Below are 72,089 nucleotides of genomic sequence, written 5' to 3' on the forward strand. Positions count from 1 at the left end.
AACGGAGCTAGGATGGGGGTGAGTGGGAGGGAATCTGAGACCCATCTGCCTCTCCAGAGCTAGGAGAAAAACAGAGGAGGAGCCCTAGACTGGGATACAAACTGATCTCAAACATGCCTGTCTGAGAGGCTGGTGTCTTCTGATCAATTCAGAGATGTATGGTTGTTCTTGATGAAAGACAAATCAAGGAACAGATTATTTATCTCACAAATTTGCCAGATGCCAAGTTTTATTAGTGGATTATGCTAACAAGTCCTTCACTTAACCTACATTGCTTTACCATCCATTACATTCTAAGCACTAGGCTGAGGATGAAATAAGTAGATGACAGGGGCCGGGGATTTAGCTCAGTGCTTTCGCCACCTGCCTCGCAAGCTCAAGGACCCGAGTTCGATCCCCAGTATCAAAAAATAAAACCAAAAAAAAAACCCCCCAAAAAGTAGATGATTGAAGTAAGATGCCTGTCTTCAAGGAGCTGGTAATCTCCTTTTGGCTGGAAACAATTTAATAAAGAAGCCGCTGATATGAAATACATACAGTAAAATGGAGAACCAAGCCCAGGAGCAGTGAGAAACAGGTGTCAAGAGTAAGCACTACAGAGAAACCGATGTCTGAGCTGAGCCTTGGAGAATGAATGGGCAGTCAGTGGGCAGAAGAGTGTGTGCTGTGTGCGGGTGAGTGGATTCTAGACAGTCGGATCACCACATGCAAAAGGGGACAGCTAAACGCAATGGACACATCGCGTGGGCTAGGTGACAGTGCCCAGTTATTTGGCAAACACTAGCCTAGATATTGCTATGAAGATATTTTGCACATGATTAACATTTACACTCATTGAAATACAGGTGTTTACCTTTAACTGTGGGAGGGCTTCTTCCACCAGTTGAAAGATTTCAGAGTAAAAATCGAGGTTTCCTGCAGAAGGAATTCAGCCTCAAGACTGTCATAGAAACCCTGCTGTAGCTCCCAGTTCAGTGGCCTGTCTTAGAGATTCCAGACTTGCCAGCTCCCATATCACCTTATTTTTAAGGAAGCACCTTAAAATAAGTCAGTCAGTAGACATCCTCTTGGGTGGGCTTCTCTGAAGAGCACTGACTGATACACACTGGGTATGTAGCACGCTCAGCCAAGAAAAGCGGACCCTGGCTGAAGATGTGCAGTGGTGGCAGGTGGAGCCAGGGAGGCTGGTACCACCACAAACAACTCCGTGCATCACGGTCAGTAATGAGGATCTTCTCCTGTAAGTTAACAGAGACGCAAGGCTTTCAGCCAAGGACGGCCTTGCCTATTAGAAAATCTCTTTGGGAGCCCGCAGAAGAGAGGCAGCACGGGACAGGCAGCACAGTTGGACATGAAGAGTAGTCTCGGCGCCTCCTTGGCCGTCTCCACCCTGGGTCTGCTCTTTCACTCTCACTCTGTGTCTGCTGCATGCGTCGTTGGCCTCTTTTCCACTGCTCACAGTGGACGCGAGGCGGATATCCGAGCGGGCCAGACAGGCTTGGCGGCCATGTACCCCGCCCAAGACCTCAACAGGAGAACGAAGAGCACAGACACTTTGCCTGCAGTCACCCTCCCCACGCCCATCAGCGCTGCGGTTGTCCCCTTCCTGAGCTACACCCTTGGAAATTCAGCACTGAGTCACATTTGGCAGCTGCACCAGGAACACCTTTTATTTATGTAGGAGCCCGGCACCGGGGAGCAGCAGGCCTCCGTCTCCAGATCTAGAGGGCTGTTGATCTTGAGAAAGCAGCATATTTATTCAAACCTATCCTGAGCTGTGTGAGACCTTTACACATTTGTAAGTAAATAGACTCATATTATTCATGCTTCCTTGCAGGTCTCATTCATTGCCTTCCCCAAAGGCTGCAGGCAGCCCCAGCCAGTCAGGGGGGCAGCATTCAGCAGCCAGTGATTTGTTTACTGCCTTTCTCCTACAGGCTCCCAGCTGCACTGCAGAAGGATGCCTAAACTGCCAGAAAAATGTGGCCGCCTTCCTTCTCATGCTCCAAAGACAACCCGTAAACAGGAAGCACCAGGTAATGCAGACAGGAAATTCAGTATCTGTTCCTAAGCACGGCCTCACACGGCCCACCAAGGCTTGCCTTCACTCTGAATTCAGCATGCCCAGTGCTGTGTGCTCCTCACCAGAGAAAGCACAAAACCTAAAGGTTTCCTGGGTCTCCAGGACACTGGGCTGGTTCATCTTGACAGCCACCTAGATGGCTTGAGAGATACCTAGGGGCTCAGGAATGCACACTCTGGGTGGGTCTGGCGGTCATGGAGGTGTGACCCGAGGGACCACATCTGGTGTCCGGCCCCTTCCTCTCTGGATCTTTACCTTTTCTGCCTTCTTGGGGCCATGAAGCAGGCAACTTTCCTCTGCCATGCCCTCCCATCATGATGTTTCTGCCTCAGAGCCAGCTGGCCATGGACTGAAACCTCTAAACCATGATCCAAAAGGAACGTCTCCTCTTTAAGATGCTTATGTTGAGTATTTTGTCCCACCCAAAGAAAGGTGGCTAGTGTGGGGAATCATGCTTATTTCACAATCGTTTTTCTTAGGAGGGGTGGGGCCAAGAAAAACGTATTTGGGTGCGTGGAATATTAAGACTAGCTTAAAATCAGATTCTGTAATTAGAGAATACTTCAAAACTCCTTTGGCTTGTATTTTTCTCTTTTGTCTCTGAGGAAGGGTTTAATACTTTTCTAAATACTAATCTGGGAAAATTTGAATCATTTGTTTTAAGACAAATACAAGCTGGCAGGAATGATTCAGAAGGGTTATTTGAAGAAGCTGGTTTGACCTCCAGAGTCTGGGACAAAGGTCACAGAGTGACCATATCCCTGAGGATTCTATTTTTGCAAACAGAAGCTTAGAACTTAGCTCCATCAGCTTTTGCAATCACCGGAAAAACGGTAGAGGTTCAGGCACAGGATGATCCTAGTTTTGTCAGAGTTAGTCTGTGGTTAGAAATGTGGACCTCCACTTCTGTCCAGCAAACAGGCACATCTTGGCTCCGGTCTGTTGGTAAAGGACGTGGTGGAGGTGGAATGCCAAGACAGACATGGTGGCAAGACTCTGAACCCCTGGAAACCAGCGGCCAGGCCAGGCTTTTGTCAGTATTTCACGGAGAAGGGAAATGCGGAGTAGCCCCGAGATCAGTGCAATTTGCCTCTTGGCATGCAAAGCCCAAGATTTACAGCCCACATCTCAGTCTAAGACTTTCTTGTGGGGAACGGCTGGCCGTTTTGTGCTGCTGCTCAGTTGTAATGCCCTCTTCTGTACCTTTTCTGAGTGCAAAGTAGGAGCGGCAAAGGAAAGAGCTCGGGGTGGTTGAGGAGCATTCTGCTGGCCGACTGCTTCGTCTAGGCACCGCCACTGCCTCCTCCGTTCTGACCCTCCCTTCTCACTGTTGATCCTTTTGCAGACACAGCTCCCGCTTTTCCCTTGGGCCCTGGAGAACACGTAACCGGTACCTGCACCCTGCACCTGCGAAGAGGGACTGCTGCCCTTTCCCAGCTGCTCCCTCCTGCACTCAGCACTGTTTCTATAGCCCTTTGTGGTAAGTGCCCGTGATGAGACGCTGTCATGGGAATCTTCATGGATGACATAAATCTGCATATTCATGCAAGTGTCTGAAGACCACAAAATAGTCACCCAAAAACATAACTTTTGAAGATGGGTCCTAGGAATGCAAATGTTGAGTATAATTAACATAAGGAGGTCTCATAAAGTATATGTGAAATATGTATTTGAGGATATTTTGCAATCATAACAGAAGGAAATTGAAACTAATCATTACAAAGGTCCACACTGTGACACTGTCAAAGGAAGATTTAATTCTCCTTAAAGTTGCCTATTATCCCAGCAAAGATGAGGCCAATGAGTTAATTCAGTAAGAGGACAATTTCAGAGGGAGTAAGCTGTCATCCCATCTCACAGCGGTCAGTGTCTCCAAGAGGAAGCAGGAGGAGGTGAGACTCAGACAAAAGTCTCCAACACGTCGGGACACCTTCCTCCTCACTGCACCTGGACATGCCCGAGCTCAGCCTTCACTCCTGGAGGGAACTGTGCCCATTGATTCTTCCAAGAGCAAAGCATTAAAAAGAAATCAAATTCCAAGAAGCCAAACCCTAAAGGACAGGCAATGACAACCCAGAGGAAGCAGTTGCCAAGAGTCGTTTCTTGGCAGCTGTTTCTGAAAACCTGAAGATGCCAGCTGGACTTTGATTAGTAGCACTAGGAGCAGCTTCACCCGAAGCTTCCAAGCGGCCTGAGACAGCCAAGATGGACAGAGCCTCTGGTTAGTATAGCAGTCGGGCCTCTCTGCCTGATAGTTGCTGCTGACCTGAAGGATGACAAAAATACAGACTGTAGGAGAAGGCAGTGGGTCACTGAATATCTCCCGAGGGTCTGGGGAGTGTGCAAATGGGATATAAGAAAGATACTAAGAAAAGACACTACTGCTCCCCTGAAGTAGCCCACAGACCACCAAGGAGGACAAATGCACATATGGCCAATCACATGGACAGTAAAGTCTAGCAGCACTGGCTGGGTGAAGCTAACAGTGGTGATATAAAATAAGTATGAGATGATAGTTTAAAGATACGCAATACTACTGGTATGTGTTGATGAGTTAGGCTGATTTTTTGAAGCAGGGAACCTCTGCCTGCAGAAAATACAGAAATATCCCTCTGTATCAATATACAATTGCTCTGGATGCATCTATAAGGGTTTAATATAAGAGATGGAGATTTGAGAGAGAAGGACCTGGCAAAAGGCTACGGTTAGTAAATATAGTAGATCAGGAAGTGATAGTGATGGCGTAGAAGGGGCGAGAGAGAAGAGATGTGGGCTCCAGAATCCTTACAAAGAAAGGTGATTTTAGAAGAATTTGGTAAATTGCTGCAGGTGATTTATGAAGAAAAAGCTTGGACATTCTCAGTCCATAGTAGTCACGGCCAGGATATTGGAGGAAAGGTATCCACTGCACAGCTGAGTCTCGGGACAGAACTCTGGAAGACAGCCTTCTCTGAAGATGCAGATGGGGGAGCTCTTGCTATATAGCTATCATCTAAAACTATGGGAGAACAAACAACACTGTGTACACTGCCGTGCCATTGTCCAGTTCTAATGGCCATTGCTGGGATAGCCGCTCCAAGGGCTGAGTCCCTACTGTTCCCTGTCTCTATACTGTGAAGACTGAAAGGAGCTGGGTGCAGTGGCGCATATTCCTGTAATCTCAGAACTTGGGGAGCCTGGGCCAGGAAGACTGCAAGTTCCAGCCCAGCCTGGGCAATTTACTGACTTAGTAAGACCCTGCCTCAAGATGAAAAACAAAAAGGCCTGGGGATTTAGCTCAGTGCTAAGGCTCTAGATTCACTCCCAGTCCTGGAAAAATAAAAATAAAAGAAGACTGAAAGAATTTAGTTCCCTTCAGGTAGGCAGAACAGTGCTTCTTCTCACCATGAAGATGTCCAAGTCCTCATTAACAGGACCTGTAAGTACGTGGGGGGATATGGGAAGGAGGCAAGATGGAGCTAGCTTTGGTAACCACTGGCCTTAAATGAGAAGTTATCTCAGGTCATTTGAGTGAGCTTAATGTAATCACGGGGCCCTTATAGGAGTCCTTATGAGTGGAAGAGAGAATCAGACAAGATCTGCATCACACAGATACCAGGGTGAGGAGGACTCAGCTGGGCCTTGGGGACTTTGAAGATGGAATAAGGGGCCACAAGTCAAGGAATGCAAGTGGCCTATGGAAGTTGAAAAAACAAAGAAGTGGAATCTCCCCTAGGGCATCCAGCAGAGCCTCAGACCTGCCAACAATCTTAATTTTAGTCCCATGAGGTTCATTTACAGCATCTGACCTCCAGCACTGCCTGCTCCTTCATCTCCCTTTGCTTACTAAGCCTTCCCTTCCTTCTACGTCTCTCTCTCCATCCTTAGTTGTCTCCCTGGATAAATCCCAGGAGGCAGCTGCAAACATGCTGTCCATGGCCCCTCTGAAAAGAGCAGACCCTTGAGGAGCCCTTTCTCACCTCTCAGGGGGCAGCAGTAGCAGAGCATCCTGAACAGAGAATGTGCAACCTGGGCACAGACCCAGATGTGATGCTGTCCGTTCAGCTGGGTGGTGGTGGGGGGGGGAAGCAGAATGGGCCACAGGGCTGTGATGCCCTCACAAGGACATAAGCACCTACAGAGCTCAGGAGCAGCACAGCACTGCCAGAGCCCCAAACTAGAACAAGACCATGCTGACCTAGGTTTGTTCAATATTTCAGTGATGTGTCAGAAAGGAAAATGGATGGTTGATTTATCCCAGAACTGGGGGAATGAGCTAGGGCGGCAGGTTCACACATTTCTGGGTACCTGAGAAAATTCTCCCGATTCCAGTGAGCTGATTCCAGGAAAACTGCTAACTTAGCACAGAAATCTCTGGGTTTTGCTGCAGAATGATCACAGCACTGCTGGAAGAGCAGCAGAGCCTGACACTCATCCGGTGTCAGGGAGCCACTATGGTGCTGGGCTCCCTGGGTCTGCCTTTCGTCACTTCCGAGCCACAGTCCTTCCAGCTAAATTGCCTCTCAATTATAGGTGACATGAACTTTCAGGTTCTCGGTACCCTGTTTCATAGACAGACAAATAATGGTCTTAATTGCTCGTGAAAGACCTGTAAGATTTTAGAAGGACAACCTGATGAAATGAGAAAAGTGTAAAGCTACCCTGGCTTGCCCTGTCAGATATACAGAGCCCCCACTGAGTTACAGTAGGTGACCCCTGATTTTTGCTTTAGCTTTCTTACCTTTTCATTTCTTTGGTTATGGCTTCGGGGGTGACAAAGCAGAGAATACCACTTAGTGAGCTGTTATGGGTCTGAAACTGTCTTATTGCCTTGTGAAAAGAAATTGCAGGAAGCATTTTTAGATATTGATATCTGTTTGTCAGGAAAAGTACAGTCATTCATAGAGGGTTTCGCCAGGTCAGTTTTGCAAAGAGAATCAACCACCTGGAATCTATGTTCTCTTGTTTTCAAATGTCTGGCTTCGTCTAGGGTTTACAAAGTGGCCAGGAATCTTTGACCATCTTTTCTCCACCTCCCAACCCCTAGTTCTGTCACAAATTTAGAAAAAATATTTCCTTTCACTTTAGATCAGTATAATCGCTCATTAGCCAATTTGTTCCATTTGTAAATTGGAACTGAGCTGATTTTATTATTCTGCATTATTAAGCGTCGTCTGTTTCCAGATGGTCTGCAGAGTCCTTCTGAGCTGAGAATGTGTGTCACTGGGCCTCTGCTAATCTATCACAGGGGGCACATGTTCTGCAGGCTTCACTTTCAATAACTGGTCTGTGATTTTCCAAATGGATTTACATTTTTATGTTCTACTGATGACTTCTCTAGAGACACATACCACGAATGTCTGGCTCACTGTTGTTACATGTACAAGTTATAAAGCTATGTAATAAGACTCATAAAAACATGCAAATAGTCCTTTTCCAGGGAGGAAAGAAACATGATCAGCCCTAAAATCAGAAGCTTTGCAAAGCTGATTGCTCTGCTGAGAAGTGACAAGGAGGAGAAAACTTCCTCTGGGTGTCCATTCCTAAATAAATAGATGGATGAATGAATAAGCCAGCCCAACATCTCCAGAATTTTGTGAGGTGGGGGAGCCCCCTGTGATGGTCAAGAGAACAGGATTCCTTCACTGTCCTGTCCCAGCCAGGAAACTATTCTTCCTGCCTCTTCTCATGGAGCACACTGGAGCCTCCTCATTCATACCCTCCACCTCTGGGAACCCAAGCATTAGATCCATCTCTCCATGGACCACTTATAATTCTCCCTTTCACTCTACCTGGAGCCCTCCCCACTAAAACCCTGGACTTGTCCCCCTCAGTTCTTGATTTACTGGTAGTCTGTGCCTTTTCTTCTCTAGCTGACTGCCTTAGTTACTTTTCTCATGGCTGGGACAAAATACCCAATGCCCAAACTTAAAGGAGGATGGTTTATTTCTGTTCACAGTGTGTAGAGTTGTCAGTCCATAGTCGGCTGGCTCCAAGGTAGGGTGGCATGGCAGACGGCATTGCAGAGGAGAAGCAGTCCATGGTGGGCAGAAGGCAGCAAGCAGCAAGTGACAATCAGCAACCACAGCAGCCCTCTTTCTGTCCCTTATAGCCTATCCAGGCTGCCAGACTTTAGACCAGGTACCATTTACACCCAGGGTGGGCCTTCCCATTACTCACACCCAGAACTGTGCCAAACCAATCAGTGGGCTAATTCAGTAATCACACACCCTTGACACCAGAATCACACATTTGATCCCAACATCACCCTCTCTAGATCCAGCCATGTCTGAAAAGCGCCCCCCCATGACCGCTTGAGGCTTTGGGGGGGACAGCTAGACACAGCCATAACAGGGGCTCAGCACTTCATCTCTTTAAAAGACTTTAAGCCTCTCAGAAACATATACTTCTTCCTCTCCTCCATCCAACACAATCACCTGCGTGCTCCAAGCTTGTTCTCAATTGCTGACATCAGTGCACACTCAATAAAAGCTAAACACTGTAAGTGTTCAAAGCCATCCACCAATTAATTTCTGCATCCATTCATGTTCACACTCACACTGTCTTCATCCTGAGCCACAGTGAGGTTTTGTGTCCAAGTCTGATTACAGCACTCTGCAGCTCACCTCCCTCTCAACACCTCCCCTGCTCCCAAATTCGTCCAATCCTGCCAGTCCAGCTCCTGCCTCCACTGCAGCTCACCACACATGTCTGCACGGCAGCTCTCTGCTCCAAATACCAGGAGGCATTTCATTTTCCACATGCCAGGCTTCCTCTTGCTGCAGATTATTTCACTCAAGCTTCTTCTGCTGCCTTCCCCCATTGCCCTTCTTCAAATAGTTACCACCCACTCAATGGTCTACTCAACAGTTCTCAGGTATTCAATGTTTCTTCTTCTTAGAGTTCTCCCCTGATCTTCCAAATTGCTTAAAAACCCTTCGGCTCCACATTCACATAGTACCTGATGCTTCTCCTTTGTAATATTTTGCACGGTCATAATGCATATAATTATTAATTTCTACCAACCTTTGGAAGCTGGAAACTGAGGCCTTTCACTCCTCCCATAACAACAACAATTGTACTTCAGTCATCACTGCAGTGTGGAGTTTAGCATAGATCCTTGAAGACAATAGGCACTATATGAACGTTTTATTTTATTTTATTATATTTTGTGTGTGTGATTTTTAAAATTTATATATTAATTGGTACATTTTAGGTATACAAACATTTACATTTATCATTGGGTTTTGTACCTGTACATGATGTATCTTAGTTCTTATTTTTTTCCCCATTACCTGTGCATCCTTCACCCCCTCCACCCTTCCCTATTTACACAGACTTTGTTTCCATTTTTTTCTTTTCTCATAATTTTTCCTTTCCCTTCTTCCCTTTCCCCTTCCCCTCCCACCACCCCTACACCTCTGGACCTTTTCCTATTTCAAATTATCAATTATTCATTTTATTCATTTTCATCCTTATTTACACTATCAGTTTCTCACACTAGAGAAACTATTCGGTATTTACACATGTGTGTCTTATTTATTTCACTAAAGAGTATGGCCTCAATATGCATCCATTTAGCTATAAATGTCTCTAGTTTCTCATTCTTTATGGCTGAGTAGTACTCCATTTTATTAAAAAACACATCTTCTTTATCCAGTTTCCAGTTGATGAGCACTTGGGCTGTTTCCAAACCTTAGCTATTACAAACTGTGATGTTATAAACATGGGTGCACATATATTGCTGTGGTATGACTCTTTTAATTCTTTGGGGAAGATACCCAGTAGGGGAATAGCTGAGTCAAATGGGACCTCTAGTCCTAGTTCTTTGAGGTATCTCCACACTGATTTCCACAGTGGTTGCACCAGTCTGCACTCCCACCAACAGTGGAGAAGGGTTCCTTTCTCTCCACACCCCCACCAGCATTTGTTACTGGTAGATTTCATGATAACAGCCATTCTTTGTGGGGTGAGGTGGAATCTCAGTGTTGTTTTCATCTGCATCTCTCGAATGACGAGTGATGTTGAACATTTTTTCATATATTTACTTGCTGTTTTTACTTCTTTGTCTGAGAAATGTCTGTTCATTTCAGATCCCCATTTTTGAATTGGGTCTTTGAATTTGAGGGGTCTGATTTTTTTCAATTCTTTATATATTCTAGATAGTAGCCCTTTGTCTGTGGTACAGCTGCTAAAAATTTCTTCCCATATTGTAAGTTGTGTCTTAGCTCTGTTGGTAGTTTCTCTTGCAGTGCAGCTTTTTAATAAGATGAGATCCCCCAAAAAAGTAAAAATAAAAAAAATAAGATGAGATCCCAGTTGTTGATTCTTTGTGTTAGCTCCCGTGCTACTGAAGTTTTGTTCATAAAGTCTTTTCCTACGCCAATGTCATTGAGAGTTCTACCTAACTTATCTTCCAGCAAGTTTACTGTTTCTGTCTTAATATTTAGCTCTTTAATCCACTTCGATCTTAGTTTAGTGCATGGTGATAGGTATGGGTCTAGTGTTAATCTTTGGCAGGTTGAAATCCAGTTTTTCCAACACCATTTATTGAGGCTATCTTTTCTCCAATGAGGGCAATTTGCTCCTTTGTCAAAGCTGAGGTGGCTGAGTATGTCTGGAGCCATTTCTGCATCTTCTAATCTACTCCACTGATCCTCGGGTCTGTTTCTTTGCCAGTACCATGCTGTTTTTATCACAGTAGCTTTGTAGTATAGTTTCAAGCTGGGGATTGTGATACCCCCTGCCATATCTCTGTTGCCCAGAATTGCTTTTGCTATTCTAAGTTTCTTCTGCTTCCAAATGAATTTTTGGATTGTTTTCTCTAGTTCTGTGAAGTATATTGTTGGAATTTCAATTGGTATTGCATTAAATCTATATAGTAGTTTTGGAAGTATAGCCATTTTCACTATATTGATTCTTCCTACCCAGGAACAAGGGATATCTTTCCATTTTCTTATATCCTCCTTGATCCTCTTTTCAGAGTGCTGTAGTTTTCAGTGTAGAGGTCTTTTGCTTCCTTTGTTAGGTTGATTCCTAGATATTTCATTTTTTTAGATGCTATTGTAAAAGGAATTATTTCCCAAATTTCTCTCTCAATGGGTCTGCTATTTGCATATAAGAAGGCTATTGTTTTTTGAGTGTTGACCTTATATCCAGCTACTCTACTGACTCTGTCAGTTAGATCTAGAAGGCTTTTGACAGATTTTTGGGTCCTCTGTGTAAAATATCATATCATCAGCAAATAATGACAGTTTCACTTCTTTCTTTCTTATCTTTATTCCTTTTATTTCTTTCTCTTGTCTAATTGCTATGGCTAATGTTTCCAGAATAATATTGAACAGGAGTGGTGATAGTGGGCATCCTTGTCTTGTTCCTGATTTTAGCATGAAAGTTTTCAGTTTTTCACCATTTAGTATGATGTTGGCTGTTGGTTTTTCATAGATAGCCTTAATCAGGTTGAGATAAAGACCTTCTATTCCAATTTTCTTTAGCGTTTTTATCATGAATGGTACTGGATTTTGTCAAATGTCTTTTCTGCATCTATTGAGATGATTATATGGTTTTTGACCCTATGAACATTTTAAATATATGAATAAATACAATAGGTGACATTCTTAGTTGCCTCTTCATCCTGGGTCTTTTTCCTGCCTGGGCATCTTGATGCTATGGTAAAATGCTGACCGTGCATATCTCAAAAAATGTCACACCTACACCTCCAGTCCTGCCACTGTCTCAGTGTCCAGATCACTCAGTGCATGCTCCTTGTAACCTCCCCCAGCCACACAACTGAATCATGACAATGAAGCCAGAGGCCCTAAGATGGGGAGCAGGGCAGGGGTGGTGATACACTTAGCACTGCCAAGGGATCTGTCCCTCCGGGAGGCTCCTCCCCCTGGGAGCCTATGCTGAAATTCCGCTGGTCCCTTCCTCTCCTGACCTCTCCTCCAGTTCCTTCGGGCTCACTGACCTAGGTCTGTCCCACACATGTTTGTGGTCTGTTCTTGGAGCTCTCTTTCCAGTCTGAGCTTCAGCTACCTCCTGCATAGTGGCTCAGTATACCTCAGCTCATGTAAACTAAACCTCACCCATCACTTTCCACTCCCAAACAAAACATGACAAAACAGAAAAGCTCCTTCTCCCCAGGTTCCCCATCTCGGGCAACGATGGCTTCTTTGGGATGTGAGACAGCCAACCACACATGGGCCTTGACCACATCCCTATGGCCCTACAGTCACTCAATCTCCAAGCTCTAAGATGGGAAACTCTATCTGTCTCTTGGTCTGCTGCTTGACTCAGCTCGGCACCACCACCTTTCAGTTTCCCTCCAAGTCTCCTGCCGCTCTAACCGTAAACCAATTTCCATTTGCAGCAGAGCCATATTTCTAAAATACAAATGGGACCAGGTCACTTCCCTGCCTCACTTGTCAGTGACTCTCCATACAAACCCAGCAGCACACCAGTGACTGCTCTGCTCATGTGCTCCCCTCACTCTGTGATCATTGGTCCTGAACCCCACTTTCCCTCCATGACATCTTCCCTCTCTGAGTTTTGGCATATTTTCCCACTTCTGCCTGTGCACTACCACTTGATCTTCAGGTCTCACACAGACACTACCTTTTCCACACAGATTTTCTGACTCTGCCTGGACTCAGATAGTCATTCATTCTCTATGCTCTCAGAGCAAGAGTCCGCTTGATCATACCCTCATGCCTAATTCGAGGGTATGCCCCTCTTGCATCTCTTAGGATGATCCACTTCCATTCTCTGCCCTCTTTCTTGCTAATGATAAAGAGTCCATGTTGCTCTGAGATTTCACCAGAGACGTGATCCCTTTGTCTAAAAATCTATAGTGCTAAGCTCATCGAGAACAGGTCAAACAAAACTGACCATAGATAAATGAGCAAACTCAAATGGCATCTGCACTTTAAAAGTTATCTGGATTTAGAAGACACAAGTACAGGCTTTATTTCACATGGACAGAGAGGCAGATGATAAATCGTGGGTGAGACTCTGAAATAGAAACAGATATCAAGCTTGGCGCTCAAGGCTTGTTATGTGATCCTCAGTGCTATTCACTTGTGGGCAGAGACCATGTCTATCAATGAAACCCTGGTGAAATAGTTGTTGAAAGAATGGCTTGTAATTGTAAAAGCTACATGACACTGGTAAAATCCAAACTGTAAAAATCATTGTAAAGAGTGAGTTCACACTATCTTTTTTTAAAATACTCCTCCATTCATTAAGCATAACTTCTGGAACAAGGTCCAGATGAAGGATAAACAGACAAAATATTACTCACTAAGTCATGTATTACAAGCATAACAAGTGTCTGGGATAAACACTGTGAGGGATGTAGGGCTCAAGGCTGAGCTGCTCTCTTCCTGCAGATGATCACTGCCCTGGGGCTAGAGCTCCTCCCAGCAGGACCTTCACACCCCTCTTAACCTCCCTCAAGCTCAATGTCCTTTCCCATTAACTTGAGGTAGTCACGCTGTACTTACCTTATGAAGCTGATGTGAAAGATGGAGATTTGAAATTATAGCTAGGCTTCATCCATTCATGCTGCTATAACAAAGTACTATGGACTTAAGAACAACAGACATTTATTGCTCACAGTTTTAGAGGATGCAAAGTCCAAGATCAAAGCACCAATGGGTTTGGTGTTTAATGAGGGTCTATTTTCTGATTCAAAGATGGGTGCATTCTCACGGTGTCTTCACCTGGCAGAGAGGGTGATAGTCTGGCCTTCTCTACCCAAGTTTATGCTCCACCTTTGCTTAATAAATTTCCACTGATCTTTCAGGAAAGAACTGCTCACCTCTTCTGAAAAACTGTCTTCAGTTCCTTCTAAGAGAATCTATTCATTTTGACCAGTCTTCAGCACACCACGTGTAAAATCTATTTTCTTTTCTATACCACTATCTGCATGATGTGTCTCTCAGTGCCCCACACATGCCCTGAAATAAGTCTGGTCCCCATGGGAACTGTACCTCCAGCTTTGTCCTGGCCACTGTTTCCACCAAGCTCTATTGTTTTTCTCCCTATAAACTGTCATCTCCTAGAGCCATACATTGCTCTGTGAAGCCCACAATATCCATGATGGTGACACTATGATTTCCACTAGGACTTCCCCACAACCACATACGTCCATGTCCGTATTGAGAAAATGCTTCCATTATGTTGTGTTAGCCGAATGCCAACACACATTACACAGGCTGAAAAAAAAGTACTGGACCCAATGATTAAACAAGGATAAGGATTCTAAACTGAGTCCTCGTTCTCAAAGTGTGGTCCTTGACCAGCAATATCCTTGTCACTCAGTTGCTTCTTAAAATGCAGAAACTCAGACCCTAGCCCAGACTGAATTTTAATAAAATCCTCATGTGAATTGTCTGCATATTAAAGCCTGATAAGTTACTGCTCTAAGTTAAACAAAAATCAAGCAAGTTTCTTTATGCAAATTCCTCAGTGCCTTTATATGCTCGTGTGCATTATAAACTCCAAGAGGCTCATGATGTATGCAAGACTAGGGTCTTACACTGCGCCTACTGAGAATCCTAGCCTGGGGCTTCAACGTGTGCAGCTGCTCTGGAGTCAGGAGTAGCTGGGGATGGAAGACACAGGTCTTCTCTTTCAGTCTCTTGGTTACATTCTAATAGTGCTCTGCTGGCAGGTGCCGTGAGTTCATTCCGGGCAGAAACCTTGTCTAAATCAGCATTCTATCTTCACTACCCAACCTCACTACCCAGCCTTCTACCTTCACTACCGCACCTGGTGAGAGCTTGGTGTGTTAATAAATGGAAGAAAGAATGCTGTGGTGTAACCTCCGCTCCCTCCCACCCCTTTAGTCTCACTCACCTGCCTGGAGTTTCTGCTCTAGGCCACCGTGAGTAGTTAAAGAAAACAGAGTAGTTCTTTCTCACTCCTGGCTATTTGAAGTGGGCCCCAGGACTTTCCCCAGATTGTACTCAAGGTCAAGCACTGCCACGGACAGATGTGGTGAGAAACAGGAACATTTAATGTCCCTTTCTGTCACTCCCAATTTGGATGAGACTTCTGATTCTGGCTTTCTCAGGTCCTTCTTTTCTAGAACATTTAGCAGCCTCTCTCTGTCTCTCTCTGTCTCTGTCTCTCTCTCTCTCTCCTTCTCATCCTTCCCTCCTCCCTCGCTCAGCTGTTTAAGTTGCCTTCTGGCAAAGTTTGCACATACAGCATTGTTGCGCAGGAGAACCAAGCAGACAGAAGAAGATTAAATGGGAAAAGTTTGGAAGAGAGGACTGGGCATCCCCTATGACCAAATGCTCTGCTTCCAAGCAGAACTCCTAAACTTGCTAAAGCCCAAGATTTACCCAGTGTCTGGTGAATGCTGGCCTGGCTAGGGCTCCACAGGGTACCAGTGTCCTGCAGGGTGGCACCTCAGGAGATCTCTGCTAGAGCCCTGAGCACCGAGTGGGCCTGTGCTGGGCAGTTTTTCCACCCACAGGGAGCAACTGCATATAAAGAATGTGCGTGGAGCCAGACAACAATGAGGTGCAGAAGGCCCAAGGATCACAGGTCATAATCTTAAGGCATTGAAGGTGAAGAAAAATGGATTACCTGGTGGGCTTTACTCTCCCCTCTGAGCCTTACCTTCTCCACTTCGTAAGTTACAAGGAATCCACTCCTAACACCTTTTACAGCTTTTAGCACTTTTGCTGAGCATCTACCACAGCTTGGACTTTCTGAGCTACATATTCATTGATTAAAAAAATTAAAATATAAAGTAAGTGTCTAACTGGCCAATTTCTGACAGCAGGGACAAAGCTTGGAGAGCCATTAACGCCAGGCCAAGGAGGACAAGTAGCTATCGAATTTCACAGCTTACGTGTATTACATAGGTCAGGAATTGGCTATCTACGGCTTATAGACCACAGCTGAGCTTACACCTATTTTTAAGAATTAAGATTTGTTAGAACTCAGTAACTCCCATTCTTACGTTGTAGTCATCACCCTACAGTGGCAGAGCTGAGTACTTGCAACAAAGATCATATGAGCCATGCAGCATAGGGTATTTACTCTCTGGACCTTAACATAACAAGTTTGCTGATCTCCACTCCAGGCTGTGCTCATCAGAGTTGGTTTGATCAAATTTTTAAATGTACACAATTTACATAAGTTCTCTCCAGGTTACTTCATAAAAAGGTGCAGAATAGGACCAAACAAAGGGGTTGTTGTGCAAATGACTATAGAACAGGCCAAACGAGATCCACCAAAATACTCACTGCCACCTGCTGACTGGATGCTGGGGTATCCAGGCATGCCAGGCTCTCCTCCCATTCAAAGAACAAATGAATGCAAAAGCTTAACATTTATTGAAAGTAGAAGAAGAAAAGAAGTAGAGAAGAAAAGAAGTAGATGTGAAAAAGAAGCAAAAAGAACAGAGAAAATCTTCCCTGCACACAGAGAAGGTCACTGGAAGAGAAAAAGACAGAGCCCCCAAGGCCCAGGGGCCATCATCTTTTATCTCTTCCTTCTGATGTCAGATCCAGGCCAGGGGAAGCTGCTCTGCACAGTGATTGACAACTCTCCGAGATCGCCAGGTCAAGCCCTACTGTCCAGCCTGCTCCATGATTGACAGGTCAAGCCCTGCTGTCCAGCCTCCTTGACATGACCTAATCTCCTATCTCTCTGCTGCTCTCTTCTAAGCAAGGACTCTTTCCTTTCTGACAAGATTCATACAATTCTGCTGAATGTTAAAGTCTCCTTTAAGGAGACTGTAGCAACAAGCACCTGAAAAACGTCCTAGACAATCTTCATTACATTCAACCTATATTGAATGAGCATCTACTGTATGAATAGTCATCCTTCACATGATAGTAATTCTTGCATCAGGCTTAATATTTTAAAAGTGCTCGTGCAGGTCAGGGTAGACAGGGAGCAGGTTCTGAGATGGCAGTGGCATACAAGAAATGTCTGGAGCCATGTGCTCCAGACTGACATTGGGAGGAAAGGAATGGATGCAGATTTGGGGCAAGGAGAGGTTGAGCAGCAATGCAATTGCATCAAAAGTCTCAGCTGTCCTAAGGGAAGCCTGGGGCCAGAATTCGCTTTCAGAATATGCTCATTGGGGTGAAGGTGGCTGGCCCTCAGGCCTCTGCAGTGACTGATCCCTGTAGAAAGGGGAATCTCCACAGTGGAGGAAATATCCCAGAAAGATCTGACAGCAGAAAGCAATAAACTATACTCTTTGAGCTGGCCTTGAGGGGAAGATCTGGGCAGCACACCCCTGTCCACCCTCAAGCCACCCAGAATCCCTTCCTCGAAGTTCTGAGATCAGCTTCCCCAGGATTCATGGAAGCTTTTTTCCCTCGGTAAAATTTCTAAATGGAATGATAATGCTGTTATCAAAGCTGTTCTGCAGGCCTCAGTGGGTATTAATCATCTCTACCCCTACTACCTATTCTCAGTCCCCTTACCTCCCACCAGCACCTGGAGGGAGGTAGCTGCCACAGCCCTGACCCTCTCTCTGAGGGCTTCTGGTCATCATGCGTTTCTCAGGCCTGGCTACCAGACTTGTCCATTTACTGTTAAAATTAGGCAAAGGAGTGCTAGGAAGGCACAAGGCAAAACATATGTGAGATGTGAGATCCCCCACGATGTGAGAGCAGTCCTACCACCTCCTGATTTATAAAGGCCCCTTGTCCCTCACTTAATCATAACTCTTCTCTTACCCACTGGTCCCTTAGTACAAGGAGCCTAAAATGCCTGGTGAGCAGCAAAGCTCAGTGTCCAGTGGAACTCCTATTAAATCCACTGGGGAGCGTATGTCTTCTTTGGAAATCAGGACCTAATTTTCTAAGCCTACAGAGCTCAGACTTGTGGGAACAGGAAACACTAACACCCCCAAAAAGTTTTCAGGGCTCGATGAGGATGTGGGCCATTCTGCCTTTTGCCTCTTGATTGCCAAACCCATGTATCTACCTATCTGACACACAGCACTTGTTTACACTCTGATTTGACCTCACTAACGTAGCTTCACTCATCTTCCTTCAGCTCACTAAGCACTACCACTTGGCCTTTATTATTTGGGGAGCTCATCATCTTATTGCTATTAGTTCACTAAATACTGCAACTGTCAGCCTTGGTCTTTAGAGATGGCCACTGATGAGTTCTGGGAGATGCCAATGACTCCTCCTATTGCTTTGAGAAATGGAGCATCTTCTGGATCCTCCAACTAAATACAACCAGCTGGTGACTTCTTCAGATTACACAGTATACAGTATTCTAATACGCTCATTTTCTGAGCCACCATCTGCCATAATAGTTCTGGTATTTTTATCTTACATGACTTCCAGTCATAATATTCTCCTTGCTTCTAGGAGCCATCATGACATATTAAAACCATCTCCAAGGAGTCTGGCCAGGTTGTTAAATCCTGTATCACACAAGAATGAATCCATATTGACCAGTTGACCTTTATCCAGCTTTGAGTTCCATTGCCTTCGGTCTAGCACCTTCGAATCCACTTCCATGTGTATGTCATTCTTCTGCATCCAATAGGTCCATGTCCAGCCTAGATTTAGGCATCATCTCTCTTTCATTCATTTTTACATCCTAAACTTCCTTTCTCAACTTATTCTAACTTTGGATGAAGACATTAGGTCAAGTCTGCCTCATGGAGGGAGAGAAGTGATAACATCGGGAGAAGGGACCTTTGTCAGCCCAGGTAATACCTGGAGAAAGATATTGGTTTGGGGCCATCAGCTAGCAGAACTTTGAACATTGGAGAGTAAGTTCTTCAGCAGTGCAGGGAGCTAATTCTGAATGGTACAATCCATTGATCCCTCCAAAGGCTTTCCCAATGTCTGGTATATGACAGGTATAGAACTTCTCTATAGGAAAATTTTGCAATCATATCGTCAAAACAGAAAGAGAATTCAGACTCCATTCTTATGTCGTGGTGATGAAATATCCTTGAAAGTCAGGCTTCCCAAAATTCACAGGTCGTTTGTGGCTGAGCCGCCAACCTGGGCTGATCCCTGACCCAGAGATCTCCTCCCAGTAGGTCTTGTCCTCAGTCTTCCCCTCTCTAATACCCACACAATTTCAGACGAGTACATAGACATTGAGATAAAGATCCCTGAGATGCCAAATCCCCATCAGCCAAATGGCTGATACCAGGCGAAGGAGGGATAAAGTCACTATGGGCATGCTTCTCACCAATGACCCACCTCTGCAGACCAGTCTGAAGGTCCAGCACAGTGTAGCAAATGCCTGCCCTGGGGATGCAAGGTTCTGCTCACTGTCCTGCAGGGGAACCCTTCCAATTTCTTAAAAATTTATTTTATTGGTAGATTTTGATATACACAATGTTAATTCATTATAGAGAATTTGTACCTGTACATGATATACCCAGATTATTCTTTTTTCCTATTTCTTTCCCCTCTCTTGAGGCCCTCTTACCTTCTTTATTTACAGACCTTTGCTTTCATTTTCCTTCTATTTCTTTTTTTAATTTTCCCTTCCTCCCTCCTTCCTTTAATCCCTTTCCAATTTGAATATTTGCTTCCCATTTCCCAATATATCTACTATGTATTTTGGTTCTTATTTACACTTTCAGTTTCTCACACCAGAGAAACCATGTGATATTTGAACATATGTGAACACTATATTTCACTTACCTAGAAATGTCTTGAGCTCATTCTTCTTTATGGCAGAGTAGTAAAATACCTCTTCTTTATCTATGCATCCATTGTTGGGCATTTGGGCTCTTTCCAAGATTTAGCTATTTCAAACTGTGCCACTATAAGCATGGGTGAGCATATATAGCTGTGGTATGATTCTTTTAATTCAGGAAGATACCAAGAAGGGGAATAGCTGGGTCAAATGGGACCTCTAGTTTTACTTTTTGAGGAATCTCCACACTGATTTCCACAGTGGTTGCACCAGTCTACACTCCTACCAGCAGTGGAGAAGGCTTACTTTTCCCCACAACCCCTCCAGGGGTTGTGACTGTTTTCTTGACAATAGCCATTTTTTCTGGAGTGAGATGGAATCTTAGTTTTGTTTTAATTTGCATTTCTTGAGTGACCAATGATGTTGAACACTTTTTCATATATTTATTTGCTGTTTCTACTTCATCTGAGGAGCATCTATTCATTTCAGATGTCCATTTTTGGATTGGGTCTTTAAATTTGGGGATCTGATTTTTTGAGTTATTTATATATTCTAGGTATTAGTCTTTTGTCTGAGGAACAGCTGGAAAAAGTTTTGTCCCCTATGTGGATTGTCTCTTCATTCTGTTGGTGGTTTCTTTTGCTGTACAAAAGCTTTTTAATAAGATGAGATCCCAGTTGTTGATTCTTTGTGATATTTCCTTTGTGATCAGGATTTTGTTCATAAAGTCTTTGCCTTCACCTATGTCTTCGAGAGTTCTACCTATTCTATCTTCCAATAGATTTAGTGTTTCTGCCTTAATATTTTGATCTTTGATCCATTTCAATTTTAGTTTAGTCCATGGTGAGAGATATGGGTCTAGTTTCAGTCTTCAGTATGTGGAAAGCCAGTTTTTCTAGCACCATTTATTAAAGAGGCTCTTTCTTCCAGTGAAGGTCTTGGGCTCCTTTGTCAAAGACAAGGTGGGTGAGTGTGTGTGAAGTTGTTTCTGCATCTTCTAGTCTCAGGAACTCTTCCAATTAAAGAAGGAAGAGCTTCATGATGACTCTGTCCCACCGCCTCACTTTACAAGGACAAATGGCTGACCCCAGGTCACACTGTGTGTGCTGGAGCTGGAGACAAAATAAAATCTGGAGAAGGTAAAACCCTTGTCCTCTAGACACAATTGTTCAGAGGAGCAAACTTCTACCACCTGTAATGACAGAGAATGGGAACCCAAGGCTAGGGTTGGCACGCAATAGCACACCCAGGGACAGAACTGAAATGTCACCTCCTGTTGGCTGAAGGCCCTGGCAGAGTAGGTGGACGTTTGCTGAGATTGTCCTCCCAGATGGAGAGTAGAGGAAGAGAACAGAGCAAAATCAGCGTTTACCGGGCCCCATCCCAAGTAGGGGGTGTTTGAGGGAGTGGCCCCCGGAGTCCCGGCTGCCTGTTTCCCTGGGAGCAGTGGGTCTCACACTCTAGGGCTGTAAAGCCACTTAGACCAAGTGCCCACAGCACGGTCCCGAGTTCTGCCGAACCTGATTCGGGGAGGCCTGTGTTAGGGCGGACCTGGATACACAGTCAGATACCGACTGCTGTACTTTCGGGCCAAACCCTGCTGCAATGGGAAATTTGAAATCAGGATCTTACTGATCAGCCTCGAGAAGGGAAGCCCGGAGCTGGGGTGGGTACAGGCGCTGGCTGCTCCCCTTCTCAGAAGAATGACCTTGGAGGTCTGTGTGTGTCTGCAAATAGCAGGAGTGGGACATCCAGGAGGGCAACTCTCGGCCCTCCCAACCTGCGGCCCCAGTGCAGAGCTATTTAGCAGTGCTGAGTGGCGTGGCCACTCCTGGGCCTCAAGACTGTAGAAAATATCTCAACCCTTCAGTGTTGAGCGAGCCGCATGTCAGCACCACAGTCCAGAGTTCTGAGTTGGAAGGGGGGCTTCAGAAGATGGTTGCTAGCTGCCTGCCCACAAGGGGATCCACAGCACGGCTCTCCTTGCTGGAGAAGCACAAGGTGGGAAAGCAGCCCCATGCGAGATCTAAGCAATCTCGTTTAGACTCAGCTATGATAAACAATATTCTCCTCTGTCTCCGGCAGGGGACTGGCAACTGCTCAGGCCGCATTGTGCTCATCCTCAGTCCCACGTGCCTCTGCTATAAGCCCCGGTGACTAGGAATCCACCCTCATCTCAGCCAAGTTCATGATTCCAGCTTCTCCACATAGAATCCTGAGTCCCACAAGCCACCAGTTGTCCTGGACTTTCGATGGATTCATCAGCTGCATGCGCAAGGAAAGATACTGTGACTTTAGCCAGTAAGACAGAGAGAGTTCAGAGATCACACTTCAGAGAATAATGTATCTGCCTCCGGCTAACAGTGCTCATTTTAAGTCCTAGATGATTAAGAAGAGGAAGAGATGGCCACGCAGAGCCAGTCCCAAGTCCGAAGCCCCTGTTAGGGGTTCTCAGAAGGAAAATGGACTCAGCCACTTTTAAGACGTCCTTACGCCATTTCCCACTTACAGGGAAATTACATTAGAAAAGAAAAGTACCCAATGACTTCTGAACATTAAAGTAATTCAGACAAATAGCTCATTAGTTAAATTACTGGTGTAAAAAAAGTCACCAGCAGTTTGAAAACTGGGTCTATGAGGATGAGGTAAAGACACGGAGGAGTTTTAAATCAGCTTGTCCACTGAGTCCCAGTGCTGAGAGATGCTGCTCCTGGGACGGGGTGACCATCTGTGTCCCTCAGAATCCACATTAAACTCTCACCTCAGCAGGACAAGGAGGTGAGGCTCTCGGGAGTGACTGGGGTATGTGGGTGGAGCCCCGGTGCTGGGATTCAAACCCTGTAGAAAGGGCCCTGAGGGCTCTCTCACGTCTCTATGCAGGGTGCTGACACCAAAGGAAGGCAGAAAAGTGGAGACCTACAACGCGGAAGAGGGCCTCACCAGAACTGCACCACCAAACCAACTAGAACCTCAGCCTTCCACCCTCTGGAATGGGGGGAATTAAATCCTGCTGTTGATAAGCCACTGAATCCATGTACCATGACACTTCAGTGGCTAGTGCTTTGGATGAGGACTCAGAGTGATGTACCCAGGACCCACAGTCACCTGCAGCCCAGGGCTCCTGGACCCAGGCTACAGAAGCATTTGCCACAGGCAGCCCTGCACCCCATCTGGAGATCTACAGGCTAATGGCTCCTCAAGAGTCACAAACACAATGATGTAAAGGACCTTAAGCCTCTGAGAACATTTCCTCATTTGACAACAAGAAAGCAGCTTAGAGTGTACAACATCTTGCCAACGCTCCCAAGGAAGTAATTGCAGAACACCACTGGATCCCATTTCACCTGACCTGGAGGTCAGTGTGTTTAATCCATGGAGCTGCACCAGCTCTCCAAGTGCTGCTTTGGGGGAAGATGACAATTTGACAGCATCCTAAGGTGAAGCCAGAATTACACATACCGGTCACCAGCCCACTTCCCCTCCTGAGACCTGGCCCTCTGGCTCACACAGGAAGGGCATGGCCTCCTCTGCATCACCCCAGGCTCTTACCCTGAGGACTGGTTTCCTTACTTCTCCCAGCTCATCCAGTCTTTATGCCAAAGTGACCCAAGCTGGGTGATCCTAATAAGTCTCACAAAGGCAAGCACATCCCTGAGGTTAAGCTTCCCCTGGATTTGTTAACTCAAACACCTCTGTGGGTAAAGCACAGAGGTATTTTGAGCAAGGGCATTTTCCCTGTGGCCCTTGCCAATTCCCACATTATTCCTAAGCTAGTGCCTTCCCCACTTTGGAGACACTGCCCTGCCACAGTGCAGAGACAAGAGCAGGCAGCTTGACTGGCTCAGACACCCCCACCCCACCCCAGCTGGCTCCTGCACTCCCAACCTGCCCTGGAGGAGCCAGGAGCCAAGGAGAGGGAGTAATCGACTTTCCCTCCCATGAGACAACTGCACAGCAGTCGTGTCTGGGAAAGAAAAAATATCATTACTGCCCACGGGAGAGTATAATGACCCAAATTATGGCCTGTCAGATGAGGCAGAGCCTGCCCCAGGGAGGCCACTGCAGCAGTCATGGCTCACAGAGCAGGTGGGTAGAGAAATGCGCCCCCTCGGGCAGCTGCAGGAGGGCGGCCTGGGCAAGCGGGCTGTGGCTAGAGTCCATCAGCAGACTTCTCCACTCACACACCTGGCCTGTGACATCCTCAGCCCTCCTGGTGGCTGGGTAACAGAAGGGCAGCCAACAGATACCAGTTACCCTTCAGATAAGGCCGTGTGGCCAGGAACCATCTTCCTGGCCAGAATCATGAAAGACTAGATAGATAGATAGGCAGACAGAGGGACAGACAGATGAAGATAGAGATTTTAATCTTTCAGAATTTTTACAGAGGATAAAATGGTATGAAGTCAGTGCCACTTGGAGTGCAGAGGTGGAGAAGGATGCAAGTTGGACTCATACTGGAGTCCAACAGGTCTGAGTCTGTCCTAGTGAGTGTCCCATCGGAGCCTCCTTTTCCTCTGATGTAACTTCATGTGATGGTCATTCAAAGCAGATGTATGGAGCATTCAGTCCAGGCCAGAACAAAGATGAATATCAATAATAGTTGCAGCAGTAGTAATAAGAGCTCTTGATGAGTTATGGAAATTGTCAGAGAGCAGCAGGGATAAGCAGTTTCAAGTGTCAGACAAAGCTCCAAGAAATTTCCATTGTCAGTCCTACAAGCTGATATGTGTTGGGAAAGATGTGGACATGAGGGGTCTCCCTGATGCTGCCCGGGAGGCTATGAGATGGTAAAGTCACTTTGGCCATTTGGCACCATCTAGGAGATCTGACAATCCGCACACCCTATGACCCAACAATGTGGCATCTAGCTCTGCACCCCAGGGAACTCTGCACATGTGAAGCAGGAAACATATGAAAAGATGATTACTGTAGCAAAACAATACAAGCAAATTAATGGCCCAGAAACCAAATGTAATGTGTTTGTGTAATGACATACTCCATCAATCTCTCTGTCTATAATGGGTCCCAAAATCTAATTATGAATGTTGTAAAAGGATTGGCACATGAGCTAGCATTTAAGTAGATCCATGAAACATATACAAACTTTACTGTATGTTATTTTATGAGTACATGTATATTGACAAAAAGCCATAAAATTATGAACCTCAAGTGATACTCAGGAAGTCTGAAGTCCATAATAGAAATGGAGAGGGAGAGGGAGAGGGAAAAGGAGAGGAAGAGAGAGAGGAGAAAGAGAGAGAGAGAGAGAGAGAGAGAGAGAATGAATAAATGACCTATTAAGAGGTCCACTGCCAGGCACAAGTTTGGCACTCAACAATAATGATCATTACTTCAGACAAAGACAGGAAAGGAATCAATCTGGATTTGACATGGGTATAAGGAAGAGCTGAGGTTCGCCATTGACTTCTAGATATTTTCCTCCCTGTATCTTGAGGAAGGGAAAGTTACAGTTTTTTAAAATTCAATTTCAAATAAAGGAAATCATGATTTAAAAGAGTGTGGGATATTAGGCCAAAGGTTTTGTTACTGTTGTCATTTACTTTTCTCTATGCCTCTGTAGAACCCTGATAAAGTATCTTTGCTTAGATTTTAGTCATGTTGCCAAAAGAATAAAAGTCGCTTAATACTACTTTCTGAAACATGCCCAGAGCCTGACAGAAAGTTCTTTTAGGGCAGGTCCTGTTGTTGTTATTGTTTGTTGTTGTTGTTGAAGCCTATTGCCAATTACTTTATTAGCTGCCTGTGAAGGAACATTCAAATTTATGAATTCTATCACCAGTTTCCAGAAAGGCATGTTAGGGTTTAGCTAAAATGCCCCCCCAAAGACTCATGTGTTCAGAAAGGGATGGGCTCGTGGGGTGCTGACTCAGTGCTTTATCCCGCTCGGAGTTCCGGGCTGAACATGCTCTTTGGGGGCGGGGCCTGGTTGGAGAAGCTGGGTCACCGAGGTCCAGGCCTGGAACGCTGTGTTCTTGTCCCCAGCTCCTTCTCCCTGCTTCCTGGCTGTCGTGGGTTGAGAAGCTTTCTTCTGTCAAGCCCTCCTGCCGTGCTGTTTCTGTCTTGGACCCAACAGTCATGGACTGATCTTCTGAAACCATGATCTAAATATACCTCTCCTCCTTTGCACTGTGGGAATTAGGTATTTTGTCTCAGTACCAGGAAAGCAGATTGATGAGCACAGGAAGCAGACTGTCTCAGAGAAGGCCGGGTGGAATATGCTCTCAAACCCCATCTTGTTCTCCCTCAAAGTTCGGCTCACCCCGCATGGCAGTGACATCATTGGAAGCTTGTTAGTGGCACGAGATATCAGGTCCCACGTGGGAACTGCTGGAGCGGAATCTGAATTTAAACAGCTCTCCTGGGTAATTTATATGGACACTAAGGTTGAAACTTGCTGATCTTGTCAGGTGACTTCTCAACTCGGAAATTCATGAGGTAGATCCTTCTACTGTCCAGGTCTTGGTGCCTCACTTCCATATGTTCAAAAATCTTAGTAGGTCTATAGTTATGTCCTTAATACCTGTATTTAAATTTTGAAATAATTTTAAAAATAGTTCCCAGACAATTAAAACATGTTTCCTCCTCCCCATGATATGCATACTGGCCTATCTTGAGAGAGTAAATTGCCAATATAAACCCCCATTGCTCCTGGAATATTTTATGCATATTTTCTATAATTAAGGACTTTCTGTATAACAACAAAACTATAAAAACAAAAAGATAACATCTGTGAATTCACATCTCAAACTCCAGTTGTTGGTCAACACTACTGGGTGAATTCTAGAGTCCCCTGTCAAATTTGTAATTTCTTTTTCCTGGTAGTGAAAATCTAGCTCCCATGGTCCTACCTGTACTTATTTGCAAAGCTCCTAGTGTGTAACCAGCATCTGTTACTGGTCTCCGTTAGCAGCTTCATCTTCAGCCCCCTTCCCTGGACTTCAGCACCTCAGGGCAGGGTGACCACTCCCTGCATCAAAACCTTTCCACACTGAGCCACTGTCCTGCCTGGCCAGTGCTGACCGCTCCTCAATGCCCAGATGCTGTCTCCTCACTTTGGGGCTCTAACACCCCCCCAGGCCACCATCCCTGCACCCTGCACTGTTCTTCACCCCACTCAGGCTCCCACACTACCACCAAGTTGCTGCTGCTGCCACTGCCCCTGCTCAAGGGTCCTCCCCACCCCACAGACTCCAACATTCAGCTGCATCCCACCCGACGCCTTCACCTGCCTGCATGCCCAGGCCTTCCTCCACTGCATCCCGCTCCCCACTACATCCCTGCTCCTGACAGCCAGTACGAAGGCCCACACTGCTCAGCCCCAGTTTGATTTCCTACTTTTTAACAAGCTCTCTGGGTGATTCTTGTAAGCAAACCTGCAATTAACTCACACTGTGTGCTGGGGTCCAAAGAAGGTCAACATTTTTTACCCATTTCCAAGATGTTTTTCATCATACTGAAAGATTTTCTTTCAGTCTTTTGCCCCAAAAGGAAGCTCATACAATTTCCTTACCAAAACAGTCTCTTAGATCTAAAGTTTTATTCCTTCTAACTTCCACTTCTTATTTGTTTGTCTGCCCATTTTAGGAAAAAAAAATTTAATTATATCAAGACAATCATCACGGTCCTCTCTAGTTTTCTTTTACATTCTTAAAACCTCTAGGTCTATTAACATTTTTATATCAGAATGTTTATATTTTTTGATTCTTTATTATTCCATTGAGAATATTCCAGCTTACAGGTATTCTAAAATCTGGTTACTGATATAGAAACCTTACCTCCTTTGCCTTGAGCCATATTATTAATTCATCCTAGGACTCATCCAATTTTTCAGCCCATATATCAAACAGAAAATTTATAATGAGCTGATTGTCCTCCAGAACTCTTGGGTCTTTCCCCATAAATCGCTTCATTTTATGATAGTAAAAAGAGATTCTCATAGAATTTGAAGTGATGTGACCTTAATAAGTAAACAAAATTCCAGGGGAAATAGTTTAAATTACTGCCTTATTTTTAAGGTATTCTAAAACTTTTCATGTATTTACCAAAATATGCATATATAATCATATTTCTTATGTATTTAACCCTAACTCTAACCGCAATCCTTAAAACAGTCAAGTACAGTATCTCAAAGTTGCCTTAATTAAAGAGATTAAGTACTTCCATTGACCTACATAGAAAAAGGGAATCTTTACTTTGACTTACACTAGATCTATGATTTAGCAATGAATCATTTATTTTAAATTCTTAGGCATAATCCCAATGTATAAAAGTGGAACTGCCCTATTTTGCCACCATCTTGTCTCCTAGAGTATTTTCCAGCCCCTCTGCAGAACACAGAAATTGACTTGGATGGACTACCAAGGAGTTTCTAAATACACTGAGTGGTCATCTTGCCACAAACAGAAGATCTGAAAGTGTAGCTTCCTTTACTAGCCCAAAAGGCCCCTCATGTGAGTGCAGCGAACTATATTATTAAACTAAACCTGCCTTGTGTTGGGATAAATTGTTTGTTACTTAATAGAAAGATGAGGGTTGGAATAAGCCACTTGGCGATATCACAAAGACAAGCCATCCATCCATCCAACAACCCACCCCGCAAAGTTCCTATAAGGAGTCAGTATCTTTAAACCAGTCATAGAGCAAATGCCTAAATTTCATCAAGGAATGTCAGGAGCCAAGTCCATCAGTTTTCTATTCTCGAGTATCTCGTGGATGGGTGGTGCACACCACCATATTCCATGTGCTGCTCTGTTAGCCTCAGATAAGGTTGGGGGGGCTCCTCCCTTTAGGTGAGATCCAGTGTGTTTTCTAGCACTGTATTCTGGGGCTCCAACCACCTTTTTTCTTACATAGCCAGGGTCTCTGGCTCAAATGTCAGCTCTGCGGTGCTGTTCATCACTTTCTTCTTTAATCTCAGAGCTGTCTTCACCATGATCACACAAATTTCAGCTTTCCCTGGTGTCCTGTTTCTAAAACAGTGGCTGAAAGGGGAAGGGAGGTCAGGACCTTGAGGCAGTGGCCTGCGCTGGACAGAGGACTACACTAATGAGTGCTCTGCTTGGATCGCCCTTCTCTCAGGGTTGGTGTTGGCTCACCTCTCACCCTAACTTCACAACCAGCCAGGATTACTCAGTCTAATTGGATCAATTTTCTGAATTTTAATCTAGTGTATGTCACTGTGATTTTTAATTATCTGCTTTATCATCTCTTCCCATCAAGATGCACGTTTCGTGAAGTCAGCAGTTGGAGAGCTATTGAATAAGTTACTTATCTTGTGATTCAGCTATGAAAAAATGAAGTACCATTGGGATGTCCCTCACAAGGTTCTATGAGACAGAGCTCCAGACAGAAGCATCTATTTAATATGCCCGCCCTCTCTCTGCTATCAGTAGACTTAAAGCAAAGACATAAGAAAAGTACCAGAACTTACAGTGTTTAGATGCCTATTTAATTCATATTCTATTCAGATTTGTGACTAATAAAGTTGACATTTTAATCTTCATCTCTGATACATATATATACATATGTATTTTTTTCAGACAAAGAACAAAAAGTAACATAAAATATCAAGCCTGATCTTTGCCCTCTGACCTGGGCAGAGTAATGCAGATATCAAAGCTCAGTGTTATCATAATCTGTGACACGGGATGCGTTTCCTAACCAAGATGCTAGAACTCCAAGACCCCTTTGGGATGAGATCCGAAGAAGAAAGGAAGAGGAGATAGAACAGAGACAAGGGTGACACAAAAGCCTGGCTTGCCTTGCCACTGATCTCTGGAGTGGAGAAACCCAGCTCTAGAGGAGCCCAACACTGAGTTGAGTAATACCATGGAGTGGAGTTCTTTTCTGGGGGAGGGCAGGAGGAGCCGAAGGCTTCTTTCAGGACACCCACCTGACTCCCAAGGAGAACACGGCAGAGAGAGCTCTCACTCCACTGGCTCGGATGGGACACTGGTCCAGACAGCATGGATATTCCATGAGCATCCCTGGCTGCTGTGACTAATTTTGTGGTCTTCCCAGCCAGGATGTGGAAGGAAAAGTAAGATGACTGTCCACTCGTCAGCCAGGACCACTGCAGACAGTTTCCGGTTTCCAGACAGCTTGACTCCGGCCCTGATCTCCAGCAAACTTCAGAGATATACACACATACACACATACACACAGAAAGGGTAGTGAGGCAGGAGGTGGCAGGAAGCTTCCTCGAGGCCTGACTAACTCTGTGAAGGCACAGGGCAGCAAGAACAGTGCTGGCATAGAAAGAGGCCCAGAGAATACTCAGTCATCCACCACTACGCAGGCACTTCTGTTTGAGGCAGGCATTTGGAATAAGAACCAGATGCTCTTGACAATGTAGTTAGCCTTAGGATTGACAATATCCTTAGAAGCACTGTATTTTGGTGTGCTAGAACAGCACATTCTTATGTGTTATGTTACAAATAGTCAAGATGCCTAATTTTCCTAGCACTTGCACCTCAATTTTGTTTGGTTTGAACAAACTGTGTCCACTACAAAAATTCTTGGGTAAAAATAAAAAGTATATATATGTTTTCAGAGTGTGTATTCAAATATTTTAAAAATGAGAAGAGCGTTTACATTGTTCCCTTCTAGTTATCCACAAGAAGTTAGGGCAGGTCCACTCCAGACTAACATCTGATGCACAGGATACGTGCCTGGGAACTGGGAGTAGTAACAGAGTAGGCTGTTGGGTTTCACCACTCATTGCAAGGAGTCCTGCACGGCCTGGTTGAGGAGCTACCAGTAAAGTGCTCCAGGGGTGCCAGGACTCCCTCCTCCGGTGTCTTCCAAGGGAGCCCTGGCTTTCCCCAGAGGAGTCTAGGCGTGGGGAGTCGGGTGCGGGGCACGATGCAAGTGCCGTGTGTCCGATGAGCCCATTTCAAGCGAAATGGCCATGTGGAGAGCCCCATCAGCTCCTTCGCAAACGGACAAGTCATAAACCTGCCTAATGACTTGGAAACTCGAAATTGCCCCCTTCATTTTAAAGAAGTTTTAATGCTGTCCTCTCCAATGGGCACCATCAACAAAGATGCCCTTCACTTCTACACACGGTTTCCCTGCTAGGCAAGCGTGTTGCAGAAAGACCAGAGGGGAAAAGAACTCTCAGTGGGGCAGAGATCTGCATGGAGAGGAACACTTGCTAATTTCTCCAGCCCACCCTAATTTCCCCAACCCATCAAGCCGGCGAGACAGCAGGGTGGGCAAACCACAGAGAAACAGAATTTATCTCAGCTGTGATTGCATCTTCCAGTCATTTTAATCTCTCCCTTTCTTTTGACACTGTATAATAATACTTTCTTCAAGGAATGTTCTTTAATCTTGTAATTTGAAAACAAATTCTATTTCAGCCATCCTTTTGGTAGGCGACCTTTAATGGTTTTGCTATAGGTAAAACTCTGTCATTATGTTCTGCCTCCCCGCTCAGCTTTCTGGATATCAAATTGCTCGGATGCTGCAGTTTTCGTCAGTGATAATATTGCCCTTTCAAAATTTCTCTGTAAGTAGCCTGAAAGGATTCATTCGAAGCAGTGGTTTCATTAATTTATTTAAATGCATTTCTCAAACAAAGCAGGTTAGTTGTTTCGAAATGTCAAAGTGCAGGAGCAAACTTCAAAATACTCTGCAAAATACAATTGTCCAGTCTTCCCCAGGGAAAGGAAAAACTTGTCAGGGAAGCAAAGTCCAGAGCAGCCATGTGCTGTTCTCGAGGCCCAAGCAGCCCTGTCCAAGGAGAGGAGAGGCAATGGCTCCTGCGAGGCAACTGGACCGGAGCCTGCTTTACACAGGGGCTGTGCTCCAGCAACGTGGACTTTGCTATGGGTGAAAGTCAGTACTAATCTGCTAATGGGAGTCACCCCACCCTTGAGGAAGTGGATTTCAGCCTGAGAAGCAACTGGGCCTGCTGCCTGAATGGGAACCCTGGATGGAGTGAACCCTACTTCGACTGGTGAACTGGGGCTCGAAACATAGGAGGCAGAAGACTCTGGAGCAGGCAGAGGAAGATGCAATAGCAAGTGTGGAAAACCTGCAGGAAACGAGAATAGGCAGTTCTTAGGCACTGGCTTGCATATGTCATTTGGGAGAGGAATAAAACATATCTTGTTCAAACATAGCTCTTATCACTCTGGGTTTTCAATCACCCAGATGTTTTAACTTTTCTCCCTTACTAAAAAAGCGGTGGCTCCCTATTGTCTACTGAATAATATCTAATCTTCTTAGCATGACACTCAAGACCTTCCTCAATCTGGCATCAGCTTGTCTGTGATACTGTAATTCCCATCACCACCCTCTACACGTGCCCAACGCGTGTTCCAGTGAAACTAGACATCCTCCACTTCCTATCCATATCAGGGACTTTTCTCCACTGGTATGCATTTGTGACAGCTGGAGATCATTTCCACTCTCTGCTGACCTCTCCATCTCTCCAATGCCTGAAAACAGTCCACACTGCAAGGGAGGTCTTGGCCTCCTGGACCTGCACAACCCTGAGCGACTCTGTAAGGCTCCCAGTGCCATGGACTGATGACCTAGACACACGGGCTGTGCCTGCCCTCCCTCAAGTGCACGCCCTCCAGATGGGACCAGACCTCGGCACCACCCCACCACACAAGGTGCAGGCAGGTCCCCCCAGAGAGCTGAGGATGCAGAACTCTGGGCCCTAACCCAGAGACTCGGCATGAACCACCAGAAGCTGCAGTCTGGGCTTGTTTCTGCTTTGTCTTGTTTCTTTCTATGTTTTGTTTCAGGCCATCATAACCTTTTTAAGTGCACAGGCGGAAGTGTTAAGTATCTTCACACAGCTGTGCAGGCAATCTCCAGAGGCTTTGCATCTTGCAAAACTGAAACTCTATGCTGACCCAAGAACAACTTCCTGTCCTTCCTCCCCTCCACCCTGAGCCACCACCATTCTGCCTTCTATCTCACGAATTGCACTGCTATGGATTCCTCACTGGAGCGAAACCATATGGTGTTTACACTTTTATGACTGGCTTATGTCACCTAACATAATGTTCTCCAGCACACATTGTAAGAATACATCAGAATTTCCTTCCATTATAAACCTGAAAAACATTCCATTGTATGTAGAGGCTACATTTTTTGTCCATTCACCTGTCAATGGACATTTGCATTGCTTCCACCCCTTGGCTATGGTGAATAGTGCTGCCATGAACACGGATGTGAACATTATCTCTTCAAGACCCATTTCCGATTCCACTGGCTATCTTCCCACCCCTAGTGAATGTTTAATTTTCTGAGGAAACTTCAAGCTGTGTTTCAGAGGAGCAGCACAATTTTACATTCCAACCAATTGGGTATAAAGGTTCCAATTTCTCCTTTTTCTTGGCAACGTTTGTTATTTTTATTTTATTTTTAATAGAAATTCTAGCGTGGGCAAAGTAGTGTCTCACTGTGATTTTCACTTGCATCCCTAGTGATTAGTGATGTTGAGCATCTGTCTTTTCATGCTTACATATATGATAATCTTTGAAGAAATGTCTATTCAAACTGTGAGAGGGATGTGAAATTGTCAGAATCAAAACCCTAACCCTATCAAAAAAAGTAAATTAAGACAGGAGGTTATGAAGGCAGTGTTCTGATACATGATTGCCTGGTAGCAACTATCACAAAAGATTCTGCCAGACCCACAAGATTGTCCAGTGGCCACACCCATCTCATACGAAAGCAATTCTATGGAGACCTCTACCCAGCAATGGTGTTCAACCTCAGACGAACGTCACTCTTAGTATTAACCAATGTGGCCACTGGTTACTGTTTCAAAATATATGGTATAATCCAACTTATTTTTTTTCTTTAAAACCTTCCTTTTGCCCCAACCTCTCTATTAACAGACTCATAGTTTACCATAATGTGTATTCTCATTGCAATGCTTTGCTATTCCAGTTACAATGCTAGTTCCAAATATTATTTTTTAGGGAATACCTCTCTGATTGTTTATTTATGTTGACAAAATACACTTCTATTTTAATTAGGTTATCCATCAGATCCTCAAACATTTTCCCCCACTATGTAGTTTTACTTCTCATACTGTTGATTGTGTTATTTGCTGCACACAAGTTAAGTCTAAGGTAGTTCTTCTTATCTATTTGTTGTGTGTGTGTGTGTGTGTGTGTGTATGTGCGTGTGTGTGTGTGGACTAAATTTTTGGTGTCAAAGTCAAGAACTCACTGCTAATGCTACTGTCATAAAAATTTTCTCCTACATTTTCTTCTAGGAGATTTATAATTTTTGATCTTACATTTAAGCCTCTAATCTATTTTGAGTTAATTTTCATATGTGGAGTAACAACTTCATCTTTTACATGTGGATATAGAAGTTTTCCCACAGTCATTTCTTAAAAAAGCTGCTGTCTTCCTATTGAGTGGTCTTGGTACCCTTGTCCAGGGCATTTGATTATGTTTATTAGGCATCTAGTTTCTGTTCTATGGATCTGTATACCAGTCTTTCTGTCAGCATCACACTGTCTTGATTACTGTACCGCTCTAATAAGTTTTGAAATCAGGAAATGTTAAACCTCCAATTTTGTTCTTTTTTCAAGATAATTTTTGCTATTCCAGGTCTTTTACGAGTCCATATGATTTTTAAAATAGAGTTTTTCTATTTCCGCAAAAAATGTCTTTGGGTTTTTGAAAAGGGATTGCACTGAATCTGTAGATCATTTTGAGCAGGCATGGTCTTTATCAGAAGCTCTTCAGGAGATTCCAAAGCATAATCTCCACAGAAAACCACCATTTCCTCTGCCTAGGGGCCTTGAGAGTGGTCATTAAATGAGAATTTATTTCAACTTCTTTATCAGTTATGCAGCACATATTTTGTAAGTATTCATTCTCTGAATCAATGCCACAGTAAATTTGGTTTAAAATGTTAAAAACAAAAGGAAATGAGGCTATGATAAGTAAAACCAGCCAAATACTGTAAAATGATGAATTGTAAGAGCAAAACCCCACCCACAGTTAAGCCCCCTGTGAAGGACTACATCCTTCTCTCAGAGAAGAAAGCAGGCTCTTCCGGCAAAATGGGGGTGGTAAGGGACATTCTGCACTCGCTGAGGCTCTGTGAGCCCCTGTCCTCGGGAATTCAGTGAGATGGGTCTGAACGCTTTCCCACATTATGGAGGTCCACAGTTCCTCTGAATATCCCCCTGGTAAGGTTTTTCCAGAAGAGCTCTAGCTCACACACACACTCATGTGCGCACGCGCGCACACACACACACACACACACACACACAGACCGACTTTCCTCCTGGTTCTCTGAAGCATGCAGTGATGGGCAGCCTCTCTGCGAACCTCCCTTTTCAGGGAAGCCAGCATCACAGAGCCAAGGGCAGGGAAGCAGGTGAAGGGAGAGAGCTGCCACAACTTCGCAAAGGAAGAGAAGAGTTTGGAAATAGGATAACTATAACTAGCACACAAAACCTCTTATAAATTGTGAAAGATTCTTGTGCACGTTCAAAAGTATACTTTCACTGGTGTAAAACATTAAGGCCTACAGTGAGTGCACTCGCAGACTGCCCTCCTGCCTGCGTGGGCTGCTTGGGTCCTGGAGGCCTAGGGCAGTGCACCGAGTGTGCATGCCCTGGGACCACCACTGCGAGCCACCTTACAGAGAGAGCTTGTGGTCTTCGGTTGTGAGTGGATGAGCAATGGCGCTCAACAGGACCAGACAATGGTGCTCACCCATGATGGTCGGTGGTCTGGAAGAAATCCTCTGGAGAAATGAAGTCACGCTCTCTTCTGGAAGGGGTACTAAGCCTGGGCTCAGAGATGAGAACGGAAGAGCCCCAGCTGGGTCCCAGCCCAGGAAGATCATCCCAGTATTGAGGGACTTTCCGGAGCCAGGGGAGATAATGTTCCTGGGCAGGAGGCAGTGATCCCCAGCCTCCAGAGGCCCAGCCTCTTGTTCTAGAAGGACAGCTTTGATCACAAAATGTGTCCTGCATGCCAGTGTGGCCCTGGCCCTGACCCCATGAACAGGATGGAACCAGGATCGAGTGTGCCAGATGAGTGTGCTATAGATGGGAACAGAAAGAGGTGAGAGAGGTGGGGAGAGGAGGAGGAGACGTAAGGGAAAGCAGAAGAAAAAAGAGGAGGTTGCAGAACAGAGAAGTATCACTGAGTGCTGCCTTCAGAACGCTTGGGATTGCTGTGGGGTTGAAGAATTCCACCAAGAGCAGGGCTGGAAACGAAGTGTTAACTACGTATTTCCTCCTCGTCAGATACCAATAATTTTCATGAATTTTACTCTAGGTAAAATAATCAAAACCAACTGGTTAGATGGTGAATCTGCTCTCCTTAACTACCTGCCTTACCTACCTTCCCATCTGGTCCACTCTGTTAGTTACTTTTCTCTTGTTACTGAGACAAAATACCTGACATCCAAAGTTGAAGGAGAAGGGGTTTATCTGGCTTACAGCCCATAGAGGTTTCAGTCCAGAATCGCCCGATGCCAAGGCAGGGATGACAAACAGGCAGGGCAGCACAGGAACAACATGGCATCCACACAGTAGCCATGGCAACGAGGGAGAGTTTAACAGCACCTTCCCGGCCCTTTTATCTTATTCAGATGATCAAGATTAGGGTGGAGCCAAACTAATCACTCACATGCAGTGGTTTAGTAGTCACACGTCCACATTCCAGAGTCAACTACCTCTGGAAGAGAGAGTCCCAGCTCATCCCCATGAGGCTTTGGTGGGGCAGCTAAACACAAACCCTATCATCCATCATCCCAAATACCGCTCAGATTATACCTGCTTGTTACAGCCTTCCTTAACCACCCAGTATTAAGTGGTAATACTCACCAACCCTTGCCCCAATCTCTAGAGTAATTATCAGCCGTAAAATTGACATAGCCATGAGTCATGTACTGTACAGAAACATCTGTTCCATTTTCCTGAAAAGATCTGCTACGTAGATAATGGACACACGTCCAGGGTTCGCCAGACAGTAGTCAGTCCAGGTTAATAATAATCCCTCCCTTTACAGGTGTCAGCACTTGGGGAGACAAGCAGCACAGTCTCCCTACTGAAGTTCTGTGCTGCCAGACTCCCCAATGAGAGCCTACGCACTCCGCAGGGCACTGTCCTTTTCCACATCAGCCTGGCTCCTTACACAGTGTTGAGCAATATTTTTATTGTGCACATAAATAGTGCTTTTTTCTTTAAAAATGGAAAATGAACAAGCTCTGAAAATTGTGAACATACTGAATATAAAGAGGGCCTCTTTGTGTTCATTGTTTAAGGCCAAAAATACATTCCATTCCAAAAATGAAGATCAGTGTTATTCCCAGATTTGCATCTGGCTTTTAAAGATCATAGTGAGGGAGAGAGTGCCAGCTGTGGTTTGAGTCATGTGCCCCAAAGATCCACCTGTAAAAGCCTTCATCCCAGCCTGTAGCTCTTTTGGAGGTGGGGAAACTTTCACGGGCAGGACCTTGTGGAAGGTCTTAAGGTCACCTTGGGTGCCCCTCAAGGGAGAGTGTGCAACACTGGGCTCCCCTCTCTCTCTCTCGCTTCCCAACCCTGAGGTGAATGGTTTTGCTCTGCTCTGTGCTACCACCATGATGAGGGTCCAAAGCAACAGAGCCAACCAGGCATGAGCTGAATACCTAAGCAATGAGCTGAAATGAGCCTTTTTCTCTTTATCATTGATCTTCGGTGCTTCTTCCAGCAATGGAAAACTAGCTCACACAGGGCCAATTCAAAGGAAGAAAGACTGCTTTGCCCATCTCATACTGGGACGTGGATGTCATGGCTTCCAAGCCACCTTGCTCACTTGAAAATTTATTACATTTCTTACATGAATGTAAGGGATACTCCCAAAATGAGAATTTAAATGACAAACAATCTGTAACATTAGACTTGGAAATGAAACCTCTTCTTTCTTATTGAAGTGTTACATTTCCAAGTAACAAGAGTCACCTTTTTTCCCACATCTTCATTCCTTTCCAGGTGGGAGAAGCAGGAAGCTAGTTATATTATCTTTCATCTGTTCACCTGCCTATTGAGCAGTACTCATGCACAAAGCACTGTGCTCCACACCAGACATGACTGATAAATACAATGGAAACTGTCCCACCCTCAGGAGCGCCTGCTCTAATATGCCAGGAAACACCAAATGCATTTGCAAATCATGTAATTAACGTCAAGGTGCTAAGTACAAGGATTATTTCAGCAAGAGCTCTAGAGACATCCTCAACCTACCCTGTAGAGTCAGAAAGGATCTCCCTAAAATAGTTTAGGCTAAGACACAAAAGATATGGAAATTGGGCAGGCACAAAAAGAAGAAGAAAAAGAAAAAAAAGAGGAATATCCCGGGCAGAAGTAGCCATTTACACAAAAACCTGAAGACGGAAATGCACATTGTGACCACAAGTGGCCCGGCCCAGCTGAGTGTCAGGCTGGGGCAGGGGCAGAAAAGAGGGAAGTTCCTGGAGACTTGGTTGGTCCACAGCTCCAGCTTGGGTTTGTTTCTCTTCCAACTGGTCAACTACCTCAAATCAGTCACCAGCTCCAACAACTAAATGTGTGGCTGAGGGACCAGCATAATCACTGTCCCCGGCCCTGGGCAGGTTTAGTGTCCCTGCATCACTTTGGAAAAGAAAAGCTGAGAATCAGGTTCATCAGAACTCCTTGTTGGGGCATAACATTTTTGGCAAGACAGGCATACCTCATTCCACTTCTGGACTAGTGACTCCACCACTGCCAAGTACCCTCATTTCTCCCAGTCTTCTGCTTCAGGAATAGCCCGTCCGTCGGCCATCAATTTTCCTGACTGCCAGCCTGGATGTGATTGTGGGTTACTATGCAAAATGCTACAAAAAAAGGGGGAAAAGGGACAGTGTCTGTCCTGAGAAAATTTCACATTGATAATAGAGGGAAATACACAAGGAAACAGCACTCTGATATGAAAACAAAAGAGCACGGACTCCAGAGTCAGAGAGGCTTGGGTTGGAATGCTATCTCTGTCATTTACGCATTTTGTGACCTTATACGATCTATTAACTTCCTTGAGCCACACTTACTCATTTGAAAAATGAAGATAATATCCCTCTGCCTCCTAGAATAGTTTGGAAGATTTAATGTGATAATATTTGCAGATACTTCATACGCTGTGGGGAGCCCATGAACAGGGAGAGAGGTCCAAGTAAGGAGGGAGATGGAGCAAAAGTGAACAGAACTTTTCCTTATTCTTAAACGGATGGTCTGATGCGGATACAGACACTTAAACATTATAGTCACCATGTAAAATGTAAATTCAAAAATATAGGAAGAAATGATAAGTAAATGAAAGGAGAGGCAGGGATGATCAGAGGAAACAGCAGACTGAAGAGATAGCTGGTGTAAATTCAAGTTAGGAATGTTTACATTTTTAAATTTTAATATGGTAAATATTAAATACGCATTGCTTTAATCCCCCTCAGATACTCCCTCATTTTCAGCACACTTATCCCATCATTCGTGCCACTTTCTGAAGCAGTTCTGGAAGTTCCCTTCATAAGCGTCTACCCGAGGTGTGATTAAAAACAGCTAGCGGTGCTGCTGACTCCTCTACAATGGAAAGGCAGCTCATTACGATATGACGGTGAGTCCTCACTCACCTTATTCACCAGATCTGACACCACGAAACTTCTAGTTCTTTCCCAAAGCCAAAAGGACCACGAACGGTGAAAGCTTGTGATCAGTTCAGGACACTGATGCAGCCACGACAGTGCAACTAAAGACATGAAAGACAGCTTCCAGAACTGCTTCAGGAAGTGGTAAGAATGATGGTATACATGTGTTCAAAGCAAGGCAGAGTATTTTAATGGCAATGTGTTTTTTAAAAAATCATCATATTTTCAATCATACATAGATTTAAAAGACATGATATGAAATATTAAGAAATTTGTTTTAAATAGGGAATTTGAAATAATATGAGTTTCTTGAATGTAAGATGCATAAAACATGGCTCTTTTTAAAACTATTAGCTCAGATGAACTTGTTTCCACTCTCACCATAGCCAGGCACATTAGCTGATACACAGAAATGTTACCTTCCAGAGGGTTAGTCCTATCCAAGTTTAGAGCTTAGCACAGATCTTAGGAAACATCTCCTTCCAACAAAGACAAGTTATCTTGTTTTTGGCTCAGGAGTGGGAAGAAATCATAGGTCTTCGTAAATGAATAAACAACAGAGAAATGATACAAGAAAGCAGGAAGGACAACAGTTTGTCACGGAAATCTCGGGAAAAAATACACAGAGACACAGAATTGGGATAAAATAACAAAATTTCTTCTCTCAAGCAGGCAGGAATGCCAGAAACTAGTCTGGTCAGTATCTACAACCCCCTTTGTTCAGCATTTCCCTTTTTATATCCTTTTTAGCCATTATCTCATCCCTAGTGGTCTTTGATGTGTACATATAATTCCAGTTCCTATTTACAAGTCACAGACACAAGATAGGCACATATACATTGTAAATTCACCCTGGCACAGTAACTTTGTTAGGTTAATGAAGTTACCAGTTAGAGTCAGATAATCATCACCTTAAACAAAGAGTTATGGGAAAAGCAAATCTTAAAAGAACACATTACTTATTTTGTTTCTACAACTACCTTATTATTCAATCTATTAAGTTATCTAAAACTTTTCCGTATCAGGTTGACCTTAGTTCCCTAGCTTCTGTGACTTGGTACCTTAAAAACCATTTTAAAAAATCACTTAGACTTGCATCAGAAAGAAAGGTGTTCTCCATTGATAAGTATGCAGGATGTGTGAACAACTGTGTGCCAGAAACACCATAAATGAGATTCATGTATCTCATTGGGCATCACACAAGAGGAAAACCGAAGCTCCTTCCCAGCAAGAGATTTTAAGGGGAGGCTCCTCGCTGTGCTTCTGCTCAGTTCTTCTAAACCTCAGGCAACACTGTTCTCATCATTAATGCCAATTGAATATCTGGCTGGCAGAGACCTCCAGGGAGTGACGTGCACGGAGGGGCTGAGGTGAAGTAGCACGGAAGCCCTGGGCACCTGCCTTACCAAGCACATGTATGGATGTACTGCACAACAATGCATGCTTACTGCCCATCTGATCTCTGCCAAGGGCCTTTAGCAAACACTAAATCTCTTCAAAGTGCTGAAATAATTATCTCTGTTTTAGAGCAAAGAAACTGAAAGTGTGTTTTTGAGAATGGAAGCAACCTTCTCAAGTTTACACAGCTAATAAACTGCCATATGAGGAGTGCACTGTGGTTCTGTCTGACCTGACACCCAGAACTCTCTGCCACTCTGGCGCTCTGGCTAATTGAGAAAATAGAGAGCGCGTGCTAAGCCTGGTGCCAAGTGGAAAAATTTCAAGTGCACATTCCAGGGGATTAAAAGTAAAAAATAGAATGGCCAGCCTTGTGGATACAAAATTTTGACTTGAGTCCTCTCACCCACTCCAAATGAAGAGCTGACACTGCCTACCTTATTAGCCTCAAATGACCCCAGAAAGCATTCAGGGCAGAAATATAGCTACTCAGCGAGTTTTAAGAAGAATTCAACACCAAAAATCTTCTTCTGCCTTGGCTTTCTAAGTCTTCAGGAATCCAGGACACAACGCTGTGACATAAGCTTTCACTTGCAGAGAAGGGTTAAATAGCTGCCTAGCCACAATGTCGATGCCATCCGTGGCTCAGGAAGCATTTGCTGCATTTGGGAATCTAAGCACATTGTTGGGCTGAACTCAGGTTTTGGTGCTATTTCTATTTTACAGGTGAGAAAATGTATACAGGAACATTTCATGTGGCCTGCGTAAGCCCTGAATAACAGACACCTCTCAAATAGTCCCAAGAGAGACCAGAAAACACAGTGTGTCATATAGACAATCAGTGCTGAAAGATTTCAGAGGAAAAACCCACCCTACGCAGGTCTCTTCTCCCACGGAACCCTGTGCTCTCTCCTACCGAGGTGTTTATCACACCGCCCTGACAGGCCTTGTCCTCTCCTCTGCCTGCCCCACTAGACCATGTCTTCACCCTACAGCATTTCCAGGACCCAACACGGAGTCCAGCATGGGGCAGACAGGAAGGAGAGATGAGGAGAGGGAAGGAGTGGGGAGGAAGGAATGAAAAAGGGGAATGAGGGAGAAGAGAGAGGAAGGAAACAGGCCTTGCGGGGAAACAACATGGCCCTCCTGCAGGAGAAAGCACTTAGCCCAGCAGTCTTAACGGCGTGACAGCTGCTTAGCACCTGTACACCACTGGCTGCACAAGGAGAGGACGCCCCGAGCAGTCCCCGATCCTGTGGTCCAGAGCAGACAGGAGCAGAGCCCTCTCCCAAAGCCACTGCAGGCAAAGGACTGGCCTCCGTCTTGGCCTCCCTCTGCAGAGGACAGAGGCACAGGAGCAGGGCCAGGGCGGCCAAGACTGGTAGGGGAAATATTTACAGAAGGGAACAGCTGCTCAGCCTGGCAAGGAGATCTACTTAGACCAACTAACTTTCCATCCTCCTATACCTTCAACTACCATTTTCAGGAAAACCTGAGCCTGCAAAGCAGACAGGCTGACCCTCAAGAACGAAGGAGTGTTAATTGTGTATCTTCAAGCTGTGGGGCTTCCATGGTGTAAATTGAAAAAGTAAACCTAATTTGAGGGATATGTAAATGACAAACCGAAAGGATTAATATGTAGCTCTGTGAAAAACACAGCTCTGCTGCTCATTATGAAGGCTGATTTTTCTATAACCAGAGGAAAAATGAATTGTTGGAAGCTCCTCAAAATGTGCAGCTGAGAAAGCCTTTATATTAATGAGCAAATTGATGTTGATTAATGGGCAGCCCAAAAGCAAGACAGAGAGAGAGGCTTCCTCTCTCTCTGTCTTCCTGCCAGCCTGGAACAAGCAGCCTACCAAGGTCCCCAGGCAGAAGGTAGGCACAGCCCCTGGCTCTGCTACTGGCCAGGGCCTGTGGAGCCTGATCATGCCCCTTTCAGTTATACTGACAAACAAGTCTGGGCTTGAACAAATCAACCTCTGTGCATAGGCTGCAGTGCTACAGCAATCCAGATCCTTCCAGCCTCTCTGACCTAGCTGATCAGGAGCACTCTATTGTAGCCTAGGGTTAGTCCAGGAAAAGCTTTTCTGGAAGTTTAGCTAAATGCCAATATTGACTTTTACCCTTTATGCTTTCTGATTCTCATCAAATTTCATAACTTGCTGGTATAGTACATGTTCCCCTGGCTCTATGGCCAGTGCTGTGTAATATGTCCTTTGACACAATCGAGCAAGGCACCACAATTCCATCCTACGGGTATGTACCTTGGTCAGCGAGTGAGCATGCGGCTCCTCTGCCTCCTAGGTGGGCCTGTGTGTAACAGGAGAGCGTCTGTCTGGGGAAGACCTTCCATCTGCCGCATCCTGTGAGCCACACAAGCCAGGAGCCAGCCACAGATGGAAGAATGTTCACCTGCCTTCTTTTCTGACGTTTAACAAGGAAAGCAGCCTCCTCTTCTGCATGCTCAGCCTGAACACTGGCCACGCTCTCTTCCTCCTTGTACACAAAGAAGACTAACGGTCAAAGATCAGAAGCCTGACCTCCTCTGCTGCCCAGCGCTGGGCACTGCCACCCGCCCTCCATGTCAGGTGGCCTTTAAGAGCGTGGTGTCCTTTCAGCTCGTGAGGCATAGATGCCTGCAGTAGAGGAGTGGCTGAACCAAGAGGGGAAGCCCCCTGCAGAGGATGAAATGTACTAAGTTCTGAAGGCCAACCTACAGTTTCACCGGCCCTTTCAGAAAACACTGCGAAGGTACAAAAAATTCTGTATGGAAGGGAATATTTATGAAAAAAATAAATTATATTGTACACATTTTAGAAAACTGGCAGATACCACAATAACCATGAAATGAAGATAAATAACAATATTTGTACTGATTATCTGCCTAACATACTTCTTGGTAGTTTTCCTATATTCTCAGCTGTATATGCCAACAATTTCACCTTGTTTCAAGGCAGAAAAGAGAACCGCAACTCAGTCTTTTATTCTGATTGGTTTGCCTCCACTTCCCATAGGCAACCAGTACGGGGCCCTGTGGGTGCATCCATGAGGCACTGTAACCTTGAGACTTGCGTCTGCCTGCCGACACCAGGCGGACATCTGGGGGCAAGGGCACCCCGGAAGCCATCCCTGCGACGGAGCCGCCAGGTCCAACTTTCTTATTCTAGGATGAGACTGTGATCCTCACAACCAACTCACGGTCCTCCGCATGCAGTCCCCCTCTGCAAGACCCCAGAAGGGACTGCGGCCACTCCAGCAGCCACAAAATAACAGGGTGTGCTGGGGGAAGCTGGGGAGAGAGAGTGCGCTCAGCTGGCTACAGTTAAAACACCTTAATTTTCAAAGTAAAACAAATGACCCCTTGATCTTATTGGCAAGACCACCTCCCCAGACTTTGAAAGGGGACCTTCCTCATCTTCACAGTGTGTCCTTGGGAGTGGGGAGCAAGGAGGAACGTGTGAAGAGAATGTCTCTAACACAACTGGGATTTCTAAAGCTCCTAGCCTGGAATCACAGGCCAGGAAGAAACAATCAGACCCTCGTTAGCTTAGTTTTCTCCCTGTTTCCTTCCGGCAGACCTGGTGTACACCACCCGAAGCCCATACTTTCCCAGGACCCGCTAGGTCCATCTGTCTCTTACACCCACGCTTTTCCTAGGAAGAAGAAAATCCAGCAGTGAGGATCAGTATGTAAGTGATTCAGCCTTGGAGTTTAACCTCTGGTACCCATTGCTCCTGGGTGTATGTATAAAGAGTTCCCCACCCTGGAACTTAACACCCAATACCATGCCTTCCACCTACACAAAATGCCTGAGGCAGGTGATCAGAAATTCAAGTTCACCCTGGGAAAGTTAGCATCTTAGGGAGACCCAACCTCAAAATAAAAAATAAAAAAGGGGCTAGGGATATAGTTCAGTGTGAAGGCCCTGAGTTCAATCCGCAATGCCCCCCCAAAAAGCAACATGTCATCCCTGATATAAACAAATACCTAAATGTCTGACACAATATAGAAGTATACTACATGTATAAAAACAAATCCCTACAGGCAAGCAGAAGCACTTTGAGATTCTCAATCTACCCCATCGCCTTTCCCATTAATGTTAGTTCGTTAACAGCAGAAAATTTAAATAGCTGGATATCTACTGATAGGCTGCCCTTTCATTCCTGTCATTAGTTAATTCAGTGGTTCTCATAAACATAAATGAATATAACATTGTACATTTAAAACCTTGCATATTTTAACTTAGGTGAGTAGAAAAGGCTTTCATGTGTAATTGTAACTTTTTATGATTTTAGCCTAATTCATTGATATTTTTGTTCCAACATCTGCATAAAATGTGACTTCATAGTATTTTGTTCACTAAATCAAAAGTAAATAATTTTCTTTATAATAAATAATTGTTTGACAGACACTTTAGTTCTATAACCTGGGCATTGGGAGGAGCGGAGTGAAAACGATAATGTGCAGGATTCTAATAACCCTCAGGACATGAAAGGAAATTGCATCTCTAATCTCAGAATCTTATTAAATATGAAAGAGGGAGTAAGGAACTGTCACATCTACCTGGGGAATTCTTGGAAGGGAGGCTTCTCTGCTTTATAGCATAGGCCTTTTAATTGGGATTCCATCTTTCTTTTATAAATATGAAACTGTATATTACTCAAGGAAATTACATTTGGTTATAAACAATGGACAGATTGCATTTTTATTTGTGTAATATCTGTGTCATTCAGACGGAAATGAAAATCAGAAAACTCAGGCTGGCAAATGAAAGCTGAGGAGGAAGCAGTGGTGACCATAGAAACCAACGTGTTTACCAACGGTCTGGTCAGATCCCACTAAAGGCAGCTCAGAGACCACACCCTATTTCCCTACTCATTTCTCCCTTCTATTCTGGTAGCTACTAAACATAGTTTCCTTTGATTTTCATTTTGAAGTCTTTTTTATTGTGGACTTTTAAAATGCTTTTATAAACTCTCTTATGCAGTTGTTCTACTTGTCTTTTGATGACCATTTGTTCACCTTGATTTTATTCACTTGTTCCATCAACAAATGTTTATTCAGCACCTAATGGGTATCAGATACTATTGCAAAAATTGGAGCTACAACTGTGAGCAAAAATTAGTGTCATTCAATACATAATAAAGCACATAACACTGACATTTTATAGGGCAAAAATGGTCAAGTATGCACAGTGTTATATGGCTCAACTTAATGTTGAAGAGACAGACCTTAGAAAAATAAACATAATTGATAGGTATTTCTACAGTATTATACAATGGCCTACTATTAGACTCACTACTTTGGGTGTACTTTTATCTACCTCCTGCCCCAGCCTGAAACCCTGAAGCTCACAGTCAGTAGGACTCAGCAAATAGCCTCAGGGAAAAGCTGCATTCAGTGAGTTTCCTGCCCTCTTGTTTTTTCTTTCATTTATTTTTTGATCTATGATGAATTCTAACTTTCTTATTGGCAAAATGAAAGATTTTAAAGCCATTTACATTTCTTTGGTCAAGAGTTCTAGTTATTTTTAACAGGAGGCCTGAGAGAAGATTGGTTTAATAACATCTGAAATAAATTAAGTCATGGGTGAATATTAGAAACATTTTCATTATCCAGTTACTCTCATTGTAACCATGCCTGATGAATTACAATTTGTTCAGTTTTGATAGCTCTGGACCTTATTGTCCTGTGCCTTCTAAACGAATTATGAAATAAAGTTTCCCTGAGAGACTTTGTAGGTTGTTCTATTTGTGCTTCAGCCTCTTGAACCTTCTGAGAGTTACTCACACCCACCTTTATAATGTCTATCTAGATGTGCCCCCAAAGCCTCATCTGCTCATAGGTGGGGCTTGTGGGAGCTGGCTGGATCATGGGAGTATGATACTGGGATTAAGCCTGTGTGATTCTAGATTAGTCCACTGGTTGGTTTAGCACAGTTCTGGGTGTGGCTGAATAGATTTACTAAAGACAAAAGGCCTACCCTGCGTATGGGTGTCACCAACAAGGGCTTGTACCCTGGATGGAATTAAAGGGAAAGGAAGGCTCTCTGCTGGCTACTTCACTGCTTCCTGTCTGCCCTGCCATGGACTGTTTCCCCTCTGCCGTGCTGCCCTGCCTTGGAGCCAGCCGACTATGGACTGAAACCTCTGCAAACTATGAGCTAAAATAAGCCTTTTCTCCTTTAACTTGTGGGAGTTGAGTATTTTGGCCCCAGCAATGAGAAAGTGACTAAGGCACCCACATATTCCTGGAAGAAACGGGAAGAGGAAACTGGAATAGCAGTGACCATTTGTCTTTAGGGCTGCTTGCAGCACTGGTGGAGTGGAAGAAAGCCCTGAAGCTGGAGGGAAGAGCTCTGCCACTTAACCAGCTTTGTCACCTCTAATATGTCACCAACATATAAAGCCTCAGCTTCTCACACAAAAAATAACGACAAGGTCCTCTAGCCCACAGATTGTTAAATAAAGAACACATATAAAAGTGCTTTGTAAAGCATAACAATGCAGAAGGGTAATTGTTAAAAGAAGGAAATAAAATTAAAAAGAAAACAGTGACTCATTTCAGAAATTAAAGGGAGAGTTCCCAAATGACTAGACAGAGGATTTCTAGGCAATTGAGGATATAGAAGTCAGTGAGCCTGACCTTGAGTGGAAGAACAGTACAGAATCTATATTTCTACATTGCAGGTGTAGAGGTTTACCAGGGGCCATGACAAGGAGAGTACACTAAACAGAGAGAACACACTGGTTTGCAAACAAAACAGCCTAAGTTCACATCCTGCCTCCGCCAACATCTAGCAGTGAAGCTGGGCAAGTCAGACAGCTTAGAACCTTTGTTCCCCATCTATTAAAAGGGGTAAAAGTATACATGGATTAAACACACTTGAGTTCATAAAGCATCTGGATATAAAAAGGGCTTCATAAATGTAAATCTTTTCCCACTGTATACTCATACACAGTCCTCAGGCCAGCCTTGTGAGTTAGAATTCTGTTACTCTTATCTTAATGCTGAACAAATTGACGTGCTCAGAGGAACATACATGTGTAAATAGCAAAACTAAGGCACAAACCTAGCTCATTTCTAATACTGACTCCTGGAATTGCTTATACACTACTACCACCTCCCCTGTAATAGGTCAGGGCAGTATAATGGGGATGGAGTGGGGATTTTAACTACAGTAATCAAAGTCATTCTTCTAGAGGAAACAGAGATACATGGACTGTGAAAAAGTGCTGTCCAAGTATTAGGTGGTTCACCACCTGACCCCAAAGGTGCAGAGAATAGCCTGAAGCTGCAACCTCTAGTACATAGGTTTCTTATCAATGCATTGTGGGTTAATGTTGCATCCAACTCTACCGGTTCAAAGGGAATAAACCCACATCATCTACTGGAGGATTACATTACAACATACGATTGGGGAGTTGATGTTGGCTGATACGGTGCAGTGATTGTGTACTACCCTCTAAAGGTCTTTGCTATGATACATTTAAAATGCCACTTGGCCATGTGTACTAGTACCTGCCTGTAAGACCAGCTCCTAGGGAGGTGGAGGGAGGAGGAACGCAAGTTTCACCCCAGCCTAGGCAACTTAATGAAATCCTATCTCAACACAAAACAAGAATAAAAATGGCTGGGGATGTAGCTCTGCAGTACAGCAGACACTTGCCTAGCATACACAAAGTCTTGGGTTCAATTTCCAGTAGTGCAAAAACAGCATTTTTTCAGGGAATATTTAGATTTGCTTTGGCTGCAATTTGCTTTGCCTCATTGAGTTTGTGATAATCCACTGTCATTCTCCAACACCCATCTGTCTTCTGTACAAGCCAACTAGAAACACTGAAGTAGAATGTGGTAGAAATTATATCTTATATCTTTCAGGTGCTTGGTGGTGGTGCTAATCTCTGAAATCTTGCTAGGAACACAGAGTGTTCTAAATCAGCAAGCAATGTACAGCACTCTTTCTTCCTTAGCAAGAATTTATAGGTCCTAGATTCAAGGGTTTTGCAAATGAGGGTGGTTTCTTCTATAGCCACTTCCTAGTGATACACCAGAGAAAGATTTTACTTTACCCACAATGTTGACTCTTCTGGTCTACAAAATCCAGTTCCCAAGGGAGAACTGCTTCCATCGAGGGAAAGAGCAATGCTTTATTTTCCTGGAAACTGACAAACAGCTGGCACTTTGGGCTATTCCTGGCACGAATTCAGTGGGTAAAGAAAGATCTCACTGTACTAACTGGGATGACTGATGCTCTCAAGAGGATACCAAACTGCCACCACTACACACAGGGGGCAAGAAAGCATCTATATGTAACTCAAGAGAATCCCTAGGGCATCTCTTAGTACTCTGAGTCCTATAGGAAAAATCAATAGAAAAATTTAACGACCCAGTATAGGCAGGGCTTAGTCATGCCCCAGACCCTCAGGAATGAAAGGTGGAGGCACTCTCTGCTGTCAAGGAACCTCAATCAGCTGAGGTACTTCGTAGAGGCAAAGGAAATGTGGAATGGATGTGGAAGAAGGTAGTTAATAAGTACCATCTATAGCCACATAGCGGCAGAAACAAGGATCATAATAGTAATATTTCCTCCTTATTCTAATTTGAATATGTTCCTACATTTTGAATCTCACATGTGTTCTCTTCACCTCTTCCATTCCCCTGCCATCCAGCATAAGATATGGTGAATGGAACTTTATACCTCAGTGTCTAAGTTACAGGATATCAAAGGAAGAATATGACTCAGCAAGAAAAGGAATACACCTTATCCAAAGATGAATGAGAGGAATTTGTATCCACTTTTGGCAAGACGGTCATGTGTTTCCAGTTATGCAAGGTGTAGCTGTACTGTGTTAGGCTGAAGCAGAGCTCCTCAATCACCCTCATTTGGAAGGTAAGACACGACTAAAAAAGGTATACACAGAAGAAGACTCATAGCAAAATGGGTCAACTTAGCTGAAATAACACCACGTTTCCCAGAATTCTCCTCCCTGCATCGTTTCAAGTTAGAACAAGACAAAGGAGGGCATTTTGCATGAGATCTGGAAGGCAGAATGACAAAGCAGGCATACTTCTAAATCTCAGAAGATTGGTGAAGAGCGGCTCACCTGGATGCCCAGCGCATGGCCAGCCACATAGCCCCTCCGGCCTGTGCATGTCTGCCTTTAGGGTCAGGTGGTGTTGATCTAAGTGATGACAGAGCAGCTTCTCCTGCAGCTTACATACACCATCCAAACTGGAACCATAGAGGTAAAGAGAAATCGGTCCCTGTTCTAAACCATACAGCTTCATATCCTCACAGGCTCCTGTTTGCCCTCGCTTCCCGTATTCCTCACCTGTCTTCTCTTCCTGACCTCACTGCTTCAGGCTCTACCAGTGTACACAAAACGAGCCACCTTTCATGTACTGCTGAATCAGTTCCCACAACTGCACACACTCAAAGCTCTATAATAAATCCTTTATTATATCGTACCCCAGCATTTCTCCTTCTCTGATCCACTCTAACTGAGAGGTATACGGATGTAAGTGGCAGAGATGGAGCTTATATATACCTGGCTCATTTCTGATATTGATTCCAGGTGCCTTCCAATAAACAACTCCACCGTAACAATTCAAGGCCATGTAACTGGAAGGGGTTGAAACAGGGTGTTAGCTATTACTCTCCCTCTTGGGGAAATGGAGACCTACAGACTACATGAAGAGCAACGGCACAGTAGGATGATTGAAGATGTTGTCAAAAGCACAGATTAATAAACAAAGCTAGCCTGCAGGGGACGTTTCTGAGAGCATGTCCCACCCTGGCAGCTCCCACCAACTTTGGCCCACTCAGCACTTTCAGCTGCAAATTGTATAACAAAGACAGAAGGTGTGTTGATCAAATTTTCAGATGACACAAGGGTGGGCAAGCCAGCAAATATGCTGAGTGATAGAACCAAGATCCCAGAGATTTGACAGGATGAATAATGAGGTATGGCTAACAAGATGAAATCTAGCAGAGGTAGATATTGAGTTTCACTCTACTTAGTGCTGATCTGGACAGTGGTACTAACAGCACTCCCTACAGTTAAGGATGGTGCTGGGCTATCGCATGATCCCAGTGTGGGCAGAGGCACAAGCTTCTGAGGAGAGGTTTGCTTCAAGAGTTCGCTTTTGAGTACAAAAATCATCTCACACATACAGACTAAGAGAGATTTGGCTTAATGGCAGTCATTGTGAAAAAGACATTGAGTTCAATATCAATCAGCACTGTAACTATGTTAAAGCCTTCATTAGGTACCTTAGCTCCATTATTCAAAGTATGCTATCTCAGTACAGATTGAAGATAATCTTACAACTCTCGCCTGCTCAAAATCACATAGCTGATGTTTGGGACACAGTGCTGACAGCCACACTTTAGTTACAAACCAGAGTTTGACTAACATGCTAAGAATATGTACGTAAGCCATATGAAGAACATATTAAAGAGGGTATTCCTAAGACTTGGTTCAAGACAAGTTTTCCTATAGAAAAAATAGAATTTTATTTGTACTTACAGAAGACAAAAATGAGCAGAAACCCTGATCATTATCAAAAAGCATGTAATCTAGTAGTTATATCAGGCTGCAGAGTCAAACTACTTAGGGTTAGAGCTCACAATCCGCTCCTGCTGTGGGACCTGGAGAAAGGTACCATTTCCTGTGCCCTCATCCATAAAATGGGAAGAAAATAATGTTCCTTTCACATATTTTGGGATTGTGGTGAGTGAAAACAAATAGCATAGATCACATGTGGCTGCTGTCAGGATTACAAGAGGCAACATATGAAGCATTCAGAGGTGGTCATCTGGTCAGAGTGAATAAAGATTCCCAAGGGTTTTTGGCAGGAAGAACGTTCCACTGCTCACAGCGATTCCCGAACAGAGCACCCTGCAATCTGAGCAGACAGCACCTGTTTAACCACACAGGCTGTTCACTGATCAGGGATGTCGGACACTTCTCAAAGCTTCACGTGTGTGTGATCATGCCCTTCACCCCTCATCACACTGTGGGCTCTGCTCAGGAAGACTGCAGGGACCTGCTACCCTGCATTTCCCACGTGGGCTGGTGCTCCAGGTGCTGCTCCCGGAGCAAGCAGACTGGGAGCAGCTTTTGCAACAGATCTGAGGGGGAGTGTCAAGGTCAAAGCCATTCCAGAACATAAAATTCTGCAGTGCTACAAATCTGTGAATTATAATTATGCTGAAGCCAGATTACAACTGAGTCCTCAGAGAAAATGACCTAACTTCTTATCTTGCTTTGCATAGATTCCACAAAGTATTTTTTAAGAAATACACATTTTTTACAGAAAAATTCAAAATCCTTGGATGGAAGCTAAACTACTTTAACAGAGGGTTTCTTTTCCTAATTGGTTAAACATCTGTTCCAGTTCTGAGCTCAGATTTATCTTTATCAAATATTGCTTGGTCTCTAACTCCTGCAGGCTGCTGCGTCCTGGTGTGAAGAGGACAAATCAGGGCAGCTGTGGTATGTCACGCAGCCTCTGGAGGAAGGCTGAGGAGGGCCATGGAGAATCAGAGAAGAGGGACAAGAAGTGCATGAGATCCTGGCAGGAAAACAACAGAAAACCTGACTGGCTCCGGAGCTGGATGGAACCAGATCTGAAGGCAGTAAGATTCCCGAAGCTGGCTTTCTCCCTTGTCCTGATTTCCAATGAGAGACTGCAACTTGCTGGACACAACATGCGCATGCAGCAGCGACTGGAAACTGGGCCCCCCACACCTTGCAGGGTTCTTGTCCCCACCTCCCCAGGCTGTTGCCCTGTGGAGCTGCCCAGCCCACCCTCAGTTTCTCTTTGTGCTTGTTTTGCCCTCCAGAGCAAAGAGGGTTGAGGGAAATTTTAGCAAGAAAATCAGACAACAACTAACTATTTTTCACTCCGGTTAATTTCTTGGGACAAATCTGTTCCAAGGGACATAAAAAGTAATTCCATATCATTCACATTGTTCTCTATCTCTGCTTTGCAAATAAGTTAAAAAGCAAATGTCACACAAACATCATCTCAGGAGCCCACAGTCAGGCCCTGGCTCTGCCCATAGTTCTCCCTGAGGCTCTTGGGCTCTCTCACAGCCTTCGTCCATTCACGCACTACCCTTATCCCAGTAAGAGCCAGAATCAAAGGCACACGTACTTTCTTTTTGGTAAGGATTGGGTCAAGAAAGGCCAATGGAAAGACCAGATGTTTTGAAGGAGAGGGGAAGCTCGGAAGCCAGAAGGTATTACTTCAGACCTGGACAACCCCATTGAACTTGGACATTCTTGGGAAAGAACTAAGTCTTTACTTCATACTAACATGGAACAAACAACTTCAAGGCCTGTCTTGAGCCTCTGGCCTCCAGCATGATCACCATTTAGCTACTAAGCCTCTTCTCTTTCATGGCTTCCTACAATTCCCGATAATTCAGAAATAGAATTTTCCACCCTGGTTTCCTGAATCCAGTAAGGCAGTTTAAGGAATGAAATGCTATCTTTCTATGACCTACTCAAACCCCTTCACCATGTGGCTTCACTTGTCTGTTTATAAATGTGATGGAAAAAATAACAATAGTAACCATCTACTACTTAAACAAGAGATCTATTTTTGCCACAAATAAATTTGTAGTAATAGACACATTACTCACATTGGCAAAAAGAGGGTCCCAAATGGGGTTATTCTTGAAAGACTTCCAGGATCAGGCATTTGTTAGCTGCTCTGGCACAGCATTGGTGTCCAGTCTCCAGAGTGCTGTCAAATCAGGCCCCGGAGTCTACTGCTCCGTGGGAAGGTGATATGGGGTTCTGCGTACTTAGTTGGGGGAATTTTTCAATTTCTGTAGAACTAAAGGGCTGCCACTCATTTATACATCTGCCCAGGTGTGTGGTACACATGGCTGGGTACAAAAGCAACTCTGAGCAGCAGGGACAGTCTTTGCAGGCTGCTGGCACTGTCACATTGAAAACCCCCAAGAGGCATCTGAAAACCAGAAAGGTGCAGGAAGACAGTACTTGTTCTTCTCTACCTTTTGCCGAGACATCTCTCTGACATCATTTTAGACCCAGGCACCAGAGGTGGCAGAGTAAACAGCTCACACGCCAACGTTATAATGGCAAATGTGTTAAGTAGTACAGACAGAGCCTATGGACTACGGAAAGCACACTATCCATCACATGGCCAGCCCACAGTCCTGTGTCCGGGCCAGCTCTGGGCTCAGTGTCACCCATGGGCAATGACACAGCCAGTGTCATTTGCTCCCTACCATGTCCCACAGAAAGGAGGCATCACGAGGTTGAATTAAAGTACACATGTCAGAGCCACAGCTGTTCTGGGGGGCAGCCATGTCCATCTGCATATTTTTCATGGCAGCCTTGGTACTTTTTTCCACCGTCTCCAGGCAGGCCCAATCCTGGACAGTGAAAGTAGGAAGGACAGACCCACTGTGAGGAAAGACCTATGTGAAATGACCACTCCAGTTTTGCTGGTATCTTGGAAGTTAGAGCTAAGAGCCCTCTTCTCCATATTTGCATGCAATTCTCTGAGTTTGCTTTAATGGATATGACATTTCATTAATTCTGATTCATTGTGTACTCAAGCCAAAACACATGCAGTTTAGTTCCATTTACTGACAGAAAATAGAAGCTGAAAAATTCTAAGTCAGAGTAATAACTGAAGGAAGGTATGTAATTACTCATTACCCAATCAGCTACCAGGTTCCAGGGGCAAGAATGGTTTGGAGATAAATTGCAACTTTTGTGAGTGAGTCTGACAGGCTGTGTTACTAGGTCTGTTTCTTCTGATTAATGACACAAGGAAGAAAGGTGTAGGAAAGGTGTTTCCACTGATTCTGCTACTTCTAGACTGACCCTTAAAATGTTTCTACCAGTTACCAAGGAAAACATAAATTATAGTGAGCAAAGTGTGAATTTTGTAAAAACATATAAAAATGTAACATCTAGAACTTCTTTGCTCTAATTAAAACGAAACTCAAAGTGATAAGTCTTCGGATAATGCCAGAGTGGGCCATTTGGCTACAGATCTCAACTTTCTCAGAAAATTTACTTTACCAAATGAAGAAGAAAACATGCACAGGTGGGCTATTTATCACGATCAGTTAACAAAAGAGTTTGAACTAGTTCAGCTGCTGCCCGAGTTCTGATATTCTTCAATATTTTGTTACTGTTTTTATGTTAGTATATCAATATATACAAGTAAATCGCTCTATTTTTTCTAATTTTTATGTCTTAGGTTTCTATGGGAAAAGCAGGTGCTCACCTGGTTACTCATGAAATAGGTCCAAGAAAACCCCTTCCAGGTTGCTGCTGTCCATGGGCTTCCTGCTTAGATGCAAGGTGAGATAACCACAAAGCAAAACCAAAACTGCTAAGAAGCAGAACTGGACAGAATCCAGTGAGCTGACACATGGAAAAGGTACTGGTAGGGATGGGAGAGGCGGAGAAGGCTCTTGGCCTTGGGACCATTTGGAAGCTTCCACACAGGAGGCAGGGGCTTCCTTAGGGACTCGGGTGGGCCCAGAAGGGTTTCAGGGAGACCACGGCTGAGCAGTACCATGGCAGAAACAATCTCGGTCCGGGAGGGAGTAAGGATGTCAACAGTCAGAGAATCCTCAGCCAGAATGGCCAGATGGAGCCCTGTTGGGAACTGAACGAGGGACTAGGGAGGTTCTCAGTACCAAGACCACGAACACTCAATACAGAGCTACAGATGTGCTGACTCCAGACACTGACACTCCACGTGGTCTCCAGCACTGGCCATGAGGGAGCGGGTGAAGGGTGGGGAGACCCATGAAGACCTGCCTCCTCTAGAGGCCCATGAGAGCTGGGAGATGAAAAAAGCCTACATGAGAGAGGTGGCAAAGGAAAAGGAGAGGTGGGAGCAAGAACCCAAACAGTAGAGGATGATCAGGCCCCAGGAACTGGACAGGAATGCAGGGTGAAGGAGAAGATCCTGGGACTGGCTCAGGGTCTCTCAGCCTGACCAGGGAGTTGGGAAAAAGAACTAGGCAAGATAATTATATTATTTAAAGTGGAAAATATGGGCATGGGGCAGATTTGCGAGTAGATAACTGGACCAGGGAGATGGTTGTGGGACAGGCCAGAAGTGGGTGCCCAGGCCTCAGACTGGGGATGTAGAGAAAGTTGAGTCTAGCACCAAGTACACATTCCCTCTATACTGTTGCTGAAACAAATAATTACAATTATTAAAAGTCCATTGGAAATGAACAAAAAGACATTGAGTATTTTTACCAGCCAGCCACACACGAACACACACACACGCACACACACACACACACACACATGCAGGAGGAGAGGCTCATCCTCAGAGATGGAGCAGAGGGAGCCTGGGGGGATCAGGCAAGGGCAGGGACCCTGGTGTTCAACCCCTCCTCCGGGTCAGGTCAGAGGCCAAGCCAGCATCCACGGGACCCTTGTCTGCCCCAGAGCAGGGCTTGCGCCTCCCTCGCTTCCGCTTCCGTCCACCTACCTGCCTGTTCTCAGAACACAGTCTCCAAGCGCCTCTGCGTGTGTCACGGCAGGCACCTCCCTGTGCAGGTGCTGCTTCGAACGCCAGCCCCGCAAGGAGCTCTGAGCTTCGGCTTCCGGGAGATGCTGCCCGGGCCTCGCACTTGGAGAAGGAAGCAGGAGTCTAATTTGCTGTGAACTGTCATGAGCAATAAAATGTTCATTCACTTTGATTGTAAACACTTTAAGTCCCAATCATTGTAAGGAAAGGATAGATTGAAAAATAAAGAGTTAAGCACCCCTTTAAAATGTCGTATCTTCCATCTTCACCTGTGCTCTTCAACCAAACAAAGTCAGACTGAAGGAGGTGCCAAGTGCCTGCCCCAGGGCCCGACTGAGGACAGCCGGAAGCTCTTCTCTGGCCTTTTCTCTGATGTGTTAGTGTCCCATCTACACTGAGTTTCTGCAAACAGGCATCGCATCATCATCCCTAGAATTTTATCCCCAGCAATAGTGATTCCTGCACAGAACTTGCTCGATAATAATTGTAGGTGGATTGAATGAATGATTTAAAGAAAAGATGGTGGAAACTCGTTATGAGAGACTCAGCTATGTAATAATTTGTTTAATCTGTATCCAAACCAGAGTGTATAACTCACTGAAGAATGTGGGCAGCCCAGATATCATTTTGGCTCTGCAACCTTGAACAACTCGGCCCCATTGTTAATACAGTTGCTACACTGATCTAGACACACTATGGTGAAGTAGCTGCATTAGGATACCCACCTTTACATTTTAAATTCTTTGTCCAAGATAATACTCTAGCTCTTTATATACTAGAGTCTAGGAAAAGTCACAGTCATTGTTTGCTCAAAAAATAGAGGACTTGAGACAAGTCTGTGTTTCTAACCCAAAAGCATGCAGGCAAGTCATCAAAAAATTTCACCATTATAAGTTTTCTATAGACAAAGTAGGAGGGCACCCAGGAGCAGGGTCTTATCCTGTCAGCCAACTCAAATGGCACAAGTCACATAAGTACTGCTTTATTCTTCCTGTGATTAGGATAGTAATTGAAAACTATCTTGCCATAGACTGCAATGTCTCATTTGCATAAACGATAACTTCGCCTCTTTCTGCCGTGAAACTACTGAGATTAATTATCTACACTGGCTAAACTGAGTGATTTCCCCCCAACAAACTAGCTTGCTTTTATAAGGTAACACCTAGTCACCTGTTATCGGAAAATTCTGTTCCCGATAACAGGTGATGAGTCTACTATGTATTATATTTTATTATAGTAGACTCGTCACCTGTTATCGGAAACAGAATTTTCTGTTTGGAAAGACAGGTGTGACAGCTTTGTGATGTGTTAACTTGGTCATGCTAACCTGCATTTCCCAGAACTTCCTTTTTGTAGGTGTCTGGATAGAATCAATCACAAGGGAGATTCTGGGGAGATTTTGGAGGGAGGGCAGGAGCTGTTTTGTAGGATACATACATTGTAACTGACAAGCTGATCTGCCTCCACAAAGTGATGCTGCATCAGGACCAAGTGTGCGTGCTTGGGTTTATGACAAATGGCCCAGTATCTGCAGGATCCCTTCCTCACAAAAGACAGAAGTAACAAGAATAGACCCAGGTTTCAGGCTGTCATTGTGGGGACCCAGTTTCTGCTTATAGAGTTTCAGCTGTGCATGTGGTACTCCAGCCTGCTGTGGCTTGCCTTTTCTGTCTGTTTGCCCTGTGATTTTAAGCTCTAGCATCAGACATGAAGAGAGACTTACAAGGACTGCTTGGCCAATTATAAAAGCCAATTCCCCACACTAAATCCAAAGACCGACGGATGAATGTCCAGGTAGATAAGGGGGGGGGGGTGAAACAGATGATAGATAGACAGACAGACAGATAATGGATGAATGGATACCTAAGTAAATCAATGATATATAATAGATAGATACATGGATACATAGATCTCCTACTGGATCTACTAGTTCTGCTTCTCTGATTGGATCTCAACTAACATAGATGTTTTCTACAGAATTTCATGTTCAGGACGATCATATAGAGCTGTATTTGTGTATATCTCTCCTTGGCTCTCCTTTTATATGATCAATAAGTGAAAACGTTAACAAGAAAGAAGAAAAATACTTACGTTTTACCTTCCTGATTAATGTTTAAATTCTATTTTCTTAATGTACTTTGGAGTCAATTATGGATCCAAATCCTGGATCTTAAACTACTCTAACCTAGTTTTTAGTGCTCAGTTTTCTCATCAGTTAGATGAGGATAATTACTTCTTGCCTTACTGAGCTAATATGAAGATTAAGTGCCACCACAAGATATGTAAAGTTCAGAGTGCACTGCCAAGCAGGAAGCACTTCCATGACCTTCCTTTCCTATCTTTCCAGCCCCACCCATTGTTCCAGTTCGCGCCTACGGACATTCCCAATAAACCCAGCCTGCAATGCCTCCCTCCTCTCTTGCTCTTCCTCATCTATACCACCAGTGTTAACACATTTATCTTGTCTATTCTGTGCACCCCATAGGCTAGATTTTCTGCTTTTAGGTTACAGAGTTATGGCTCCACATTAGCAAGTATTACATTTGCTTAGCATCTTGCCTCTCATCGTGCACTATGACATACATTCCCCCTCTGGATTCCCCAGTGGACACAGCACTGTGAGTTGAATAAATGGGCACAATCCCTAAATGCTGTACTTTTCAAAAGCATTAATCTTCTTCCATCGCTTGCAGGATCAACTTGAATGACCATAGACTAGGTAGAACTACTGAGAGGGGCTGCTTATCACCTAAGAAATGCTGGTGTCCTCAGTACCTAACCGGGCCTACATAAGTTTGCATTCATCCAGACTGGAAGGAAATAAAGTAAATCATGAAAAGAAGAGTAGAGAATGCTGGGCATGGGTACTGCTGAAGCACATGTGACCTGCACTTGCCAAGGAGGGAGGTGTACAGCAGAGTGTTTTCTATGTCATCATTAACATCAAGTTCAACTGCAGGATCAGTATACGAGGCAGCAGACATTTTAAAACAAAGACAATGGTTTTCTCCAAAACACAGATGCCAGCTTCTCTAGGGAGTAGGACATCTTTAAAAGGTCAAAAAAATTCCCTCGGGGTTAACTGAATTACACATTTTAAAAGATATCATGGATTACACAATTATTTTCAGATAATTTGAACTATAGTAATTGTAGATTTGTCAGCATAGATTTCAAAAAATCAGTACATGGATACGCAAGAGACTTTAAGTCTACAGAAAAGGCCGAAGGGAATCTGGGTTTATAGATTATTTCCAAAAGTCTACAAGTCCTCCTGGAGTCCCTAGCACTCTAACTGGTCACTAGGACTCTGAGGCAAATTACCCTGACCTGAGGTGACCAAGAGGGAATGAGTGAATACATTTTTAAGCCACTTAGAAATGTTCACATCAAAGGCCACTGAAAATGGATTAACCCTAGATTTGAAAGAATTATTTGTCGGGGATGAAAGACTGGTTTTAAAACTGAAACACAGAGTAGGGAGAGATGGACAATTCTCTCCGTATGCTGGTGTGAAGCATTTAGCCAACAGATCTATACTGAGTACAAATCTTATCTATCACCCCATGAATGACAATGAAAAGAAATTCAGTATGATCCTCATGTTTCAACTGACTATAAGTCTTCGGTATTAAAGTCAAATTGATCAGAGATAGAAACTGCTTGGAGGATTCAAGAGTAAACTGAGCATGGACAAAACATTTAATGCAAAAAGCATTATGTAATACAATTGGGGAATTATCCAAATTTGTCTGAAAGAGTAATGAACTCTGGAACTTCACTATGCTTCAGGGAAAAATTCTAGAGTGCCCAAGGAGCATTTCTTAAATCCTTTATCCTTACAGATAGCTCTACAGAAAATGGTTGTTAAATACTGGGCATTGTCCTAAAAGCACTGGAATCAAAACAAAAAACAGAGTCCTGCCCAATCTGAAGTGTCTAGACATTCACCATTGCAAATGGTGGTGTTTTCTGGCACCATAGTCAAAAAATAAAACTTCTAGAACTAGATCAGACCAAGAAAAGACACCTAGAGTTTCAGTTGACCAGAGAAATCCACACTTACAATCATGAGCTCTGATAATCAGTCCCTTAACTAACACACTCCCCTAGCTTCATGACTGTATCAGTATTAATATGTATAAAATAAAGGCTTACGCATCTTATAGTGGCTAAAGCCTGTGATAAAATGATTTGCATTCAGATATTCCACTTAACATACAGGGTTGGTTTTCTCCCCTGAGAAGACCAGATCTCTCACCAAGCTTCAAATAAGAAAGGCAGATTGCAAGTCTCTCTCAGAAAAATTGGCACTGGGCAGATTATTTTTAATTCTCCTGAGTCTTAACTTTCTCTTTGACAAACACCCTTCATCACGGCCTATTGTCTGTATAGGAAGTACATTGTCTCTCACAGCAGACAGGGAACAAGGCCTATTCAGACATGGAAGACAATGTACATTCAAATTACCATTGAATAGAATCAAGAAGGCTTATTTCACATTATGGAGTGATGATTCTGTACCAATTCTGGTCTCCAGAGCATCTTCATAGGCCTAGCCAAGATATACCGAATGCAGTCCTGAGGGAGCTTGTTGGTTTACCTAGCCTGACCTCTCAACTTCCTCGGTGCCTCCTCCACCATGACTCAATATTAAATCTTTTAATAGCCTCCGTTCTCTGCTCGGCCTATGACACTCACTGGGAATATGACATGGTGTGCTAGTGACAAGTTTGGTTGTTCAAATCTCACATTGTGGCAAAAAATGCATTGACTGATAAAGAAGACAGAAGCCCGTGTAATTCATTCTCATTTATGTGCCTGGTGCAGTGTCAGGGATGAGACATTTGAGAGGAAGTGGCATGAAAGGAGGTAAATGTAAGACAGGTACTCACAAACTTCATATCCCTCTGCTTGTCAGTACACAGGTTAACTAGAAAGTCTGCTTCCGAGATTTCTGGTGTTCCCCAGAGTTATCTAAGACTCTGAGAGTCTTCTTATTAGTTCTCTAACCATTTTCACCAGCATCAAATTTTAGTCAATGGAAACCAGGTTTAGGACCCCGTCAGTGGAAGGATACTACCTAACCCATGCTCAAAAGAAAAAGAATTGAGGATAAGAACACAGCCTGGCAGAAGCAGAGCTCAGAGAGGCCTGGGGGATGCAAAGTTTGATGGATCTTGCTGGGATCTGTCTTGCTTTAGACTAAGCTTTCAGGAGAAACACGTTCAACACAGGGACATGGAAATGGCAGAGGCCTGCCTGCAGGCATCTCTCCCTTGCCCTGGTTTTAGGGAATAGAAGCAATACTCTGTATCCTTCTAGGTCAGTGATGGCAAACCTTTTAGAGCTCTCAGCGATATAAGCAGCCCACTGTGACAGGTGTGCCATAGGTTCCTCACTCCTGTTCTAGGTCTTACCTGTCAACTGCTGCCACATTCAAGTAGGGTAGTTGACAGAGCAAAAAATAATAAATAAAGGAGTTATCTGCATGAGTGCAGGCAGATTGTAGGGAAAATATACCGGGGACACTGCAGTACACTGACAGCTGACAGCGAGTCTTCCCTCCTCTAGGCCTAAAGCAGCAATGAGGTGGGACAGGTGCTGGAACATGGCGAAAGAGACTACAAAGAGCTACCTGAGGCATCATCGCCTTCTTGTCATGACTCACCTAGTAAAGATGACTCTACAAAGTAGAAGTGAAACAATTCCAGACCATATACTCCCTTCCTCCTGCTGACATCATACAGGAGCACGGCACAGGGATACAGTGGGTAGAGTACACCTGCAGAGTCATGGGAGATACTCAGACTGGAAATTGAGGAAAGAGCATTTGTAAAAAAATCTTCCCATCATAATAGCCATCATGATGATAACTTCAGACTTACACTAAACTATTGTACATGCAACAGCTCAGTTCATCACATTTTTGTACACTCAGCTAGAGTTTTCACCTACTTCCTAGCTGACGGATTCCTTCCATGAAATAGCTCGGAGTTCGCAATGCGTGGGACCACATATTAATCAGGCAGAGAAAGAGTAGCCTCAAATCTGAGATGAGTGTCGCACAGCCAGGAATGCCTGCCGGAAGTCACACTGCAGCGACCATAGTCAGGGCGTCAGTACCAACGTGGGAGCCGCTCTGCAAGGGAGCAGCAACCTAACACCTCCCAACAACCACTGCCCCTGTGCTCACGTTAGCACACACACACACGAGAAAGCTGTTCTACCATCCCTTCCGCACGCAAAACCTTAACCAGTGTGTTCTAAGCCATGACGCCCCAGAGGCTGGACACTGATTGTCTATGTTTTGCAAGCTGTGTGGAACCCAGCAGCAGCAGCAGCAGCAGCAGCAGCAACGAGTACATGCAAAGTACACCCCACTGCTGGGAGGTTAATTCCAGAGCCATATGCAGGCCCCTGAAATGGAAACCTGACAGTGTATAGCAAGGGCTTGGACTTTGCTCAGAAGCATACCCAGGGTCTGGGACACCTCAAGGAAGGGGAGAAGGATGGGGAGGCCTCCCCAGAGGGGACAGAGGCCTGTCCCATAAACCAGACGAGGCCACTTCTCATGCATCCAAAAAGAAAGTCTGGTAGTGACGGAAGCTAAAGAAGAACCACTAGACCTCAAGAAGGCTAGTCATTTGACTCCTTTATTTCATGAACACTTTGGGGGCCCCAGTCCTGGGTCAGGAAAGGCACACTGTATCATGATTAGGGGTTTCGCTGATGCCTCCTTCCCACAGTGAAACGCGTGAAAGCAGCTCTGAGCAATGCCACTCATATTGACCACCACCCCCAAATCCCTGGGTCGCAGTCAGTCCTGTGTTCGTGGCTTCGATAGCCGGCATACTCACTGAGCTATAACATATCAGAAACTTCTTTTCCAATGGAATAGATCATAATTGTTCTCAAAAGCAAATATTCAACTCTGAAATTAGACTCGCTTGACAATTTAGATGGATTTCTCCTTTGCTCATACTTTCGGTTTCCATGAAAAACTTTCTTACTCAGCCTCCAAGGATTCCAAGCTTTTGCCATATTGCCCCCCAAATTATTAACATTTTAATCTTGTTTTAATTAACTTTTGCTCCAGTGGGATAAAACTGACAGGATCTGAGTTTGCAAACCAGAAGCTGAAAAGTCTGGCGTACTTGATTAGCAGCTCAGAACAACTGAGGACACCAGGGCAAACCTCCAAGCATTCACAACCACTCGGGGGAGGTAGGTAAGCCTCTGACAGGTCCCTCCATCCTCTCCCACCCCCTCAAGCCTGTACTCAACTGTTACATATTTGAAGGAAGCCACGTCCTCAAATCCGCCAGGAGACTTTCAACTGGCAAGGAAATGCACGCAGCTGTCATCTATCTCTCAGAAGCTGGAGAAGCTCACAGAGCTCCTGAAAACAGGTAACATTCCAACAACAGACTCTCCCTCTTCCACTTAGCTTTCGGTGCCTTTATGCTCTGAGTGTCCTTTGCCAGAGACTCCAATTCTGCCTGGTATCTAAATGCCAACTCCTGCTGGGGCTTTCTCCTCTCCTCTCCTCTCCTCTCCTCTCCTCTCCTCTCCTCTCCTCTCCTCTCCTCTCTCTCTCTTTCTTTCTTCTCCCTCTATGCTCACTCCCTTGGTGATCTCATTATTCTTCTGACTTTCAATCGCCTCTTTATACCAATGACTCCTGAATCTATATCTTTAGCCTAGGCATTTCTCCTGGAACACCTTTCCCCCAGATAGCTGACCATGTACTCCTTAATTTCCTGCAAAATAGTCTTTAAACATCATTTCTTTATCTAACACTACCCTGACTACTCAATTTAAAATTACATTCCCTTGCTGTTCCTCAGAGATGAGTAATATGACAAGGATGTCAACTCACCATTTCTATTCAACAATGTACTAGAGGTTCTAGCCATAGAAAGAAATAAATGGCATCCCAATAAATGGAAAGAAAAAAGTAAAACCATTACTACTTGTAAGTGAAAAGGATTTTTTATCTAGAAAATCCTAAAGACTCTTCCCAAAAAAATTAGGGCTAAAAATGTTAATTCAAGATAACATAATCCTCTGCATACATGACCAAAAAAAATCCACCAAAAGATTCTTAGAATAATCAAAGTCAGTAACGTAGGAGGATACAAAATCAACACACAAAAATCAATAGCATTCCTGTTCACTAATAGTTAACAGACTGTGAAAGAAATTATGAAAAAACATCATTTACAATAGCACCCAAGAAAATTAAATAGGAATTAACCTAACTAAGGAAGTGGAAGACCTCTACAATGAAAACTACTGTACTGTGAAAAAGGACATTGAAGAGGACACTAGAAAGTGGAAAGATGTCCCCCATTCCAGGATAGGCAGAACAGTGAGGTCCAAATGGCCATACTTCTCAAATTGATATACAGATTTAACACAATTGCAATCTAAATGCCCACATCATTCTTCACAGCACTGGAGAAAACAATCTTCAAATTCAGATGGAACTAGAAGAGACCCAGATTAGCAAAAGCAAACTTGAGTAAAAAGAGTAAAGCAGGACGCATCACAATCTCAGACTTTAAGTTATATTACAAAGCAACAGTGATAAAAACAGTACTAGAACAAAGACAGGCATGAGAACCAACAAAACAGAATAAAAGATGCAGAAACAACCCCAAGCACATTCAACTATTTGATCTCTGACGAAGGAGCCAAAAACATACACTAGAGGAAAGATAGCCGCTTTAATAAATGGTGTTGAGAAAATTGGCTGTCCACATGCAGAAGATCGAATCTAGACCCATATCTATCACCATGTACTAAACTAAAATAAATATGGATCAAACAACTAAATGTTAAAACAGAAACACTTAAACTGCTGGAAGATAAATAGATAAAACTCAAAGTCATAGGCATAGGCAAGGACTTTCTGAACAGAACCACAACTGCTAGGAAAGAGTAATGAGGATCAATAAATGAGATCCTATCAAATTAAAAAGTTTCTGCACAGTAAAAGAAACACCAACAGAGTGAAAAGACAACCCACAGAATGGGAGAGATTTTGCCATCTACACCTTAGACAGAGCAGTATGATCTAGAATATATGACGAACTCAAAAAATTAGACACTCTCCAATAAAAGACAATAAAAATGGGCAAATGAGATGAATAGACACTATATAGAAGAAGTACAAATGGTCAATAAATATGAAGAAATGCTCAATAGTGCTGGCCATTAGAGGAATGCAAATTAAAATACTGAGATTCCATCTTAACTCAGAAAGAATGGCCATCATTCAGAAATCAAATAATAACAAATGCCAGCAAGGCTGCAGAGAAAATGGAACCCTTCTACATTGCTGGTGAGAATGTAAAATAGTACAACCACCTTGGAAATCAGCATGGAGATTCTCCAAGAAAACTAAAACTAGAAATTCCATTTGACCCAGCTATTCCCCTTCTGGATATCTTCCCAAAAGAGTCAAAGACATATTACAGTGATACATGCAAACCAATTTACAGCAGCACAATTCATAATAGCTAAATCTTTAAGGCAGCTTATGTGTACATCAACAGATGAATAGATATAGAAACTGTGGTATTTATACACAATAGTGTACTATTCTGCCATCATAAAGATAAACATAACTCACTTGTAAGAAAATGGATTCACAATGACACCATAGAGTTAAGTGAACTAAATCAGACACACAAGCTTAAATTAAATATAGCATGGTTTCTCTTATATAGAAGCCCAAAGTATAAAGAGAGAAAAAATGGAAGATAGATAATAGAAAGTATAGCGATGGGTCTTTCTCAGAAGCAGAGGAGATTAAGAGACAGATACAGGGAGGTGGGTAGAAAGCGGAAGGGGTGAATAAAAGGAATTAAGGTGTATGATGTGCACATACCAATTCCCCACAAGAAAGGTAAACATTATGTACTACAAAGGTGTACTAATAAAAATATAAAGCGCAAGTTCAGTTTTACTTTTAGAGAGAATGATTGAAGAAGGAAATTAAGAAAATTCCATTTACAATAGCATCTGTAAAGATGCTAAATATTATTAGTTATCGGAAAAATGCAAATCACAGCTACAGTGGGGCACCACCATTCCATATCATTAGGGTTACTATAATAAAAAAAGAGATGGACAATAACAAGTGTTCATGAGAATATCGAGAAGCTGGAACTCTTATATGTTGCTGCCAGGAATGTAAAAATGTAAAATCGTGTAACTGCTTTAGGAAATAGTTCCAGGAAAAAATTAAAATATGAGTGTACCATTTAACCCAGCAATTTCACTCATAGGTATGTTCTCAAGAAAATGGAAACTATATGGCCATGTAAAACTTGTAAATGAATTTTCTTAGAAGCCAAAGTTGGTCATGAATCATCAATTAAAGAAAAAATAAATAAAATGCAGTGCATCAATAGAGTAGGCAATTATAGAGCCATCAGAAATTACAAAACATTATGGTAACTGAATGAAGACAGATGCAATAAGCTAAATGTTATATGATCCCATTAATTTAAAAATGTCCAGAATAGGAAAATCCATAAAAATACAGAAGGGAAATTAGCAGTATTAAAGAGCTAGGGGATACAAGGAATGGACAGTGACTTGTTCTGAGCAGGAAGTCTCCTTAGGGGGAGTAACAAAAATGTTCTGGGTAGTGGGAAGGGAGCATACACTTTAAAAGAGTAAATTTTATACCATGTGAACCTAATAAAAATTGTGTGATAAATACATGAAGTACATCAGTGGAAAGAAAGTTGCATTTCCACACCTTGCTATACCTACTTTCTTAACCCATGTATTTGTTCTAAATCACTTATATGTATTAATTATGTCAAAAGACTAGCTGTCTCTATCATTTATACTAGAAAATGAGCTATGTAAGGGCAGAGATTTTTGTCTATTTCTTTCACTGCGGTATGCTCAGTGCTTGGAACAGTACCTAGCATAAAAGGCCCTTCAGAAATGTGTTGAAAACAATCTTGGCTTTACTCAAAAGAGAACTACTGTAATTATGTCTCTTTAAAAAAAAAAAAAAAGGAGTTAAAAAAAACTAGTCTACAGAAACTTGCTAGTTGGGCTCTAAAAGAGTGTGTTTGTTTGCTCGCTTGTTTGTTGGGTATCTTTTTATTGAGGGAGAGGGATTTTGAAAACCCAGTGAACACAGCTATTATCCTCTTGAATATATAAGGCCCAACAAACAGGTAAGCTAACGTGTGATCATCTGCTGCTGGGGATGTAGATGTGGCCTGCACTGGAATTCTGTGGACCTTCTGATTCAACACCATGTGGGCGGCTGCTCAGCCTTAAGGGTCTTCCTCAGCTCTTCTCTACCGTCCTGGTCCTGTCTTGTTCCAGCAGCCCCATCACTTCCTTTGAAGAGGCCCTCTAAACTGTGCAGGTCCCCACAGACGCTCTTACGTGCCAACCAGCAGTGTGTGAGTGACTTAGAGGCCTGGCTTCACTGTGTACAGGTGACCGGCCCAGGAACTGGCAGTGAGCTGTTACACAGCAGGTCCCTAACTCAGGTGGGTGATAAAAGACAGTCGGAGATGGTGATTTGTATGTTTAGGGTTCAGACAATGTAGGAAACCAGACCCTGGATGGTAAAAGAAAAAGACAAACAAGAAAAGCAGACTCTTCATGGCCTGCATAGAAGTGTAACTATTACAGTGGCCCAATTCCCAGTTTCTTTGTTCCTGACACCAGAGACCTGTTTTTCAATCAAATTTGCAGCAGCTGCAGAGCTGGAAGGCTGGGCTGGCATTTGGGTCAGAGGTTCCCCATTAGTGCTGGCAGCTTTTTCATAATCAAGACACTTCTGAAGTGCTGAACCCTACTCAGGGCCAAAGGTTAACGATTCAGTGTTCAGGGACTGCAGCGCAAAACGGGGCACCAGACAGCTCAGAGAGAGACGCCCAGTGGACTTCTCTCGCTGCTCCAGTTACATTCTGAATGACTCAGACATTTGCCTTCTTGCGGAAGTCAGTCAGCAGAGAACACTCATTAGGCAGGCTGCATCAATCTTGCTTCTCCAACCCTGGTTCATGTTTACACATTTGACAGGCAACACATTTGAGCAACCCCTCTGTACAGTACAGAGTCTTATGCACAAGCGAAAAGAACTGGAGAGCCAGCAAGAGCAGTCACCTGCTGAGTTCAGTGTAGACTGGCAATCCGGATAATTTTGCATAATAATCATGACTTACTTTCAGTTGCAAAATATTAGAGATGTGGGAGGGACTATTTCATTGCATTTTATGCTCCCTAGTGTGGGCTCTTTCAGATCATTATTGAGCAAAATAAACTAAAATAAATTTTGATCAAATTTTGCTGACATCCCATAAGAAAACTGAAGATAATCTGTGTTGTCAAACCTGGAGAGAATTGTTTCAGAAAACCAACCTCTCTATAATTCATTACATTTTTATAGCTTATTGATATTTTTCTTTTAAAGAATCCCCACTCAGGGCAACGTTACAGCAGTGACAGGCTCTCCTGCTATGGGTTGGAACTGACATATTCCAAACAGCGTTGGTCTGTTTCCTTCTTCCCCGTATCATTCCTGATTTTTATCAATGACTCCATTTTTAGTTTAAGAGCCTCCTTTTCCTTCATTCTCTTTAAGAGTTCAGCTAATCAAAGTCTAAAAATGCTTCCTATTGTACATTTTGTATTTTCCTATATTGTAGGAAATATTTTCTATGCTGTAGAATGGTTTAGGGTTGTCCAGAGAAACACAATGGACACACATATCCTGTGTCTGCACTTATCCTACACACGATACCCTTATATGATACATACAAACATATATGGGACACATCATGTATGGTTACCTATATATCATAAACATATGTATATACATGAACATATGCACATACAATGTATTGTGTGGAATTGGTTGTGTGATTATATGATCCAAATCCACAATCTGCAGGGAGGGCCAATGTCCCCTTCACCTGCCAGCCAGAGCCCCTTTCTGCTGCAGGAAGGGCAGCCTGTGTTCCACTCAGGCCTTCGATCACTCTGGCCGTTCTGCTCACCACAGCATAGAGGACAGTCTGCTGACTCACTCTACCAATTTAAATGTAAAACACATCCTCACGGACCCACAGTATCTGGCCGGATATGTGGCACCCTCTGCCCATTGAGTTGGTACATACCATTAAGCGTCACGGTGAGTCTCTGAAGCCTGGGCTTGGCATCCTTTCTCCCCACCCTGTTGGAAGGGCGCCTGGAGAGCGTCTCTACCTCCAGTCTCCTTTCTCTCTGCCCCCACCAACTTCCAGACTGCACCTTGACTCGACCCCACTTCGCCGCCGGTAAGTAACCCTGATCTCTCACTTCCTGTTCCACCTGGCTTCTGCTCCAGTCTCTCACCTCTAGGGCCCTCTCTAATCTAGACGTTTTTCTGTTTCCCTGAAAGTTGTATAGCTTTTTGCTACTAGGATCCAGGCTCTGCTGAGTTCAGTTGTGACCACGTCATGCGTTCCGTTTCCCAAGACAAATGCCATGGATGTCATCACCACTCCGGTACATAGTTACACAGGTTCAGGGTATTCCTCCACATACTGTGCAGACTGTTCTGCACGCAGTCATGTACCATAGAGTGTGGGAAAAACAAGACCACTCAGGTGAGAATAAGCAAAAGCTGTGAAGAGCAGGCTCACTCCAAAAGGGAGGCAGCCACCATCACCCACCTTTCACAGACCCTGAAGGTAGGCCAGGGAGTACAGAAGCATACTAGCGACCAAGGGAGGCTGCAGGGGCCTCAGCCGGACACTGCCGGCCGGGACAGGCTGGTGGTGGGCTCGTGAGAAGCAGAGCACATGGTGGCTGGTGCAGAGGGCATGTCGGGCTTTTCTCTGGTGGCTTTGAAACTGGAAGCAGTAGCTGATCGGGTCCTGACTGGGTGATCGCTACAGAGGATGCAGCTTGTCTTACTACACTGATCGGCTGTAAATTACAAGTCAGAGTTCTATTTTGTTTTTTATTAGTGCATCTTTGCAGCACCTGATGATTATATTCATCGTAAGGACATAACACATCTTAATCCTTTTTTACATCCTTCCCGGCTGCGCGTTTTCCCCGGCTCCCCTCCATCTCTCTTTTGTCTTTCCTATTGTCTATCTTTTATTTTGCTCTTTATTTATACTTTGTGGTTCTTGTGTAAGAGAAACCATGAAAAATGTAAGCTTATGTGTCCAATTTATTTCACTTAACACTATGCACCTATCCATTTTATACATGGATATTGTGCATTTCTAACATCACTTCTAAGAGAGACAGCGGGAAAGACAGTCACGGAGAAATCCTGACGAGATTAAGACAGCATTAAACCAAGACCTCAAGCCACTCAGTCTTGTCCTTGGGTACTACAACAGGAAGGGTGTTCAGCTGAACGAAGACATCCAGCGGCCAGATATGTGCACATGATAAACCTGTGGCTGACATTTGAGCCCTAGACCTGATAGGTGACCCTGCCAAGACGAAAAAGGGTCACCTCCAGGGCTGAGGAGACTGGAGGGGTGCCCTCTCTGCTCCCCGAGGCTGAGGCTGTAACGCGGGCAGGAGGCCCAAGGCAGACCCGCAGGGTACCCGGGGGGAGACTCGCTCCCGGAGAAGTGCTGCCCTCTCCGCCAGGTTCCTTCTCCCCGTGGACCCCACCTCTCAGAGGAGGGCAGGGGACACAGTCAGAGCCACTGCGTGCAGGGCACTGTGCCCGGGCAGACTCACACCCTAATAGGACCTCATAGCTGCGCAGCGCTCTCCTGCCCGCGGACACAGTGCTCGGCACTCGGTGTGTGGATTCCCTCCCGGCAGAGCACGCGTGGCCTGAACGTCTCCCTCTCCGAGGCCAGCACACAGAGGACCGCAGGGACTTCTCTGCTCCCTGTAACCGCGCACGTTTCCCCCTGCCATTTTCTCTGAAGAGACTGCTAAGGTCTCACAGAACCAGAACGACACCTGGGGGTACCCAACATTTATTTACTTAAGCGATTACTAGGCTCCTTGCTGTGGCTTCTCATTTTCACTGTAAGGAATGCTGAGCTGAGCTTCCTTATGCAGCAGTCACTGCCCAAATCTGTCAAGCCCTAAGAATTCTAGAAATGGAATTATTTATTGAAATTCTGGACATTTTTAAGAACAATCTTAGGATGCTTACTGTACATTTCCAAGTACTCCACAAAAATAATACTAGTTTACATCCTCAACAGTAGAATAGAAGACAGACCAATCAACCACAACTTCTTCATAATTCTTTCCCTTCGTTAAGTAAAAACTTTGGAAAGAAAATCATTTTGAATTTATACTCTTAGTTTGGCATGGTGGTGCATGCCTCTATCTCAGTACTCAAGAGGCTGAGGCAGGAGAATCACTGTGAGTTCAAGGCCAGTCTGAAGCACATACATAGCAAGACCCTTTCTCAAAAAGTCAAAACTTAATAAATAAATGCATTTATATTAGTATTGGTTATTCACATTTCTTCTTTTAATAATGGTGGTACATATTTTCTAAGATCTTTGGTGTTGATCTATAAAATCATTTAATTGAGCTTGAATTAATTTTATTATATGATATAGACTTTTTCAGAATTAATTCTATTGGTGCATTTTAGACATACATAATGATCACATTCATCATAGGGAATTTGTACCTGTACACGATGTATCTCTTCTATTTTCCAAAATCCCCTCCCCTCCTTTCAACCCTTCCCCTCCTTAGGTACAAAGCTTTGTTTGCA

The 72,089-nt window shown here is 44.1% G+C and overlaps 1 long non-coding RNA gene across 1 annotated transcript; it reads left to right on the forward strand.

Annotated features, from left to right (window-relative positions):
* Nucleotides 1-1,356: 1,356 nt before the first annotated feature.
* On the forward strand, nt 1,357-27,393 carry LOC147827080 (uncharacterized). The gene is made up of 3 exons (XR_015453245.1): nt 1,357-1,798; nt 1,938-2,036; nt 3,429-27,393. It is a non-coding gene; the product is annotated as an uncharacterized LOC147827080 (long non-coding RNA).
* The last annotated feature ends 44,696 nt before the right edge of the window (nt 27,394-72,089 follow it).

This window comes from Heterocephalus glaber, unplaced genomic scaffold (genome assembly GCF_053883595.1).
Source record: "Heterocephalus glaber isolate CG9 unplaced genomic scaffold, H.glaber_assembly_v1.0 deba00001457, whole genome shotgun sequence".
Classification (NCBI taxonomy): domain Eukaryota; kingdom Metazoa; phylum Chordata; class Mammalia; order Rodentia; family Bathyergidae; genus Heterocephalus; species Heterocephalus glaber.